Raw genomic sequence first — 60,077 nt, 5'->3', positions numbered from 1 at the left:
TTAGTTATATATTATAGACTTATAGAAAGAGACCTTCTAAAACGTTAAAATGTATTACTGGCACGCAAAACCTTAAATTAGAGTGAATAAATGAAGACTCGGCACACCACTTCTGAAAGGTTGCCGACCCCTGTTCTAGAGTAAAGTGCATCATAGCATCTGATACACAGTGAACCAGCAGTGAGAGAATTAAATCCTTCTGTATTTAAAAAGGAACCCACTCTGAATACGGGTGGCCTTTAGCCTGACCAAAGCAAATGACTTCTGGGGCCCCAGAAGCCCATGAAAGCTCTGCATCTTGTGAGCTGGCTTTATCTCCCTCTTGGGCAGCAGGAATAGACTGGGTAGCAACAACGCTTGGCCAGATTCATTCTAGCAATGGAATCTAAGGCTAGGTCTACACTACCCGCCTGAATCGGCGGGTAGAAATCGATCTCTCGGGGATCGAATTATCACGTCTCGTCGGGACGCGACAATCGATCCCCGAATCGACGCTCTTACTCCACCAGCGGAGGTGGGAGTAAGCGCCGTCGACGGGGAGCCACGGAGATCGATTTTGCCGCCATCGTCACAGCGGGGTAAGTCGGCTCCGATACGTCGAATTCAGCTACGCTATTCGCGTAGCTGAATTTGCGTATCTTAAATCGACCCCCCCCTGTAGTGAAGACCTGCCCTAAGAAAGAGGCAGTTTGTGGCCTACGTTCTCCCCCTTGTGAGAGCTTGTGGTGTTACAAATCATGGAGCCACCTGTGACTCCTAAAAACGACAACACGTACAATCTACCATATCCAAATGTCATGAAAGGTCTGGACAGCTGACGACATTATTAGGTTCCGCCATAAACACGGGGGACGCAGCCCTTTTGGTTAATGGTATTTTGAACAGCTGAGGTCTGGATAACGAAGGCTGAATCGTATTGTACCAAACCCCCATTAGATTGCCATGGGTGTGTACATTTCCACTCTGGCAATGATTACATAGAATTAGGCGGGAGGAGAAGTCATTCCTGCTCACACGCTGCTATTTTGGGAATCTGCAACAGTGGGGAAAGAAACCCAGAAAGTTTGCCGAGTTGTAGCAAGAGCTTTTCAGATGCAGAAACCTTGCCATGTGGCTGGGTGCTAAATTTAAGCCTGTACCTTGCTTCTAGCGATTCTGACCCTGATTCTGCTCTCGCTTACACTGAGATGTAAATCAGGAGTACCTTCCACAGAAGTCAGCATGTAAAAGCAGTGCACGCAAGCGGCAAGTTGGCTCCTTTTCTGGTTTGTGTTCCTCAGAGTTTGCCCTCTTTCCTTATGCTTCGGGAGCAGGGCTCACACCAGAACTGCTGTGAAGCTCACCCAAGCTATGTACGGCGTTGTGGAATGGCTCAGAGGGCTGCAGGATTCCAGAGATGGTTTGATGTGAAGCGATGTGCTTTTGTAAGCATACTCAGCGAACACAGCTGAATGTTTTATTATTTAAACCTCTTCTTTGAAATAGGACAACTTTCATTTAGCACATTTGTGTCCCTTTTGTGAACGTGGGGATACGTTATGGGGAGAAGGGGTTTTGCATATATGCATTTTTTCCAAATAGTTTGGTATTTTTTTATAAAGAGTACCCCAATATGCCTTAAAGAAAAAGTCAGGTCCAAGGTAACTCATTCAGCAGTAATTCTTCTCTGTTGGGGAACCTTGTGAATTTGCTGCATCACATTAGAGAGAAGTGTGGTCTGAGCAGAGGGCTGGAAGCCAGGACCTCCTCGTGTCTCAGCCCAGCTCTGAATTAGATTCCCTTTGTGGCCTCTGGCAAATGACTTCTGCTTTGGGTCCCTCATCTATAACTATATGCTATCTACAGCACACACACAAGTGTTGCCCGGATTGACTCACATTTGCACATTGCTCTGAAGCTGTAGGGCTTGACTGCCTGTTGCCCTGCACCTTGTGCCTTCATTCACGCCAGTGCACAGGGAGTGTAAAACACTATCAAATCACTGAGCTGCTTACTTTGCACTGATGTAAGTGATGACGCCCGGTGCAGGCAATAGAGAAATGAGCCACTTAGGTTCTATGTAAGTGCTTATGTCGTAGTATTCCCACTGCTTCCTTACTATATGATATAGCTGGCAGCTTAGACCCTGATCCTCACCAGCAGCTGAGCTATTTGTTCCTCCAGGTTCGCTCTTACCTCAAAAAACAACTGCTGTCAACCAGCTCACTAAAAGGATGCATCCACACTAGGGAAAAAGGTGTATTCCCGGAGTTTAGGGCCAGAAGGGTCCACATGATCCCCTAAAAAAGCAACAGAGGGTCCTGTGGCACCTTTAAGACTTTTTACAGATTCAGACTAACACGGCTACCCCTCTGATACATGATCCCCTAGTTGGACCCCCTGTATAACACAAGCCGCTTATTGAGCCGAATACCTTGTTTGGCTAAAGCATATCTCCCGGGAAGACATCCAGCTGATTTGAAGACCGCAAGAGATGGAGAATCCACCACTTCCCTTGCTAGTTGGCGCCTGTGGTTAATCACTCTGTTATATGGCCGTCCAGCATCTTGACAGGTGAAAGGAGACGCGACAAAGTCGGTCCGTCAGTGGTGCTTGGCAATGGTGTGGGAAAAGAGCCCGATGCGCGAGCGGCAAACCTTGCCACAGTGGCTACAGGTCCACTCGCCACATGGAGGTTAGAGCACATTCTGCTTCCTGGCTCGCCTGCGGGCCTCAGCCTGGGCTCTCTGCTGGCTCTCACAGTGTTTGCAGCAGTCTTAACCCGGCTTCTCCAGACTGAGGGCTTGTGAGCAGGATTTTCCCAGTTGTCAGTGGGAATGCTGAATTGCCCGAGGCCTTGCTTGACCTTGTCACTGTATGAGAGCTTTGGCCTTCCTCTGCATTGTGGGTGGTTTTTAAATTGGCCAGAGAGCACAGCTTGTTAAGGAGTGTTAAAACTACAACTACTTTGTCTTCACTACGATTTTACCACGTTAGCCAACATGAGCTAAGAACACACTTTTTTTCTACTCTAGACAAGGCCAGAGAATAACTTGACTGAGGCATAGATTGCTCTACTGGGTGCAGGTAGGAATTCTACTGAACCTCAGAAGTTATCCATTGAATGGATACAGTTTTTAACAGTGCAATCAGAACTCTTGGAAATAAAAGTACATAAAGTATTATGAATGGTTTGGGAGTTGCTTTTTATTTGCCTAAAGGCATCTGCCTGCGAACAATATGCATCATGACAGTGGTGTGGCTCATAGGATCGATTAACACCAATGTGAATCGAGTTGCATTATAACTATTAATAAGAGAGCATACAGGGTTATTGCTAGTGTTGGTTCATGAATATGTAAACTTCTTCCATACCCTGAACGCTACTGATCCAAGGGGCAGCCCTGGGATCAAAAATTTCCCACTGTAACCTTGTAAACATCTGTAGAAATTGGCTAAAAGTGCACAGCCCGACCCCCAAGCTTTAATATGTTAAAATTAATGTCCTCTATTTTTACAAGGGACTGGCTAGCTCAGGTAAAGACCTTTTACCTTAGAGTCACTGGTTCAAGCCAAGCCCAACCCAGGTAAACAGTTCCCAAATACAGTTCCCACCTGATGCCTATCTGGCCAATGTGAATTGAGTCTCTGCCTAGGTCTGAGGGGATCACAAATCTAACCCTTGTCTCTCTCAGATGGAACAGGAAGCAGCCATTCCTTCAGCTAAACGTGCTGCTTCTTGCTATTAGGCTCACAGGTATATTTTCCCTCATGTGGGGCTCCTGGAAGAGGTGGGTTATAGGAGGGATTTGAGCAAGGCCTAGGTGTGGGCACAGCAGGAGAAAAGAGATCTTCCATTTGATCAGCAGCGGGCAAGGCACTTCCACTGAAGTTTTGCCTGGATAAGGGCTGCAGGCTTTAGCCCACCTCGTTGGGTAATCTGGGGATGAAAAGTTGGGGCTCTCCATGCATGTGAGTTCATATTGCATTTACAGACCAACCTGTAGCCAACGCAGCAGCTGCTGCCGCTGCACGAACAGGGGGCAGTTGCTATGTTCACAAGAGGAATGAAGCGAGGATGCAAATGGAAAAAGCCTGTCACCGAGCCACCACGCTCTAAATTAAGCTCCGTCCAGGCCAAGAGGAGTATTGGGTTTCTCTTGTCATCCTCACCTCTGCCATGGTAGCCTGTAAAGCTTGCTGCTCCCACAGGACAGGATGGCGTCCTGGTACATAAATCCTGGATAGATCCCCACACTGCGCCTATTTCGAGCCAAAGCCTTGGAACCTGAATGGCAGGCGCCGGCAGAGGGTAAAGTTCTTGTTTAAAAGTTTTCCTGCCCTTTTTTCTTTTCTTTTCTTTTCTTTTCTTTTTTTGTAACAGAGAGAACTGTTATTCCTGAGGAAAACCAGGAAAGCTGGTCCAGTGGTTAGAGCACTAGCCTTGAATTCAGGAGCTCCAGGTTTAATTCCCTGCTCTGCCACAGACTTCCTGTTTGACCTTGGGCAAGTCACTTATAGATCTAAGGCACAGAGACACTATCTGTAATGGGGACAATAGATAGCCCGACTCTCAGGGGAGTTGCAAGGGTAAATACCTTAAAGAGTGTGAGGGGATGTGGGCCAGACAAGTGCCATAAGAACGGCCATACTGGGTCAGACCAATGGTCTATCCAGCTCAGTATCCTGTCTTCTGACAGTGGCCAATGCCAGGTGCCCTAGAAGGAATGAACAGAACAGGCAATCATAGAATATCAGGGTTGGAAGGGACCTCAGGAGGTCATCTAATCCAACCCCCTGCTCAAAGCAGGACCAATCCCCAGACAGATTTTTGCCCCTGATCCCTAAATGGCCCCCTCAAGGACAATCATCAAGTGATCCATTCCAGCTTCTGGCAAACAGAGGCTAGGGACACCATTCCTGCCCATCCTGGCTAATAGTCATTCATTAATGTATCTAGTTCTTTCTTGAACCCTGTTATAGCGTTGGCCTTCACAACATCCTCTGGCAAGGAGTTCCACAGGTTGACTGCAGTTGTGTGAAAAAACACTTCCTTTTGTTTGTTTTAAACCTGCTGCCTAATAATTTCATTTGGTGGCCCCTAGTTCTTGTGTTAGAAGAAGGAATAAATAACACTTCCTTATTTATTTTCTGCACACCAGTCATGATTTTATAGACCTCTATCATATCCCCACTTAGTTGTTTCTTGTCCAAGCTGAAAAGTCCCAGTCTTATTAATCACTCCTCATATGGCAGCTGTACCATACCCCTAATCATTTTTGTTGCCCTTTTCTGAATCTTTTCCAACTCCAATATATCTTTTATGAGATGGGGCGACTACATTTGCACGTAGTATTCAAGCTGTGGGTGTACCATGGATTTATATAGAGGCAATATGATATTTTCTGTCTTATTATCTATCCCTTTCTCAATGAGTCCCAACATTCTTTTAGCTTTTTTGACTACTGCTGCACATTGAGTGGATGTTTTCAGAGAACTACCCACAATGACTCCAAGATCTCTTTCTTGAGTGGTAACAGCTAATTTAGACCCCATCATTTTGTGTGTATAGTTGGGATTATGTTTTCCAATGTGCATTACTTTCCATTTATCAACATTGAATTTCATCTGCCATTTTCTTGCCCAGTCACCCAGTTTTGAGAGATCCTTTTGTAGCTCTTTTCGGTCTGCCTGGGTCTTAACTACCTTGACTAATTTAATATCATCTGCAAATTTTGCCACTTCACTGTTTACCCCTTTTTCCAGATCATTTATGAATATGTTGAATAGGACTGGGCCCAGTACAGACCCTTGGGGGACACCACTATTTACCTTTCTTCATTCTGAAAACTGACCATTCGACAATGCCACTTCAAGCAACACTGCTCTGCCACTTTGAGCAACACTGCTCTGTCTGCTGGATACCTAGGCAGAGTAGGCGTGTTCATGTAAATACAGGCTGCTCCTGAAGTCTTTTCCCCTTCCCAGCTAGCTCGCAGGGGAGAGCTCAGTCAGAGAGACAGATACTGACAGGAGCCATCAAGCCCCCATGCTGCCTGTTCCAACCCCTGCTGCCCAGGCCCCCTGGCCCAGCCACCATTCACCATGGAACTCTAGCTGCCATCTGCTCTATCCCCTCAGTTGTAGCCTGATCATTGCAACTCAGGGCTTTGGGGAAAGGAGGTAACGGCGGGTAGGGCAGGACAGGGCCCATACCCTCTGAATCGGCTTCCCCAATTGATGAAATCCAAGGGCCTGAGCTTGGCCAAACTCCCATTGGCTTCCACAAGAGGAGGTGCTTGCACTAACCGGAATTAAAAAGGGTTGGTAAGCCATCGTCCTGTCCGTCCGAGATCATATAATGCCAGTAGCCCTGCTACAGGGGTCTGGGCGTGATGTATGGGCCAGGTTCTGCCCCTCTGTTCCAGACATACTGCACCACCCGAGTGGGCAAAAGAGCCCGAGGCTGGGCCAGCTGCTCCGGTGAGCTTAATCCCAGCATGGGGAGCTCTCCGCTGACACAATGCTGGTAAAGCCAGATCCCGCCCAACTACAGCGTACCCACCACAGCATAGGTGGTGGAGTGCAGCTCTGCTCCGCACCCATGAGGCTCAGCATATGGTCCCTTAGGGTCTGGCCACACTGCAGTGTCAGCCCAGTTAGTAGAACTCAAGTTAGCAGCCCTTGGCTTTGTCAACCTAGGGCCTGACTGGCTACAACACATCCCAGGTTATGAATTGTTGACCCCTGAATCCCAACCTGGGGTTCCAGCATCCACACTGCATTATGTGGGCCCAAGTCCGGCCACCCATATTGCAGACTTCCCATCGTCCTGCCAAAACGTGGCTGCTCCAGCATGTGGTGCATGTGGGGAACACCTGACCGTCCACCAAATTTGACTGTCCCAAGGACAAAGAAAGTCAGCCTGTGGGATACTTTTGGTGGATTTCCAGCGCACAAAGCCAGTTGGGCTGTGTCTACATGGCAAAGCCATACAGGTTTGAACCCAGCTTGATTCAGGCTCAGCTCCACCACCACTACGGGGTCCTGGGACCCTGGGTCCAAGCCTGGGGTTAGTGCGGGATTTGTGTAGATGGCCGGGGTCACTTAGTTACTACAGCCAGCCTCTTGGGGGCTCTGATTTATGCAGGGGCTGTGGTGGTGACTACAGCTGGGAAATCAGTGAGATGTAAGCCACTCCCTGGGAATCTGGCCCATGCCTCCCCTTAGTTGGAGGTATAGCTCAGTGGTTTTAGCCTTAGCCTGCTAAACCCAGGGTTATGAGTTCAATCCTTGAAGGGGCCATTTAGGGATCTGGGGCAAAAATCTGTCTGGGGATTGGTCCTGCTTTAAGCAGGGGGTTGGACTAGATGACCTCCTGAGGTCCCTTCCAAGCGTGACATTCTATGATTCTATCACTGTGTCCTCTAACCCCCAAGGAGAAACGCTGTACAGTCAAGTAGTGGGCCCCAAGATAGTTTCCTTTCATTGCAGAGCACCATCGCCCCTCCTTTTGCCGCAAAAGCTGCAGTCTTGACGGTAACAGAGTCTTCCCCACAAGGCACGCGTGTGTTTTCCATCCCTCTGAGTCCATTAAAATCCAGGGCTCCCTGCTGCGCCACCCCATCCGGGTCATTTAGCTGTCACTAGGGCCCCACCTCAGTTAACAACTTCACGACTTCCCATAACAGGCTGCCTCCAGGACTCAGCATGCATGTGCAATAAAAAAATAAAACAGCAGGCCAGCCTAAGCCGTAAATCCCCATCCGTCATAAAGCACCAGCCCCGGGGTGATAAAGAAGGAGCCCGCACCGAGGAAGGAGTGTTAGTCACATTACAAACAAATCACGTTCTATTAGAAATAAAGTTGGGTGTGGGGGGGGGGTTAAATGACCTGATCCATAAATTAAAGCGAAATGATTTTTATTGCCGTGGTTCCCGGAGCTTAATGAAAATCTACCAAGCCGTCCTCCGTTTATACGGTGTCATTCATCCAAGAGGCTTGCAAAGGGCCTCACAGATTATCCACTGTAACAAAGCAATAGGGCCACATGGTGCGGCCACTCAGAACAGAGAACGAACGCTCGCCTGCCCCCAAAACTCTGGCCCCTATCACTTAATCTGAGAGGCTATGGCCAGGTCTATACTCCAGAGTCCATACCAGCAGAGCCCTCTAGTGTAGGTGCTGCCTACACCGGTAGGAGATTTTTTTTGCGGGTGTAGGACCACACCGCCCCAGTGACCTCAGCTGTGCCAAAAGAGCCACTCTTCTGCTGGCATAGCTGCGTGACTTCTGCAAGCTTTGTAGGTATAGCTGTGGTTTGGAGGGGGGTTTCACACCCCTGACCAACAGAGTTCAAGTTTTAAGTGTAGCCCAAGCCTCCATTAGCAGTGCAGAACCCAGCATGCCAGGCCACAGCTTCGATTCCATCCAGCAGGGGGCAGTCGCGAGCACACAGACTAGCCTGCTTGGACCGATACGTGTAGCTCGGTTGAAAGTCACCGTCGCCAGTCTAGAGGATGGAAGCCAGCTACCTGTGCAGCCATGTGAGGCGCTTCTAACCCACCAGTAACAAACCTACTAGGAACTTTTCCTTTTTTTTAACTTTGCGGCTTAGTTTAGTCATGAAACAATTAGGGGATGAACAAAGGGGAACTGGCCTTTGAGCCAATCCCAGAACCGCGCCGTGCCTCAGTTTCCCCAGCTATACAATGGGGGATAATGAGCCTTTGGAAAGCGCTTGGAGAGCCTTATGCTGGGGCTGGGGGTGGCTGTATCTTGCAAGGCTGAGTTCAGTATAGGCGAGTATTGTTACTAGAGTTAAAAACGATGCAGCTTCGTAACCGTGGAACCTGTTCCCGCAATTAACCGGGCTGTCCTGTGGGCTCATTGGCACAATGTTTCTGTTATGAAGAGGGTGAAGGGAGGCCCAAGGTGATGGAGCTGGTGCGGCTGATTTGCTGTTTCTGGCTCCAGCTCATTATACTGTCACTGAGAACCTCCCCGCCTGGGATGGGGCTCGGGTGTGATCAGTGGGCCTACCCAGGGACCCTAATGGTGAGCGAAGTGTGAAAAGCGAGTGCACGTTCAGATGCTGGCACAATTACCTAGAATAGCAAATGCTGGCGGGCACGAACAGGAGACAAAGCCTGAATTAGCGCAAACAAAACGGGCTCCTGCAAGAACTCCAGGGCTGTGTTACGCTCATGCCTGGTAAACAAGAAAAGTGGGGGACCAAAATCCAGTGAACCATAATTGGAAACTAGGCCTAATTAGTGGACAAAATAACGCGAGGGGTGAGCTAGTCCACCCAGCACACCGTTGGGGGCCTTAAAGCCAGAGCCTTTGAGAGAAAAGTTGGCTTCTGGAGCAACTTCGCCATCATGGTTGCCATCCCCATCCGGTCGCCCAGGACCCCGCCCGGACCATTTTCAGCCTAATCCCGAGAGATGTCCTGAGTGGGCCAAAGAGAGGGACCCAGGTGGCACCACCTTTACCAGCGCTAGGTGAATCCCAGCCACCACCTGGGATGTGAAACTTTGTCTCTTCCTCCTCCCACATGTCCTTTTCCTTCCCCACCTCATTTCTTCTCTCTCTCTCTCTCCTTTTTCCTTCTGTCTAATACGAGCCTGGCTTAGCCTGCCAAGACCCTATATTCTGCCCCACGCCTATGTGCCTGTGACCACGTAAAAGCCACACCCTAAACAGCTGGTACGAGTTGGTCAGGGCTCAGAATGCCTAAGCAGCCCATGGGCTGAGGTTGTTTTTCCAGCAGCGAGGTTATGCGAGCGAGAGCACCGGAGTCACACGCTGCAGTTTCTCTGTGCTGTTCATTTTCCCTTGTGTGTCTCGGTGTGTTTGAAAGGAAATGGGCTTGGACTGTAACAACAGCCGCAGTGACAGCTCCAACCGCTCTTATTAACCTTCGTCTCGGTTCCTCCTGAAGCCAGCTATTACCATTTTAATACCACGGAAGGGCCTGTTAAACAAGGGGATTTGTCTCTCCAGCTAAAGGGAACAGGAACAAGAGATGCTGTTAAAATAAAAGCCGTCTTTCACATTTCAAACGCTTTAACAGGTTTTCCTTCTTTCCTGTCTCGTCCGGAAAGGGTTAAACGGCTGTTTCACCATGGGTTTGCCGTAGTGCTAAGCAGGCTGGGGGTCTCTGTGTCCCGAACCCCAAACCTTGTTTAACACTGGTTAACGGTGGACAGTGACGGGTTATGTTAGCACCGCTAGCCCAGACAGTCCATCGAAATTAATACAACACACCCCAGCTGCACAACGGAGCGCACTGGATGAGAACTGTGCTGGGCTGTATCTTGGCTCACGGAGCTTTTTGTGCTGTTCCTCTACGAGCTCCCACGCCGGATTTATAGCCACCTGCTGCTCCATTTGCACCGTTAAGTGACACCCCTGTCGTGGCGTTAACCTCAGAGCCCTGGCCGCACCCGGGCCATTAACTCTGTATGCAATACGTGCTGCCCTTCTGACAGTACCGGGAGGGCAAATGCATGGCACCAGCCACGCCCTCCCCCACAAAGCAGCGGTACAGCCACCGGCAGCCGCATCTCCCAGCACTTCCACTGTGGCCAGCTGCTGCTGCTGTCAGGCCCCAGGATCCCGGGGGAGAGGCAGGCCTCGCTCCGCGCAGCAGCTCCCATCTGGAGCGGGAGCCCAGGGCGTCTGCACAGAGGACAGTGGAGAGGGAGGAGGCCGGGGCACGCAGAGTGGGAGAAAGACAAACAGCTGCAGCTGGCGAGAGGCTCTGTCGGGCTGTGAGGTGACTGGGGAGCACAAGACTAGCGGGGATTCAGAGACGCCACCTGCTGCTTTGTCCCGGCAGGGTCAAATAGTCACCGCGCCTCGGTGGAAGGTCAGGGCTGCTCCAGTGAGCGTTGTCGCCCTCTAGTGGCTGCAGCCCTAAGGCACCTGCAATGGTAGCGTCAGGGGAGGGTTAACAGACTAGTGACGGTGTCTGTCCGGCTTCTCTGGCTGCGACCTCAGTGCTGGTGTGCAGCGTCAGTCTGAGTCAGACAAACCTGCTGAAGGGCCCAAATCAGTACACCACCCTCCCGCGCGCACACACACACACACACACACACACACACAAAATGCCATTGCGCACCACATTACACACACACACACACACACGCACAAAATGCCATTGCTCACCCTGTTTTACACACATGCATGCACACACACACAATGCCATTGCTCACCCCGTTTTACACACACACACACACACACATACACCAGTGACATTGTGCGAAGCAAAATGACCTTTGTTCCCCAAGGAAATCAACAGGGGGCAGAAACGGCCCTGCCTGTCTAAGCTCCCCTACCGGCCTAGATCTCAAGAAATGTTGGCTGCATCGTAGTGAGACGCCAGACCTGCCACCCCTTCTGCTGGGGAATCTGCCAGTCCCCTGCCTTCCTTGGCATTCAGCGCCGTGAGCCTCTCCTGGTGTTGGTTTGCCTCTGCCGTTCTTTCCAAGGTTTCTTGACATATTGCCGTTGCTAGACATAACTCGAGGTGCTGTCAATAAAATGAGCTCTCCATAGACACCTACATCATGACAAACTCTATTCCCTAGCTTATCGGTGCAGCTATATTCATTACTTTTCCTCTAAGCACACAGTAAATTATGCCAAGGGCTGATGCTCTGACTTCCTCCAGGCAGGAATTTAATACAGCATCCATTGTACAAGAGGGTGATTTCTTCCTGTGCGGATGGGAACTCTGGCCCAGATCCTCAAAGATATTTAGGCGTCTAACTCCCATTCACTCCCATTCAGCACTTACATTCTCAGCGTTTATTTCCCAGAGTCCCCCACACCCTCTTGTGGGCTCCAGGCTTCAGCCCCGCGGGGCAGGGAGGCCACCAGAACTCAGGGCTTCAGTCCTGCAGAGCACGCCAGGGCTCAGGGCTTCTGTGCCACAGGGTGCGCCAGGGCTCAGGTTTTCAGCCCCACGGGAAGCGCTGGGGCTCTTGCGGGTTTGAAAATATTTCCTGGTGCTTCGCAGCGTGTTTGTTACTTAGGGAAGCATTATTAGCCCTAATATACAAATGGGAAAACTGAGGCAGAAAACGCTCTTAGCCCCGGTTTTCAACAGTGCCGGGCGGTTTTCCCTTTCCTTCTCCTCCCCTCTTAGCTTGAGGCTCCCCAAGTCATAAGCCTAGTGTAGTGCGTGCACAGTGGGTTTGCTACCATTTGTCATACACCCCGGGTGTGTAAGGTGGGAATCCTCAGGCTGAGTTTTCTGGGGAGCTTAGCAACACATCCTTGATTCCAACAATGGTCTCTCCCTCTAATTCCACAGGGCTGGATGTCCTGTACCAGATCCCTTACTCAGCATCCTCCGTGTGGCACATGCCTCTGGCGCGCTCAGCAAAAGAGCAGCCTTTGTGCGGCGTGATCTGGCACACACCGTGTGTGCCAGGTCACGCCAGCAGGGACAGAGTCACACAGACAGGGGCGAGGATCAGGGCCGGCTCCAGCTTTTTTGCCGCCCCAAGCGTTGAAGAAAGGGGAAAAAAACAAAAAAAGATAAAGCCGCAATCGGAAGCACTTCGGTGGCTGCTCTACCGCGCCGCTTCATTCTTCGGCGGCAATTCGGCGACCGGTCCTTCCCTCCGAGAGGGACTGAGGGACCTGCCGCCGAAGACCCGGACGTGCCGCCCCTTTCCATTGGCCGCCCCAAGTACCTGCTTCCTGCGCTGGTGCCTGGAGCCGGCCCTGGCGAGGATGACTGGGGGGACATTGTCCTTCTGGGGCTGCCTCCGTGGCCTCCCTCCTGTGAGTGCTGCGTAGCACGCTGGTCGGAATCATCTCGTGGTTATCTTGGGCTCTCCTGGCTGATTGTTGTATCCACTTGCCATCTTAGACGTAGAGTCTGCACAGCCTGTCAGCTTCCGGGGGCAGGGCCTGTCTCTGTGTTTGTGTAGGACCTAGCGCAACACCGATACCAACAAGGATGAGAAGCTGGGAATGGGCGACAGGGGATGGATCACTTGATGATTCCCTGTTCGGTTCATTCCCTCTGGGGTACCTGGCATTGGCCACTGTCGGGAGACAGGATCCTGGGCTAGATGGACCTTTGGGCTGACCCAGGACGGCCGTTCTTATGCTCTTATGTGACGAGAAAAATCAGCTGTTCCCTTCTGCTGTGGCTGCGAGAGCTGCTGGAGCTCTGTATAAGGGTGTGGCCAGGACCGGCTCCAGGGTTTTTGCCGCCCCAATCGGAGCCCCGCTTCCTTCTTTGGCGGCACTTCCGCGGCAGGTCCTTCCCTCCGAGAGGGACCGAGGGACCCGCCGCTGAATTGCCGCCGAAGACCCGGACGTGCCGCCCCTTCCCCTTGGCCGCCCCAAGCACCTGCTTCCTGTGCTGGTGCCTGGAGCCGGCCCTGGGTGTGGCAGTCTCACTACTTGCTGTCTCCAGTGCTGTGTTACTTGGCGGGGCAGAGGGCTAGCCACATTTCCCTGTCATTTCCTCTTCAGGGACATGTGGGTGTGGGACCCAGGTCCCTGTTACTGTACAGGATGAAAGAGAGAACTGATGTATTCAACAACGCTGGGAGCCTTTCAGGCCGAGCGCCCTGCTGCACTGCGATTGGCACACCGGACGGTCCTGATTAACACCCATGCTTTCCTAAGCCTCAGCCGGACCCCTGTCCTGCATCACTGATGTCAGCAGATGTTTCCCCGTGGACATCAATGGGGACAGGCTCTTAGTATAATTAATGTTGTGCCTCTTATTCCGTACAAACGACTGAGGGCTTAGAGCTGAACCCAGATCACTGCCGTGGTGTCTGGGGATTGACTTTTAAAGCCAGATTTGCCTCTTCGGTTATGTCCTGGGGGCCCAGTACGTGGTCAGTGAGCCGCATTCTCCTCCTGCCTATTCCAGGGGCCCGCAGGGCTCAGTTCCTGGCCCGGTGCTATTTAACCTTATCAACTCCATGTAATCATCATTGATAAAGGCTGCGGATGACACAAAGAGGGGGGAGTGGGAAATAACGGAGAGGAGCCGTCTCTGATACAGAGCGAACGGGCTCGCTCGGTAAGCGGGGCACGTGGTCCCAGTGGGATGTTGTGGCCAAATGGGCTAATGAGATGCTGGGGTACAGACCCAGGGGAATCTCAAGGAGGAGCAGAGAGGTTATTTTAACCTCAGGCTTTGGCCCTGGGGTGACTGCTGCTGGAACCCTGTGTCCAGTTCTGCTGCCCACAATCCAAGTGCTAGGAGGATAAACGGGACAGACTGTGAGGTGCAGAGATACCACAGTGAGGCGGCCCCTGGGAGGAGCTTAGAGAGAGAGCTAAGAACTGGCTTTCTGATGCATTTTGATGGCGGGTGGACGTGTGGGCCCATGAACAGGGGGGCTGGGTTCAGTTACTGACTCGCTGCAGCATCTTGGATGAGTCACTTTGCAGTGTTGTGCCTCAGTTTCCCCATCTGTAGAATGGCAATTATAATATCTACCCACTTTTGATGCCTATAGCTGAAGCACTGTGTAAGCTTTAGCATTACTTCTTGCTTGTCGCTGGCCTGGAAATGTGCTCTGGACAGCAACCTTCCTAGGGAGATTTTGGGCACTTGAAGTGCCAAAGAGAAGCTAGAAGTGCCGGCAACAACGGCCAAAGGACTGGGGAGAGGCTAAGGTGTGGGAAGGGGGAAAGGATCTTATCACCTCCAAACCTGTTTACCCATCCCAATGTCCACCTATTAATCCCTTCCCTGAGCCTCAGGTGAGAAACCACATCCTAGTCTGGTCGCTTTCAATTTATACGGAGCGTGGGAGCATTTCCCGTCTCCTGCCTCCTCCTGGCTTAGCCACTGGGCTGTTCAGTCCCTTCGTGCTCACTTTGCAAAGCTGCTCCCGGGGGGCTCGCGGCTTGCTCAGGTCCTGTCACTTCTAATATCCTGCCTGGCTGCTCCTCAGAAGAGACGGAAGCAGCGGCAGGGGCGATGGCTGGGCTGCGTTGAGGCCTTAGTGCCACCGTCACGGTCAGCTGGCGTTTTCTGGGCCAGGTTCAGCCGCGGGGGAAGTTGACCCAGCGTCCATGCAGTTATTGGTCTGGCTCCCAGGTTGCATTTGGCCCTGGCCATTTCAGTGCCGGAGAGGCCATTCTGGAACGGTTTTCCCCTGCCTGATGCAGTGTCTGAGCCACAGACTCCCAGCGCCTGGGGGTTTCAGGTGCGTGAATCCAGCGCTGGGCTCCTGTGTCAGTGAGCGTCTGGGCCGCGCCACCCCAGGTTTGCAATGGAGGCCGGAACCAGGCTAGATTGACCTGGTTGCATTACGCACACATTGTAGCAAAGTCCAATTTCAAACTGCGGGAAGTCCCAGCAGCTCTGGGTAAGCAGCTAAGGCCCCGACCCTGCACGCTACTCCACGCAGACATTCCCTGCACCCACGCCCGGACCCACTGACGTTAACTGGGCTCCGCCTGGGCGCAGGCGTCTACCCTTACAAAATGCATCACGGGCTGGGGACCTCAATCTGTGGCCCGTGGCACGACGTGAGCTAAAGGCCGTTTGCTGAGTTGCCGGGTGAATGGTTAGCCCGGACATGCGCCCGTCTCGGAAGGTCAGGCTGCGATAACACTCTCTGCCCTAGAAACACCACGCCCGGGGCAGCGATTTGATACCACTGACCCAGAAGCCTGGAGGTAAAACTCTAACCAGCTCCCAGTGCGAGAAGGGACCTGATATCCAGCTGGCACATGCCCAGCCTGTCGCCCTAGGCTGCCAGCCCTGCCTCCACGTCTCCCTCCTCCGTCCCTCCATCCTCCCCCACTTGCCCTGAATTAACTTTTGCTGCTGCTGTTTGACAGGCAGCTTCTGAACCAACCCCCCTCTGTCGTGCTGATCTAAAATAAAACTATCTCCAGCCTGCCGCACTCTGCTCCCAGCTCAACTCACTCCTGAGATCCACCCCAAGGGGGACTGGCAGCCAAGAAACCAAAGAGCCACCGGCCGGACAGACAGATGCCTCAGCGGAAGGACAACTTGCTATTTCTTCCTTCCCACTCAACTTACAGTGCTGGGATCCGGATTTCCAAAGGAATCGTCCGTCCCCCTGCTTTGCCTCACTTCTGAGCTCCGGGCTGGTGCTGCATTGTGCCAACTGCTTGCCAAGGTCAGTTGCAGGGAAATGCATGTTCAAAAAGGAGGCGAGTAAATCAGGTCATTGTTAAACGACTTATCTGCATGGCGCGAGCGCGCCCCTTCTTGCATTGTGTTTGCAACCCGTCCCTGGCACCGCGGCTGAGCTGAATGTCTTGCTGTGTCTGTGGCCGGAGGCTACTGTTAACTGCAGCTGCGGTGGATGGGACGTGAGGACGGGTTGCTTTCACTGGCCAGGGCGCAAGCGCTGTATGTAAGATCGACCGCTTGCAACAAGATTCAGCCACAGTGCAGAAGTGCCGGTAACGCAACCGTAATCTGTGGCCACAGCGTGCAAAGTGCACATCCCCTAGCACGTCCGCGCGCCTCCCAGGTGTGGAGCGGAGCAGGGAGATGGGCACGCTGAGCTACCTGCAAAGAGGGAGCTGAGCCCCACTGCAGCCAGGGACAGGCAGCTGCAGATAGGGCAAGCGCTCAGCTACATTTGGAAAGGGCTCTGTGTTCTGCAGACCGAGGCTTTTTCCCACCTCGGCCTCACACCAGCTTCGGGGGCATTGCATTCCCGTTTACGTAACTTTGCTCCATTAACCTTCTCCCGCCCAGCCCTGCTGGAATGCCCTTGAAAAACACCCTGTAAGTGCCCAGTGGCTGAAGTCGTGCTGAGTGGGGGGCCTGCTTAAAGAGACGTCCACAATGAGGAACAAAACACCAAGCACACCCTCCAAGTGGGTTAAAACTAGACAGTGTAAAGCAAAGGCACTTTGATCATAAGAAGGGCTTGCACTGGAGGCAGGACAACACACACTGGGGCCTAGTGGCTAGTGCGCCAGATTGGGACTCGAGAGATCCAGGTTCTACTCCTGGCTCTGCTGCTGGGTGCTCTTGGGCAAGTCACTTCCCAGTGCCGTGCCTCGGTTTCCCAACCTGCAAAGTGGGATAGTGGTGCTGACCTTGGCGGGGCATGTTGAGCTGTGTGGCTGACAAGTGCAATGTAAGTGCTGACCCGGTCTCAGAAGAGAAAAGGCACAGGCCCCTAGTGTAATGATCCAGGCCACTCAGTGATTGCCGGGGGCCATCCAGCTGCCAATACGCCAGGTCTAGCTAGCAGCGGGCTCTGCATGGTTCACAAGAACCATGCAGCACTAGTCAGTTCATTGTGATCACTGCAGCAGGGGCCAAAGTCCACCCTGGTTTATACCCGTGCAACCTCCCTGCATTCTCCCTGGCAGCACCACTGAAGGCAGCAGGGGACCCCGGGGGACAGAATTGGGCCTGGATACTGTCCTGCTCTTTCATAAGGGACAAAACTGCAAGAGCGTCACGGCAACCAGCGTTGGAAAACAGCTGCCGTGTTAGGGTGCTGAATCCCCCCGACTGTGCCCTCGGCTGTATTCCCCGGGGCTTTTGTCTGGTTGTGAACGTGCCCGTCCCGTGGGAGACTGTTCCACCTCGCTGCCAGGAAGCCCAGCCTGCTATTCCAGCCGAATGCCCCGTTTCCCCAGCCAGACACCTCGTTCCCCCCTGCGGGATGCCCGGCCAGTCTCCTCGGCCTTTCTTCATGGCAATTGTTTGGAGACTGTTAGCCCATGTCACCCCCTGCAGAAACACACTGAGTGCCACGAGTTGCCCCCGAGGCCAATGGCGACTCTCCCAGGAGCACAGCCTGGGAGTGAGTGTAGGCGGTCTCCCATTGCTCTGGGAAGGAGATGCCTGGGACTGAAGCCAGGCTCCCAGCAGCGTCAGCCCAAACTGCACCGACTTTGCATCATCTCCCGTCAGCATCACTTCTCAGCAGGTTCTTTGGCGCCTCTTTCCTGTCTGGCCTAGGCACGGAGATGACCCTCTTCACCCCGCTATCCCTGGTTCGTTGCCCAGGGTTGCCAACTTGGTAATATTTAAAAACCGGACACTCCAGCAGGACACCCTGCCCCGCCTCTTCCCCCTGAGGCCCCGCCCCCTTCCACTCCTCTTCTCCTCCCACCCCCAACCCTCCTGCCCGGGTCAGGAAGGACTTGCCTGTGGAGCTGGGGCTGGGAGCTGCAGCCGCCCAATGAAGGTAGGAGGCGGCCCCGGCTGAGGAGGGGCTGGAGCAGGTGATGACCCGGTGCCTCCCCTGCTCACAGTAACCGGACTTTGGGTGTCCTGTCAGTAAATCTGACTGGACACTGTCAGGTCCCTTTTCGACCGGACTTTCCGGTTGAAAATCGTGCACCCGGCCACCCTATTGTTGCCACTATGCGCCTCTAGCTGCACACACGGAGCATCTCACAGTCTTTCATTCCTCCTCACAGCCCCGCGGGATGGCAGGAAAATGCCATTGGCCCCATTTAACCGGTGGGCAGAGGAGCATGGAGAGAGCAAGGGCTCTCCCCACAAGGGGACTCAGGCGTCCCAGTGCTCACCGGCTAGCTTCCAGGCGCCCCGTGGAATTCACAGCCCTGAGCTGGGCATCCCCAGGCATTGTTGGGGGACGCAGAATGTGCGGCACAGATGCCGGTGAGCTGAGCGGGGTACTGCTGAAGCAAGCCAGCGGGAAATGCCCGGGCAATGGGTGGAGCCTAAGCACTGCTCCTCCAGGGTAGCTAAGGCTTTTAGCTCTGGGTTGGAGGGAGATACCTTCCTCTGCTTGGGCTTCTTAACTGTAAACCCTCCTAAGCCAGATTGGTCCTGTCTCCCGTGGGAGAGAGCCCTGCGCTAGCCCCTAGTCTGGTGGGTAGGCACTCAGTTGGGAAGCGGTGGCCCTGTTTTCCAATCCTGCTCCGCCTGATTTGGAGCCAGAATTTGAACCCAGATCTTCCAGCTGACTGCCCAAACTGCTGGGCCCTCGGGGGGGGGGGGGGCGGGGGAGAAGCCTTTCTCCATCTCTCCTGCTGAAGCTTCTCATTCACTATGCCTGGGGCGAGAGAGCGGGTGAGAAAGAGAAGGCAGTCCTATTGCCTGGGGTCTAGGGCACGCTGCTGGCATGCAGGAGAGTCAGGCTCACGGCTCTGCTCCAGACTGGGGCTTCAAACTTGAGTCACCTAGCTGCGAGGGAGTGCGCGAACCACTGGGTACAATGGGATGTACGCACACAGCCCGCCTGCTCCCGAAATTCCTCATCTGGCTGCCCCCGGCAGCCTTTTTGCATGGCCTGTTCCGTGCTCTGAGCACACCTGCAGGGAAGAGACCCAGGGGAAGGAGTGGTTGGAGAAAGGCCATAGGCATGACCTCGGGTGCTGAGCGATGAGGCAGCGTCAGGCCTGAGGTGGCTTTGTCCAGGCCCATTAGCAGACACTTAGGTTGCCTAGGGGATGTTCCTGGAAGAGATTTAGGATTAGTTTCGTTTGCAGCTGAGCGGGAGTTTTGAGGCGCTCGGGGGCACTGAAATGTTGGACTGAGAGTGGCCATGGATCTAGCCCTGAAAGACTTGCCCAAGGCTACACAGGAAACCTGCAGCAAAGGAGGAACAGGTCTTGCACCTAGGCTAACCACTGGCCCATCCTTCCTTCCTCCGCATTTGGGCTGAATGGGAAGGAGGTTTAGGACCAGGTCCAAAGACTCCCATGGACTTCACTGGGCTTTGGATTGGGCCCCAGGTGAACCCCTTCAGTTGGAAAGCCAAGCCGCAGGTTGACCCGCGCTTTTGGTGCAGTGAGTGATCTGCCTTTATTGGACCAAAGAGAGGCTCCAGTTTTAAAAATTCAGCAAAATTAAAAAAAAAAAATAACCCGTCAAAGGCAAAAGCTTTACAAGTCAGACATTAAATCAGGGGCCGCCAGAGTGGTTTTTTTTATTGCTGCTCACACAGGCAGTCCCCTTCCTGATCCCCTTTAAAGTTCACTCAGCTAGTGTTACTGAGTACACAGGATTAACTGCTCCTCTGCCGAGCTGTATTTTCTGCATCTCCCTGCAAGATAGCCCAGAGTGGCTTCCATCTAAGCACATCTCCCTGCCTGAGCCAGGAGCCTTTCGGCTCACCTGCCTAGGGTTCATCAGGGTCTGGCTGCTGAGTCTGGCCCACATGCTCAGGGTCCAAATGATTGCCATATTTGGGGTCGGGCAGGAATTTTCCCCAGGTCAGACTGACAGAGACCCTGGGGGCACAGGTCACTTGCTGGTTTGAACTAGAGTAAGTGGTGGATTCTCTGTAACTTGAAGTCTCTAGATCATGATTTGAGGATTTCAGTAACTCAGCCAGAGGTTCGGGGTCTGTTACAGGAGCGGGTGGGTGAGGTTCTGTGCCCTGCCATGTGCAGGAGGTCAGACTAGATGATCATGGTGGTCCCTTCTGGCCTTAAAGCCTATGAGCCTATGAGACTCGGCTGCTGTAATGGAGGCGATTGAGTCACTGAATGAGTGACTCTGCTAACTGGGTAAGTCCCCTCCAGGGGAGAAATTCACCAGCTACGACTACTAATGGGCACGTCTACACAGCTCACGGCTCCCAGGCCGGGTTAACAGGCTGGGGCTAGCAGGGCTTGCACTGGCATGCTAAGAGACAGCACTTTGAAGTTGCAACTCGGCCAGAGCCAAGCTCAGCGTCCCATTGTCGTAGGCACCGTGAGGAAGAGACAGTCCCTGCCCCACAGAGCTCACGATAGTGGGAGACCAGCCACACAAAGGGAACGGAAGGACGTACCCGGTGACAGATGGGTAACTGAGGCACAGAGAGAGGAAGTAACCTGCCCAAGCTCACCGAACGCTGTCCTGCCTCTTGGACAGCTTTGACTGAACAAGCAACGCTGCCCTTCGCCATTCCCTCAGCGGCGTCTGGACAAATGATGCCCGGAAGGCGATCATGTTATCAGACAAGCAAATACACTCAGAGCAGTTACAAGCTGGTGACTAAATCTCTCCAAGCCATTGGAAACCACATTGCAATCATACCCGCCCTGCGAGATCCCCCCCTAGTAGGCCTTAAAGCAAGTGCTGGGTAGATCAGCCATGGGGAGGGGGGGTGTTTAGATACAAATGTTCCAGTCTCTGATCCCAGAATAGGGAGTGGGGAATGCAACATACAGGAGTCCCACTTGGTCTTGATGGCTCTGGAAGCTCTAAGTCTAGCCCTGAAAAATGTGACCCTGTTTAACATGACAAGATACACACAAAAACTCTCATCTCCTTCCCTAAATTGCTTAACAATGCAGAGGACACTACCAGGGACCTGCTGCACACAACACATTGTCACTGGTAACCATATGTTGCCTGTATATTGACAATGATACCAAGTACATTACCCACCGTTCATTGCCAGCAATGCAATAGCTTCTTGTCCATGACTATGTACTGCCAGCTACGTCCAGTATCTAGCATCCAACATGCTGTGCGGTTATCAGCTACACACAGGACATAGAGTCATAGAATATCAGGGTTGGAAGGGACCTCAGAAGGTCAGCTAGTCCAACCCCCTGCTCAAAGCAGGACCAATCCCCAGTTCCCTAAATGGCCCCCTCAAGGATTGAACTCACAACCCTGGGTTTAGCAAGCCAATGCTCAAACCATTGAGCTATCCCTCTCTATGTGGGAGCGTCTTGCCATGGGACTTACTAGCACAGAACCAGTCAATGAAGTGGAAAGGAAGTAGCAGAGCATAGTAGCTCTCTGCCAATTTCCCGATACAGCTTAAACTACCCAGACTTTTGTTGTTTATTATTATTTGTATTATGGCATCTTCCAAAGGCCCCTATCAGAAATCAGGGCCCCATCCTTCTAGGTGCTGCACAGACACAGAGAAACACAGGCCCTGGCACAAGAGAACCCACCTGTTCAGAGGGGTTTTACCCACCAGACCCCACCCCGAGTATTCCTGGGGAACCCCAGGCTAAGCGGAATGGCCAGCGTTTCCACATTTGATTGCCAACGTTAGACACCAAAAAACATGCCTTTTTTTAGAATTGCTCAGCTCCCTACAGCTCTCCCTGACTTCAGTGTTTAGCGCAAGAATCCTGCCTAGGTAAGGACTCTCTTGTATGATCCCTCTATCGTGCGCCAGTCACAGTTTCCCATCTGTGCCTGAGTCACAGAGGATGGTGACTGTTACAGCTCTAGCAGAAAGCCCAGCTCTGGAGGTCCCAGGTTAAAATCCCCAGTGCTGGCCAAGATTTCAGCTGTCACCCTTTCACGCTCCGTGCCTGTCTGCCCCTGTGGGGATCGGAGGACTGCAGTCCGCTTCTGGTGCTGTCCCTGTGCCAGCGTGCTGTGGGAGGGGTATCGCCACAGGGCGGGGCCTGGACACACACAGTCCTACGTGCCTTCGAAAACAATGTCTGTGCCTAGACGATTTCCCAGCCGCGGGTTTGTGATCTTTAGCTTCATTGTGGCAACTCCTCTGCAAGGAAAAGCACCAACACAGGTGAGTAGGGGAGAGATGGTTTAAATGAAAGGAAGTGGCCAGAGGCCAAGCAATGTAATCTCCTGAGGCAGGGATTCCCAACCTATGGTTCTTTGAGCTACATGTAATTCAAGGCTACCGCAATAGCCATCCATTAGATAGGTGTTCCATGCCCTCTGCCTGTATCCCAGAAGTACCCAATACTCATGTAAGAAGGCAGCATGGTCCAGAGGATTATCCACTAGGCCGGGAGTCAGGTGAGCTGGGTTCTGTGCCAGGGGAACGATGATACCTGCCCTCTAGTACAAAGAGCCCTGAGATCTAGCGATGAAAAGTACCACCCAGGGGGCAGTAAATGAGGTAGAGGCTGGAGCTAGTCCACAGGAGGGGGGAGACAAAACAGGGGACCTCCTCCCTCTGAGCAGCTAGGAAGGGGTGGCAGAGAGGCTGTTACTTTGCAATGGCATAACGTGGCTGTATGGGGACAGCCCCACACATGCATGGTGGGGTTCTGCTGTGGCTCACTGCCTGGCCGTCCCCAGATGAGGATGCTGGCCTAAGCCGATCAGCCCCGTCTTGGGGAAAAGGGATAACAGCCAAGTGCTCTGCAACACTAAGGCGCTGAATGCAATGTGCCACTGACCGTGCTAGCTCCCAGCAGAAGGCGATGAGGCAGCATTGGCAGTGACTGACTGCAAGGGGATTTTGCAGTGGTGAGACGCATTAAAGTCGTGATATCATATCGGACAATGAGGTGAATCCCATCCCCTGGGGTATTTAAAACCAGACTGGCCCGAGCGCTGTAAGGAGCAACGCTGCTCCATCAGAAAGAGCAAACACATGACCGAATAGCCCCTCTGATTTCTATGGTCACGTGCTCTGCTGGAGACGGAGTGGAATAGATGGACCATTCTTGTGTTGAGTCTAGCAGCTACTGTGTTTGAAAAATAAAGGCAGGCTGGAATCACAGGGCTGAGGAAATTCCCCTTCTTGTTCAGGAAGGGTAGTAGAAGGATATGTCAGCCCAGGGGTGGTAGGTAAAGGAGCCCGTCAGCTGGTAGAACACTGCAGACAAAAGACGACAAAATGGATCCAATCCTCCAAGTTCAAGTCATTCATGTGTAATGAGATCCCACACACAGTGTGGGTGTGAGTAGCTATGGACACAAAACTTTTCCTTTTGTTTTTTTCTCTGCCAGATCTGGAGACCCTTGGCTGTTGGGGTGGTAACCCACCAACATGGGTATTAAAGCAGTGTTACCGAGTTATGAGCTGGGTTTCTACGCTCTGATCTTGACTTGTGCGGTGGTGTACAGTGGAAATGGGATCTTCGACGCATCGAGAGGTAATTTTCCTAATCCAAGCTAGCCAGGTGTGGGTGTGTAAGTGGTAGGTGTATTCCAAACAGGTATTCTTACCATCCAGAATTCAGAAGGAGCCAATTTCCACCCATTTGCAATATCTTTTCCTATGATCATAAGTATAAAGCTCTTGGACTTGATTCTCTGCTGAGAATGACCTTGTGAGTCACTTACACCTGAGCAAAGTAGGTGTGAAATGCTGCCCAATCCGAGTGGAACTGTTCCACGCTCACTGGGCACAGATGTAAACGGCGACATCAGGCGCAACGCAGTGGCGAAGCCCCTATGTCAACATCCTAGACAGGCCGATACATTATCTTCAAGGGCTCTGATCAACAGTAATGCAGCACATCTTTTTATGGGACAACGGCACTGCTGACGGCTGGGTCCCCCTCCCCCTATGAGAGCTCCCAATTCTTCCTATCTACAGCGTATCATCTCATGATGGTTCCTCAAACAGGGCAGGGGCAGGATGTTGGAGAAATCCCTGGTTGGAGGCTCTTTGCTCCTTTCCTCTGGTTTCTTTAGCAGTGCAAACAACCCTCGTGGGGATGATCATTCTGGGTTGAGTCTGAAGCACATTGGTGGGGTGATGCAGGTGACGCTTGGACTGCTGCTGCCTATGATGTATCTGTTTGGAGCATCAACAGGGGGCTTCAGGCTGAGGGTGGTCATGCCAGCCCCCTCCAGCTAACCCCTAAATCCACAGTTAACTGGACGTAGCTATGAGTGAGACGAATACTGCCCCGATGAACCAAGGAGCAATCCAATCAGCTGACTGAGAACCTGCCCCTAAGCCCATTGAAATCAGTGAAGATCTTTCTAATGACTTCAGTGGGCTTTGGATCAGGCCCATAGGTTTCAGAAGAATGGCTCCACTCCCAAATCCCATGGGAGCCGCAGGCGGTCAGCACCTCCCATGATTGGACCCTTATGGGCTGGCTGTAAATCCCATGCCCGGTCACTTTTGAAAACCTCAGCTGCTTTATCTCCCCTCTGTTGCTCTTTCTCCTCCCATCTACCAGAAGGAGGCAACTAAGCCGGGGAAAACCCCTCCCCTGCTTACCCCGATGCTCGTCCCCCGTGCTGACCAATCACAGGGAAGGAGGGCAGCAGCATCACGGCGCAGGCCCTGACTCAGCAACGCCCTGGAGCGCATGCTTCACTGTAAGCAAGTGCAGTGGCTTCAATGGGAGCTGCGCATGTGCTCAAAGTTAAGCACGTGCCTAAGTGCTTGGCGGCCTTGGGCTGTGTACAGAAGACAGTCTCAGCATCAGAGTGGTTTCTCCCCGGGTAACACCTGTTCTTTTGCAGATAATGTGAACAGAAAAGCCTTTCGGCAGGGCATAAAGCCGGGCTGGCATTACTTCGGCAGGAAAATGGTAAGTAACCCAACAGTGGGACACTGGTTGCTTAAAGTACCACCACCGAGGCTGCCAGCTACAAAAAAGAGCCCTGACTTTCCCGCCGCTCGGGTCTCTTTGCACAGTCCACGCTGCATGTCGGAACGACCGTGTCATCAATTAAGAGTTCACTCACTAAGGAATATATTATTTACGCAACACAGCAAGCGTGCCCGGCGTTTACGTGCACCTATAGACACAAGTGATCCCAGCAGAGCCCGTACAGGGTTGATAGAGCTAAGCTAACATGCTTTGAAATCCACAGATGGTAGAAAGGGCATGAAAATAACTTGAACTGTGGGCCTGATCCTGTGAGGTGCCAAGCGCCCTCGACTCCTGTTGAAGTCAATGGAAGTGGAGGGCCTCCAGCACTGAGAAGGAGCAGGCGCTGTATCCGTGCTATCCGTTAGAGAAGGACATTTGGGGGAGCTGAAGGCTGGCGCGGGAGGAGGGTTACTAAGCAGGAAGTCAGCGATTAGGGGGCCTTGGAGCGACTGCAGTAGCCTTTCCGTGGCTTGTCCGTGCTGACGTGGCTCTGTTCTGACAGGACGCAGCTGACTTTGAGTGGGCGATGTGGTTCACCTCGTTCAGGAACATCATCGTCTTTGCCCTTTCGGGGCACATCCTGTTCGCCAAGATCTGCTCCATGGTGGCTCCTCAGGTGAGCAAGGGCCACTGCCCAGACACGGCTTTAAAAGCACCAGGGGCGCGCATGGTATTACAGGGCAAACGCAGATCCCTTTCCTTGCTTAACTGGTGATGGCGTCATTTAAGATTCCAATAAACACTGTTCACAGGGCATATTCCTTGGACAAGGGGACTTTTTTAAAGGGCTGCAAATACCTCATGATCTGACCCGCCCTTGTGGGGCTCAGGGCTTGTTTACCCTCGAAACGCGACAGCGGCACAGCTGCGACGCATTAGCGCTTCAGTGTAGACACTACCTACGCTGATGGGAGGGGTTCTCCTGAGGGGAAGGAGCTAGGGTGACGGAAGAATTCTTCTGTCAACCTAGCACCATCTACACAGGGAATTAGGTCGGCTTAATGACGCCGCTCAGGGGTGTGGATTTTTCACACCCCTCAGTGACGTAGGTACGCTGACCTCATTTTCTAGTTTAGACCAGGCCTAAGACAAAAGAACACAGCTGGGCCACAGAGAATCCACAGTCGCGATGGCATGGTGGGAGCTAAATACTTCGACCTTTGGACAATAGCATAAAAACCATCTGTGTATATTGAGAATTTGACGGGAGAGGGGGCTCCCCCAATGAATGGCCTTCCAAGTGTGTCCCATTAAAAGCCTTTCAGGGCAGGGACTGTCTGTCACTTAGGCACTACCATAAAACTAACTAACAAGTGCTGTGCGTGATCAGGCCAGGAGTGGCTGTGACTGAGAGATGCTGAAGGACTCTTTGGTTCTCGACTTTCCAGACAATGTTGCTTTTTTTCAATCACACTTTTTGGGGATGGTTTTCTACCTTTTTGTCCGTCGTTCATTTAATCAGGGCAGATGCATAAAAGCAGGATCATTGCTCATTATTTATGTAACCCTTCTGCCCCTCTGAGTTGGCAGCAACAAGGGCCGGGTTCAGTATCTAGGGGTTCCGTTTCAATAACGCAATGCAAAACCGGCTCGAGCCCTCACCCAGTGACCTGGGACAATTACATCCCACCCCCCCGGGCGCCTCTAGGAGGCAATACTTCCCCTCTCGCAAGCACAGAGTCTGAGTGTAGCAAAAGCCTTTTAATAAAGGAGGGAAACGATGCGGCATTATGTTGGGGAAACACCACAAACAGGATTCTTAACACAAACCATGAGCAAAAGACCCACCTCCAAGTAAGTTTGGCAGTGTCCTTTTCCCCCCAGGGTCTTAAGTTCAGTCACCCCAAAGTCCAACAACCCAAAAGTCTCTGTCCCTGGTCAGTGCCGCCCCAGATCAAAAGTTTATCTGCAGAGTTTTCCCCCCCCCAGCCTGGGTGGAAATGGGGGGGGGGCACACAGGGTGTTAAGGGATCCTTACATGGTCTGAGGCCGACTGCCCCGCCTTGCCGTGGAGTTCTGCTGCAGCCTTCACCACGAACAGCTTCGCTCTACCAACCGCTCCGCTCCGCTCCTCTCCTCCAGCCATCCCGTGAGCCGCTCCAGCCGTCCCCAGAAACTGCTCCGCTCTGCCAGCCACTCCACCAGCCGTCCCAGGAACCGCTCCAGCTGCCCCCGCAAACTGCTCCGCTCCACTCACTGTTCCATGGGCCGCTCTAACCATCCCGCAAACCGCTCCACTCTGCCAGCTGCTTAGTAATATATCTTCAGCTCATCCTGACTCTGCTTACATTTACTACAGCTGCTTGTGTGTGTGTGTGTGTGGGGGGGGGGAACATTTCATTAAAATTGTTTTCCTTTCCTAAAAAGTGTCATAAAAAATCCACAAATCTGAGACCTCCTGGCTCAGTTATTGCAACTCAAAGAGGAGGGACGGTCCAGTGGTTAGCGTACTAGCCTGCGACTCAGGAGACCTTGGACAAGTCAATTAGGGCCAAATTTTTTAAGGTGTTTTGGTGCCTAACTCCTGTTGATTGCAACACAGGTTAGGTATCTAAATACCTTTACAATCTGGGCTTTCGTCTCGCTGTGGCTCCGTTCCCCACCTGGGAAGTGGGGATAACAGCACTTCCCTACCTCACTGGGGTGCTGTGGGGATAAAGACATTAAAGATTGTGAGGTGCCGGGGTGATGGGAGGCAGATAAGTACCTGAAAGAGAAATTTATTGGTTGAAATCCTGGCCCCACTGAAGTCAGTGTGAGTGTCACTGCTGATGTCAGTGAGGCTAAGATGGCACCCATCTAGGAATGGATGATCAGCTGGATAATCAGCTGAACACGAGCTCCCAGGGTGACGTAGTTCTAAGAGGACTAATGTGAACAAGGAGAGGGGCAGAAAACTCCCCTGTGTTGGCTGAATGTAAAAACAAAAACAAAAAAAGGACGACATACACTGATCTGCTCTAGTGTAAATAAAACTGTTCCTGCTCCCCCTGTATCTGTCTGGCACCCTGTATCTGTTGCCCGTGGGCGCTGGGTGTTAGACTCCCCAAGGGGCAGCCTGAGGCACGTTCTCTTTTCTCACAGCACAGATCTGTGGTTTACATGCTCTACGGGATGTTGGCCGTGCTGGGCACCATGGGACGCGCCTACCTGATGATTGTCCTCTCTCACTGTGTGGTGCTCTACACCGTCGCGCTGGCTAAGCAGAGGTGGTTGTGCTTTGCAGCCGGGCTTTGCAGCCTGGCCTCTTTCAGGCTGGAACCTTTCAGCATGTGGCAGGTACGTGCGTAGCCGGTTTCTTTCCAGCGCACAGCTCTGTTTTGTTCCCAGTGCCGGGGTCGTGCCCTGGCCACGCACCGGTGTATTTGGACCTATGATTTGATAGCTCATGTCAAACTGAAACATTTGAGGAAGAGCCACATGTATGGAGGCACATCCTTAATGGTTAGAGCAGGAACCAGGCCTCTGGGGTTCTATTCCTGGTCCTGCCACTGATGTGCTAGGGGCCTCAGGCCAGGGGCGGCTCAGACTGCCTTCGGCGGCTTGCCTGCGGGAGGTCCCCAGTCCCGCGGCTCCGGCGTACCCGCCGCCGAATTGCCGCCGAACCCAAGGGACCAGCGGACCTCCCGCAGGCAAGCCACCAAAGGCTGCCTGACTGCCGCCCTCGCAGAGACCGGCAGGGCGCCCCAGGCATGCGCTTGGAGCACTGGTGCCTGGAGCCGCCGCTGCCTTAGGCAGGTCACTTAGCCTGTCTGTGCCTCAACATCCCCAGAGATTATAATTGTTTCAATTTAGCAATGCACTTAGGCACTTGAGCAGTCCCATTGAAGTAGTGATAGCCCCAGTGCAGGCTTGGTGCATAGGGTTCTGGACTGGGGGGGGGGGGGTGACTTTGAGTGCATCATTTCCCCTCCCCGTGCCTCAGTTTCTCCATCTTTTAAAACAGCATTGGATGCATTGGTAAAGTGCTTCCGGATCTCTGGCTGAAAAGCTCTAAGGAAGAGCTGGATATTATTATTAAATTACTGGTAGGCATATTCTTTAACTAGCTTGCTGACTCGGGACCAGTAATACTTCTCTGCCTTACAGGGGTATTAGTCCTGCCTACCCACAGTCCATCAGGGCTTGATTTTCAGAGGCGCTGAGCACCCGCAATTCCCGTTAGAGAAAATAGAAGCTCTGGGCTCTCAGCACTTCTGCACATCAAGCCATTTCCCGTAGCCCGTTTTGCAGACGTAAAGGTGATAGTCCGAGTTTCCTTGGCCCAGTCCCACCACTGGTCATTACTTTCTGTCAATCTAAACGCCCCTTTGGAATTTCGCAGCTGCCATTTTCCATTCACGCCATTTGTATAGACCGGCTAGTGGTCCCATTCCACCCCAGAGGTGGCTGCAGCTCAGCGCTGGGTGAAGTCATCCCTGTGTGTGATATTCTAGAAGGGTGACATTCACACCTGTTCCAAAGACCAGCACAAAACCTACACACCACTTCAGTGCTCTAGTGAGCTCTTAGGTGCACCATCGGCCTTGTGCTAAACTCCTGCACGATGGTGAATTTCAGCTTAAAGTTTTGGTGATCCTTCTGGTTGTAAGAGCCAGACCATTCAAGCTAGAAATAAGGGGCAGTTTTTTCAATAGTGAGGGTAATTGACTACTGGAACAACTTACCTAGGGAGGTGATGGGTTCTCCATCCCTTCAAGTCTTTCCATCAAGACTGGGTGTCTCTTCAAAAGATACGCTATAGCTCCAATGGAAATTATAGGCTTGGTGCAGAAATTAGTGTGTGAGGTTCAAGGGCTCATGTTATGCGGGAGGTTAGACTAGATAATCATAATGGTGCTTTTCTGGTCTTAAAACCTATGCAGCTAGGCTCTCAGAAAGTAAGGCGCCATTCATAGAAAAACATATCTGAAGCCAGACTCGGTCGTAGGAGATAACCACTGCAGGCAGTTGCACAGAAGAAGACCTTTTCAGCTATATGACATAGTAACTATTCTTTTTTGTTTAGAATGGATTTGTAACAAGAACTTTTGATCTTCAAGATATTCTGTTTTATGGAGGAAGCGGCTTTACCATCATGCGCTGCATGAGCTTTGCGCTGGAGAACTCCGAGAGGAAGGAAGGGATTTACTCCATCATTGACCTGCTGAAATATAATTTCTACCTCCCGTTTTTTTTCTTCGGACCCATCATGACCTTTGATCAATTCCACTCTCAGGTACTAGCCTTGTGGTTTTCCTCCTTACACCTTACGGGGCAGATTTTAAAAGGGACCCTCAGCCCAGTCTCCCACTTCGAACCTGTAGTTTTACTCCCACAAATAATTGCTGGCACAGTCGGTTTCATTTAGACATACGCTTACCTGATTTGAGGGCACAAGTCAGGTAGCTAGACACAGTGCTTAATTTAGCATAGAAGATCAGGGTTGGAAGAGACCTCAGGAGGTTATCTAGTCCAACCCCCTGCTTAAAGCAAGACAAAAAAGTTGCCGGGGCTCAAGCAATTTTTTGTACATTCTGATGCGGCAAGCTCCAGAGGTGCTGGAGCTATGAACTGCCAAGCCCAGAGGTGCCAGGGCTCAGCCCTGGCAAAAATTAAGCCGGGGCTAAACATCAAGGTGACGACGTCAGTTGCACCTGCAATTAGATGATGGAACAAAATTCTGATGCAAAACAAGAAGCTGTTTCTAAAAATCAGCGCCACTGGGTCAGGTTATCAGCTGAGCTGTTTCTACCGACAGTAGGTGAAGAAGTGTGCTGTGGTGGTGAAGTCATTGGAGTCGGATCTTGGTTCAATTCCTGGGTTTGCCACTAACTCACTGTGCAACTTCGGACTTAATTTCTCTGTGTCTGTTTCCCATCTTCAAAATGGGGATGATAATTCTTCTTTACTTCCTAGGGGTGTTGCAAGAATAAATTCATTGTTTGTGAGGAGTTGAGGTACTATGGGGGCCAGATGACAACCTAGATGACAGACAGAAGTTGCACCTGCAAAGTACTCAGCGGTGTGCAGATAGTTAGCTGCCCCTACAAATTCCCATTTGTACATGCAGTTATCCCCATGTGCACATGCTCACACATTCTGCAGCTGCCACGTGGGCCCCAATGTGGACTAGATACATTATATGTTTGCGTCCCTCTGTGTGCCACATCTTTGTGTCTGTCCGTCCTCCTACAATACTGCCCTCTACTGGATGGAACATCAGACCTGCTTAGGCAGGCTAAGACATGTGATCACGTCGCCCTCTAGGTGCTGTAGCTGACAGACACTACGAGCCTTCATACAAGAGAGAATTTCAGTCTAGAGAGACACGGTGGGGGAGGTAATATCTTTTATTGGACCAACTTTTGTTGGTGAGAGAGACAAGCTTTCGAGCTACACAGAGCTAAATTTTATATAGGCCTGGTTTTCAGAGGTGCTGAGTGCCCGTAGCCTCACTGAAGTCAATGGGAGATGTAGATATTCTAAGGCTCAGAAAAATCAAGCCATTTATCTATATATAAATAAATAAAAAAAGGACAAAAGAATTTTTATACTGGGAAGTGGCTTGGCAACTAAATATACGGGTTCCTCCTGCTCCTTCTATCATACTCCTGTGTCTGTATATACGTACACGTGTGTACCTATATATACACCAACGCACATACATAAGTTACATGTTGGTACAACACAGAACTTATGTTTGCAAGGAGAACTTCCAAATGTATGCAGTCATCCAGTCATTGGCTGATACTCAACTGTCTGTTCAAAAAGGAGAAACAGAACCCACAACTCAGTAGGACACCAAATAAGGTGGAAATGTTAAGCCTTGGAACAAGCGTATGCTGTTTCCTTTTGCCTTTTTTTGGGTCTTGAAACCTGAAAGAGATGATGAACTCCCAGTGCGGGAACCCAGCTGACATCTGTGTAGCGTGTGATATTTAAATACAAAGCAACATAGCAGCACTGTGCTCATTTTCACCCTCCACATCACAATTTTGCTTTTAAAATTATTCAAAATCTAAATATTAGCAAGGCAACAAAATGACACGCCAGGTCTTTTGTCCCCATTTCTCCCCCAAAAAGGTTAGGAAAAAATCCACTCACAAACACAGCCAAGAATGCTAGCAGATCATGTAATATTAATCAGCCCCCTATAATTTTCTTTTAAAGGAACACGGTCAACTGGAGGTCTAAAATTCAGGATCTGAACCCAGAAACACTCTATAAAACCTAACGCAAATAGAAATCTTTTAATTAATTCAAAACAATTTCAGTGAAAACGTGGGGCTGGTAAATGCGTCCCTGCAGGGATGGAAACTCAAAGGTGGCAGCATTGGTACTGAGGCAGAAGAACTAGCAAGTGAAACCGACTAGTGTATCCTCATTGCCCAAGTGAAGTGAAGTGAAGTGAAGTACATACCATAAAACAGAAGAAATGGCTAAACAAACTCTTCCCTTTTATCACCTTGTATTGGTATTAGCAATGCAGGCAAAAATGGCTTTTGCATCTTGACAGTGTCTCTTTAGTTTTGAAGACTAAACCAGAATGCTGATCTTGCAGATTCATCATGGCACTGCATAATGACGACATGGCCACTGGACTTGTGTGTGTAGGCCATGTTGTTTACAGACAGCCTTATGCTTCATCATGTAACTGTGGCCAAATCCCAGCCACCTAGCTGTTTTCTCAGTTTGCACCCCCTCCTATGAAGTGCTGAGTGCCCTGGTAACATAATTAGGTGTTGCAGCTCACTCTAGAGGGCGACCCAACATCGAGGAGAACAGCCTGATGTTGCTGCCAGCTAACGGAGCTATATTTTGTTGCCAATGGTAGAGATCTGTGTTTTGATGCGTAAGGTTCTGGGTTCAAACCCTGCTGATGAGAGGTTTCGTTGCACCCTCATCTGCTAATAAAGTCAATAGGAATTGAGGATTCTCAGCTTGCATCTTAGGGCTGGGCATTATCTGTCTCCAATAAGTGACACACAGTGCAGTAAATAACTTCTCCAAGTTAATTCTAGTGTTCCTCCCAAAGCGTATGCTCCACCCACCTGACCTCTACGGTCCGTTCTTTCTCACCTGCACGCAAAGCAGACATGATACCAACAGGCCAACCTCAGACATCCACTAATTACTGTCCCTGGGGAACTCCCAGTCAAACGCCATTTGCAACCTGCACAGCTGCTGCCACATCAGTTCTCCTGTGCAAGATTGAAAATGTGATATGATGTGACATCAACACAGGGGACCACATCCTGCGCTGGTTTTCACGGGGGTAAATCCAGAATTGGCTGACTGATCCCAGTGGAATTACTCCATCTGTGCAGTGGTGTCACTGAGAAGTTGGCCCGCGATTCCATGTCAGGCTGGAATTAAGCCTTTTAATTATTCAGTGCCACCAAACCGCGTGACCCGTATGTTTTTAGATTCAGCCCACACCCACGCTGGCCTATGTCAATGCCTTTTTGTTTCATCCCCTGCAGACTGGTTCCCAGGCTCAAAACCCCAAAGGAACCATTAAGATCATCTAGTCCGACCTCCTGCGTAGCAAAAGGCATAGAATTTCACCCAGTGCTTCCTGCACTAAGTCCAACAGCTCCCTTTTATTTACAGAGGAAGTGGCCCTTCACCCCGGATCGAGTGTTCAGATCTACCTCTCTCCGGAGCAGCCTCCTCTGAGTTCATGTTGCTTCTCCCCAAGGCCCCTCTCCAGTGGTATTGCCTTTAAAAACAACCAAAAAAGGAGGGATTATTAGAGAAAATAAAGGGAAATTCACAAGCAAGCCAAACATAAAGCAGGAGATAAACACAGCTGCACTAGCACATGACTGCAGAAGACATAGCTAGTTAGATCCTGTGTATTTCTAATAAGCAAGGTCAGCGTATCTTCCACAGACTCTCTAGCTGCACCTGCAAGACCTCGATGCTAAATGGACATGCAACAGATTCTTCTGCCCTTATCCTTAGAAGGCTGCTGAAAATCTGGCCCTGAGGGTCCTTATTACATTTTGAACTTGCTGTGGCAAGTTACACACTTCATTACAGCGTTGATGATCGCAGGTCGTTGAGGGCAATTTTGGGGAGGCAATGTGAGCTCATGGTTGGAGCCGGGAATGGAGACAGGACTCCGGGGCTCACTTCTGGCCAGGAGCAGCCCCAGCTGCTTTGCCGGCCAAGGTGAAAACTTTTTTGGCACCCCTACTCCCCACCCCCTTGCAGCGGCAGAGAAAAACAAAAACAAAACACAGCTGGCCAGTCAGAGGGGAGGGGGGAAAAAGACAAGTGGTATAGCTGTTCGGCACCCGTCCTGCTTGCCCATCCTTAGAACCAGCCCTGCTCCTGACTCTGCCCCTAACTGGCTCTGTGACTTCTGAAGAGTCACTTAGCCTCTCTGGTTCTCAGTTTATCCACCTGTAAATTGGGTGAATTGGTCATACCAATTAACTCAGGCCTGGTCTACACTGGAAAATTAGGTCAGCAGAACTGCGTCGCTCAGGGGTGTGAAAAATACACACCCTGAGGGGTGTAGTTAAGCCAACCTAAGTCCCTGTGTAGACAGAGCTAGGTCAATGGACGAATGCTTCCGTCGACCTAGCTATGGCTCTCAGGGAGGTGGATTACCTACTCCTGTGGGAGAATACCTCCCTTTGGCAAAGTCTGTCCTGTCTACACTGAAGTACTACAGCGGCGCAGCTGTGCTGCTATAGCATTGTAAGTGTAGACAAGCCCTCGGCCTAGATAGTCTAACGGCCCCTTTGAGCCTTTACATCTAGGGACTTTCAGGGATGCTCTGAGGCGGAATTGACTAATGTTTAGAAAGTGCGTTGACTGCAATGGACGTTTCCCTGAACAAAAACTGAGTAAGGGCCTCAGGACCTGACCCGTTAATACATCAGCAACTTGCATCTCTGAAATCCTCCCATCTGCCCACCCCACCTCATTATCCAAACTTGGGCCAGGCTTTGATGTGCATTGTTGCATTGAACGGTCCATTGAGATGCCACACCTCCCCAGCTCCATTCGGATGAATGAGATTGCATTGGGCAATATTCAGGGCCTTGCTTGCCCACAGAAACAAAGCCTGCTTTTCGACAGCCCCGGCAAACTCTGCTATAGGCCCTGATGCTGTAAAAGCTGCCAAGGCCTGACCTCATCGCAACTTGTCAGAGCTGAACTTTCCTCTCCCTTATGACCTACTGCGCAACACTTCCCCTCCAGGCAATACCAAGCCCACCAGAATCTCCCAGACGACACATTTTGATGATGCTTAAAACACAAGACATCTCCTCCCACCTCAGCCGCCATTTCCCCTTTCAGAAATGGTGGACTGCACAATGGCGCCATCTATGGGATGGAGGACCCTGAAATATTGTTGGTACAGTGCCTTCTTAATAACAAATAATAATAATAATAGTAACAGTTGCATAATACCCAAAGATGGGATGGGTGCATCAGAAAAATCAAAGAAAGACTCGGTCCCTTCCCCCAAAGAGCTCACAGGGTAAAGATGTGTGTACAGTAGGGGTTTTTAATTTCCCATGGGTGTTATCACTGGTACACCCGCACCAGTGGTAGGATTGTGCGTTACTATGTGTCTGTACAGCGCCTAGCACAATGGGACTCTGACCCTGTTTGGGGTCTCTAGGTGCTACTGTAGTACACATGAATAATAACATCAATAGCAGTAGCAACTGTGAGAGCTCAGTGTAGACAAGATTTTAGAAGATCTGGTATTTTTACCACCATTTTAACTAAACCTGCTGAATGCCGGCTTAATTAATACAGTGCTGAAAACAAGGTCAGCTGCAGGAAACCTGTCTAAATTAGGGCTGCAACCAGTCCTGATGCTGGCTCAGCTGGACGGTGGAACCAGTGACATTTCCCAATGGAAAACAGGCTTTAGGGCTGACTCAGTGGGACTGTTCATGGGAGTAAATGCTAGTCAGCATAAGAGCATCAGCAGCTAGAGCGTCTCAAATGAAAGATCACCAGAATTTTTTAACCCCGGGCAAAACAATGCATTTCCGATTCCCACCCCCCCACCCCAGCCTCATTTTCAGAAACAGCTGAGCCATTTGAGCTGAAACTTTCCGAAAATCATTCTGCCTGAGGCAGACGCCCAGTGTGGCACATTTCAGCCCAAAGCCAGTGAAAACAGGGTCTTTATCACAGAAAGCACTGGGCAACCTGAATCACAGGCACTGCTACCACCTCCACACCGATCATCTACTTAAAGGGCTTATATGGTCACAATTACCATTACCACTGCTGGCCTCACACTCTTTAATGCACTGCCGCAGCACCCCTGAGAGGCAGGGCAGGGCTACGATCCCCATTGTATAGAGGGGAAACTGAGGCACGGAGCGGCTAAGTGAGTTGTCCAAGGTCAGACTGGAAGTTTGTGGTGGCTCAGGGAATCAACCCCAGTCTGCTACCTCCCACACTCGAGTCCTAACCACTGCACCATCCTTCCTGTCCGCTAGGCTCTGCACTGCCCCTGAGTGCAACTAGAAGGCAGCTGACCTTCAACCCGTGGTGGGATGAATCACCTGGAAGGATGTTGTGTGCGGTATCCATGGGAACACTGAGTCAGGAGTTCCATCCATCCCCACGCCCAGCCCGGGACACTGCGTAGGGATGGCTTTGGAAATAGAGAGCTGAGCGGAGGCCCTTGTGATCCACTGAAGCCCCTTGCACTACGTCACAGATGTTTCCTCTTAGACCTCAATGTTCCAGAACCCGTTGTTAGAGGGGAGAAATGACAGCTGCCTGGGATAACTGGCCAGTAACAGCTGATCCCCACCGGATTAACCTCCGGTGGCTTCTCTGCTCCTATGTTTGGAAGCCTCTTCATTTCCTGACATAAGGGCTGCTTGCAGGCCGATATCAAAGGCTGTGTGAGAGTAACACACACAAGCGATGCTGGCCAATGCTTTAATCCTTGGAAAACATCTGTTTCTGTCGATTGGGCTATTACAGCCGCCGCCAAAGTGCTTTCCGATAACTCCCACCCCGTGGGGAATGAAGAAATCATAGTGAATATAAGCGGATTTCTTATTCAGCAGCAATTTTACGGCGCTGTTGAGAGCCAAGGCTGTCAATCTCCCCAGCATAATCCTAAATGCTTGCTAGGAACATTATTATATTCCGATATTCAAGGGAGGCTGCAGGTACTGGGAGGAACAGCAGTGACTGTTACTGCAAAGCACACCAGTGAGCCCCCGAAATCAGAGAGGGAAAAGAGCAGTCCCAACTGATGCAGGATTCTCCCCTGCTCTGGATTCCTGAGAGCCTTGGCCAGTGTGGTGACGGGGCTTTCAGCCCTTCCCTTCCTTTATTGCAACACTTGCTGTCAGGGAACATGCACACGGTGCAATGGCCATTCTAAAAAGCCCACTGAAGTAGGGATCAGAGTGAAGTCGCTCTGCCCCATCAGGAGGACCAGCTGGGATTGTGTTTGCCAGAGAACTTGATGCACACAAGTATCAGGGGGTAGCCGTGTTAGTCTGTATCCGCAAAAACAACGAGGCGTCCGGTGGCATCTTAAAGACTAACAGATTTATTTGGGCATAAGCTTTCGTGGGTAAAAAACCCCACTTCTTCAGATGCGTGGAGTGAAAATTACAGATACAGGCATAAATATACTGACACGTGAAGAGAAGGGAGTTACCTTACAAGTGGAGAACCAGTGGTGACAAGGCCAGTTCGATCAGGGTGGATGTGGTCCACTCCCAATAATTGATGAGGAGGTGTCAATACCAAGAGAGGGGAAATGGCTTTTGTAGTGAGCCAGCCACTCCCAGGCCCTATTCAAGCCCAAATTAATGGTGTTAAGTTTGCAAATGAATTGTAGCTCTGCAGTTTTATCAACCATTCTTAAAACTACAATACCAACCTGGGGAAGTGGGGAAACAGATTGACAGAGCGAGACAGGTACCCAGAAGTCACCTACTACAGGACAGGCCCAAGAAGGAAAATAACAGAACACCACTGGCCGTCACCTACAGCCCCCAGCTAAAACCTCTCCAGCACATTATCAATGATCCAGGGCCGCCCAGAGGATTCAGGGGGCCTGGGGCAAGGCAATTTTGGGGGCCCCTTCCATAAAAAAAAAGTTGCAATACTATAGAATACTATATTTTCATTGGGGCCCCGGCAGGGCCCAGGGCCTGGGGCAAATTGCCCCACTTGCCCCTCCCTCTGGGCGGCCCTGCAACGATCTACAACCTATCCTGGAAAATGATCCCTCACTCTCATAGATCTTGGGAGACAGGCCAGTCCTCGCTTACAGACAGCCCCCCCAACCTGAAGCAAATACTCACCAGCAACTACACACCACACCACAGAAACACTAACCCAGGAACCAATTCCTGTAACAAACCCCGTTGCCAACTCTGTCCCCATATCTACTCTAGCAACACCATCATAGGACCCAACCACATCAGCCACACCATCAGAGGCTCGTTCACCTGCACATCTACTAATGTTATATATGCCATCATGTGCCAGCATTGCCCCTCTGCCACATACATTGGCCAAACCGGACAGTCCCTACATAAAAGCATAAATGGACACAAATCAGACATCAGGAATGGTAACATACAAAAGCCAGTAGGAGAATACTTCAACCTCCCTGGACATTAGATAACAGATTTAAAAGTAGCCATCCTGCAACAAAAAACTTCAAAAACAGACTTCAAAAAAAAACTGCAGAGCTACAAAACCTCAGTGTAGCCAAGGCTTCAGGCAGGCCAGGGAAATTCTACTAGAGATGACCAAAGGTGGCTGTTTTACTCTCAGTTCATTCTCTGGGTGGCATAGCAAATGCGTCCCTTTCAATTCAGCCCTTCCCATGCTCGTCTTCCCAACAGGTAAGCACCAGTGAGCTGAGACGCAAAGACAATGAGATGTGGAACATTCGCGTCCACGCTTTGCTCCACCTGGGGGCGATCGTCGCGGTGGATGTGTTTTTCCATTTCTTCTACATCTTGACCCTTCCTGCGGACGTGAAGTTCGTGACTCGGCTCTCAGACTGGGCTTTAGGTGAGTGACGCAGAGAACCACCTTTCATTCCTGTCCCTTAGCCGCTTGGGCATTGGCAGTCTCTGATTTTAGCAGGTTTAGGAACTTCTCGAGTCTGAAATGTTAACTAATATTTTTATTCAGGTGCCTGGATAATGTAATGTAATAAGGGAAGATAAATCAAGGCCAAAATGGTTAACCGTGGGTGCTTGAAGTTGGGCAACTAAATCATTATTTAGGCAGCTGAAGTAAAAAGGCCTGGTATGCAGAAGTGTTGAGCACTCAGCAGCTCCCATTGATCTCAGTGGGAATCGTGGGAGCTCAGCACCTCTGAAAATCAGCCTCAAGGTGTCTCAAGTGGGGCACCCGGTAACCCAGAATTAGTGGCTAGAGTTCTAAGACAACAAGAGACACTGTCAAAGTATCTACTTTCATGTTCAACAACAGCTTCCCCACTGTTTATCATGACTCTGTATTCGCGGGACCAGAGTCTGAGATTCTGATCTCAGCCACACCAGCGTGAGCACATGAGGCCACCAGAGGGTAAAACGCAGAGGACTTCAGTGGAATGGCTCCACATCTGCACTGATGTAACCGGGAGCCTACTATGCGTGTGTGTGGACACAGGCAGAGGCGTCACAGGAGACAGAGCCTTGAATCAAGAGCCACGGGCAACAACCAGATCAAGAGAAATCTTGCCGCTGTCTGAGCCTGGTTCATTTCAGGCGGAAGGTATACTTGCCATGGTCCTTTCTGAGACCAGAATGTGCCCATAGCTCAGCCTCTGAACTTATGGGAAGGTTTGAGAATGGAATAAAAACAAACTTTGATTTGTTTTAAAGTGTGACGCCTGAGTTAACCGCGGATACCAGTGCTGAGACGGCTGGCATATGCTACTATAGCCATTCTCCTCGATGGATCACATGCAGGAACTGAATTCAGGAGTTTTAGATCTAAAAGCACAAACCTCTACTGCTTGAGTTAAAAAGACCAGATCTGCTAGCTCAGAGGAAGCAGCAGTCCTAAGCCTATTATTATTATTATTATTTATGTATTATGGCACTGCCTAGGAACCCCAGTCACAGACCAGGACCCCATAGGTGCCATACAGATTCACAACAAAAATACAGTCCCTTCCCAAAAGAGCTCACAATCCAAGTTACTTCTATATGAGGTCCGGACCCCAGAGGAAAACGGAGCCCCCTTGTGTTAACCAGAGCGGGTTAAATGTGTATTTTGTCAGAATATGCAGTTGCATCTAGATGAAAATGCTTTGTGAAATCGGGTCAGTTTCACCGGAATTTTGGTTTGGAAGAAAACCAGAGGGGGAAAAAGTTCTGACACTATGAAAACGTCCCATTTTGACATGTTCCAAATGAAACGTTTCAACTTTTTTGGTTTGAACCCACTTTTCATTTCAATTTTTTTTATTCTGTAGGGTATCATAATAGAAAATAAAAAGGGCAATCTTGAAACACAATGTTTCAAATGACGCAAAACGATTTTTGTTCTGACTTTTCCTTCCCAGAGAATTTCAAAAACTCTGGGGTCTGTTCTTATTAAGAATGAAGCCAGATTTTGAAATCACAAAATCCTTCGCCGAACGGAACTTTTGTCTGCTGCACAGTTAGATCATGCTGCTGTTTGCCTGCCTCTCACTGGGCTGTTCTCTTTATTCCCTTTGTTGATGCGCACCATACAGCCGGCCTGGCCTACTCTAACTTGGTGTATGACTGGGTGAAAGCTGCGGTGATGTTTGGAATTATCAACACCATTGCTAGGTTGGATCACTTGGACCCGCCGCAGCCCCCAAAATGCATCACCATGCTCTACGTCTTTGCAGAAACGTGAGTGCATCTAAAATGTTAATGGACTCAGGCAGCAGGAGACTGATCCAGTCAGTCCAAAGGAAATATACTGAGAAGGAACACAGCTTTGTCATTTCTCTCTCCTTGCAACCAGTTGGTCAAATAGTCCCAAGATCTTATCGGATAAGGTTGCAAAGGAAGGGAGAATGATCATATGCTACATACTAGTTAGATAGATGTGGCCATGGTCCCAGATCCTCAGCTGGTGTCAACAGTCATTACTCTGCTCAAGTCTATGGAGTTAGACTGTTTTACACCAGCTGAGGATCTGGCCCATTATCCCTGCCTACTGGTACCAGAATGGCGTAAGCACATAGGATGGAGAGAAATTTTTTAGCGTGGTCCAGGGGGATGTAAGCAGGAGTAATGGGATGGACGGAAGAGAAGGGACATGTAGGCTGAATATCAGGGAGAACTTCCCGACAAGGAGATGTATTATCGTGTGGAACAGTCTCCAAAGGGAGGAGGTGGAAGTCCCATTACTTATGACATTTTTAAAACTAGACACTAGGCAATGCAGGAAACGGTCCTTCTCCGAGAGGTACATTCAGTCAGTGAACTACAAAATCTTTCCCACCTCCAGCTTCAATGGTGGATCCGTCAGGACTCCGTTGGATTGTTCCCAACTATCCATAGTGTTACAGTGATGTGAGAGGAGAATTACCACCTTTTTCTGGCCCACTTCTGCTAAAAATGTAGCTTACATCACTATTTATATCACTGAAGTCAATGGCCCGGAGACGGCTCTGGAAGAGGCATCTGCTTATGCCCAGGTCCCAGTGTGTCCCATTGACTTCTGTGGCGTTTGCATAGGAATAACTCCAAAATCAGATGCTTTGGTGAAACAGACAGTTAAAGTTAACACTGGTATTCTGCGCCTGGCAGACAAACTGGTTAATCAGGAGTAAGTTCAATGGTGTTACACCAGTGAAAAATAGGTGCAAATGAGAGCAGACGTCTTTGAATGACTATGTAATATAGTGATAGGTTTCAGAGTAGCAGCCGTGTTAGTCTGTATCCGCAAAAAGAACAGGAGTACTTGTGGCACCTTAGAGACTAACAAATTTATTAGAGCATAAGCTTTCGTGGGCTACAACCCACTTCTTCGGATGCATATAGAGTGAAACATTTTCACTCTATATGCATCCGAAGAAGTGGGTTGTAGCCCACGAAAGCTTATGCTCTAATAAATTTGTTAGTCTCTAAGGTGCCTTTCACTCTATATGCATCCGAAGAAGTGGGTTGTAGCCCACGAAAGCTTATGCTCTAATAAATTTGTTAGTCTCTAAGGTGCCACAAGTACTCCTGTTCTTTTTATGTAATATAGTGCAATTGTTACCACTTCCCATTTTAACATTTTTCTCTCGTTTTGCCTGTTTGTATTTTAGGCACTTTGACAGAGGGATTAATGACTGGCTATGCAAGTAAGTCTCCTTAGGAGATCTGTCATCTCCACTGGGGTTTGGGACCTTCTCTTCCATGGTATGACTGACTCCCTGAATGGCAATGTAACAGGAAGGATGTTAAGCATTATTCACTGTGGTCACAGAGAACCCTAAAGCATCTCAGTTCTCATCTCTTTGCTGATCAGCTCCCTAAGCTGTGATCCAGCCAGTCTGTTTTTTAAAAAAGGGCTGGACCAACTGGTTTGGAGACAATAAGAACCAGCCCGAACCACCACCCAGAACTCGACTCAAACCATTTTGCTGAACAATTCTATCCCGGTTCCCCTCCAATCCGATTCTCTCTCGCTCCGCCGAATCCAGCCCCCCAAAATCTTTGGTGACCTCGTTCTGACCATATCCCATGGCTTATGCTGCATCCACATCTTCCTCAGCCTTTCAACTGTTTTCAGTAACAATAACATGCTAGTGACTGTGCGAGGAGAGTGTCAGGTGGTCTGTGATTAAATGTTTGTGCACCATAGAACCTGGTAAATGGTTCATACATGGCAAGGTGGTAGGGTTGCAAACTTTGTAATATTTAAAAACTGGATACTCCAGCAGGAGTGCCGGAACCTTCCCCACCCTGCATCTTCCCCCTGAGGCCCCACTCCAGCCCCGCCTCGTCCCTCTCAAGATCCCGCCAACATTCACTCCTCTTCCTCCCTCCTCCATTGCTTATTGCTATTCCCCTCTCTCCCCTGCCGAGGTTGGGAGGGACTCATCTGTGGAGCTGGGGCTGGGAGCTGCAGCCGCCCAACGCAGATAGGAGGCAGCCCCGGCTGAGTAGGGACTGGCGCGGGTAATGACCCGGCACCTCCCCACCACCCCCGTCCACAGTAACTGGAGTTTGTGTGTCCAGTCAGTAGATCTGACTGGACACTATCAGATCCTCTTTTCAAGCCACCTTTCCGGTAAAAAACTGGGCACGTGGTCCCCCTAGGAAGAGGTGTCACAATAAGTATATATCATAAAACCCATAACCTTGCGGGAGAAGAGCGAGAGGGGCCGTGTAGTGGCTTGTATTATGGTGATACGGTACATGCTCATTGCTGGAGGTTTCCCAGACATCATCCTTCCAGCCCCCCAAGTAACACTGCCCCGGCCCTGCCTGCTGCAGAATCTCATCCCCAGGCCAAACCCCCGTGAAAAGTCTTGGGGTTTCCTACTGGCTCTCCTCCCAGTTGCCCCGCAGTAGGGTGTAACCCTCGCAGTGCCAGACAGCAGCCATCCCCAGCCCCCCGCCATTCACTCCCCAGCAGATGTAACTCTTTCATTGCCAGGGGACCCCTACAAATTCTTCCTCCTCTCGTACAATCGCCAGGAGATAAAACGCCTGCAGAAGACAGTCCTGGAGTAACTTGGTTGGAAGCCAACGCTCTCCATAGGGTAACAAGGGGGGCAATTCTCTGTTTAAGCTGCAGAGCTGCTGCTCTAGCCCAGGGGCTGGAGTAACAACAACAACTAGCTCTTACACAGCACTTTCCATCCATGGCTCCCAAAGAGGGCCAGGATCACCATCCCCATTTTACAGATGGGAAAACTGAGGCAGAGAGGGGTGAAAAGATTTGCCCAAGGCAAAAGCACCAACTTTTAGTTTTTCCCAGCGGTGCTCCACCCCTTGCCCCAAGGCCCCTCTCCCACTCCACCTCCACCCTCATTCCGCCGCTACCTGGTCCCACTCTGCCCCCTCCCCAAGGACCCTGCCCACCTACTGCTTGCTGCTCTCCACCCTTCTCCAAGTCCCTCCCTGGGCCGCCAAACACCTATGGCTATTTTTTTCCCGTGGGTTCTCCGGAGCACCCATGGAGTCGGCACCTGTAGCCCAAGGCCATCCAGCAGACCAGTGGCTGAACCAGGAATACACTAAACAATACCGATCCTATTGACCCCTAGGTACGTGTACGATCACCTCGGGGAGAACCACGACGATGTTGTGAAGGAGCTTCGGGCCACCATCTGCACCTTCGCTGTCACCACCCTGTGGCTGGGCCCCTGCGAGATCGTTTACATCTGGTCTGTCTGCAACTGCTTCGGACTCAACTTCGAGCTCTGGGTGCAGAAGCTTTTCCAGATGGAGCCCTTTGGCAGCATGGAGGTAAGAAACTCAACGGCAACCTGCCGTCAGGTGGGGCGGATCATCTGGTTTGGGGCGACAGATCGATAAGAACATGTGCGACTTCAGTGGAGCTGCACCAGTTTACACCCAGGGGCCCAAAACGCTGGCTTCATACAGCATTTTAGATTTCCGATCAAATGGGGAGCCGTAACTGAGGAACCTCAACACTGTCGCACTCCCTGGCAGTCTGCCACAGAACTGCAGTTGTCCCTGCCTCGGTTTCCCTTAGTTTGTTCAGGGATGGAACCTATATCCATCAGTCTGCGTTTGTAACTCCAGTCCTCTGGCTGGGTTACTTGTGTCTCTCCCCTTTTAGGGCTGAAAGGAGTCTGGCCCCACCCAAAGTCCTTCCCGTCTCTTTAGTGGACCTTCTCTCAGTAGTCCCAGGAGTTTGGGCTTTTGGCCTCTCTTCTTATCCCTTCTTTTGGGGCTGCCCCCTTTACAGGTGTCTTCCCTTCTTTCTTCAACAGGGCAGGAATAAAGTAAGTTAAAGCAGGAACACAGAGGCAAAGTCGTGTATTTCTGTTACTGTTGCCATCCCTGGTCAGGGTTCTCAGCAGTCTCTGCTCCATGCGGGGAGGATCCAGGGCTGCCCTCTCCTCTAGGTCCAGCCCAGGGACCCTGGGTGATGCGGTCGGGGACTTGTTTACATAAATCTTCTACTGCTTCCCTGGGCTGCTTCCTACCTCAGGGCCTTGACGGTTCCTCCTGCCTGATAATCTTTTCAGATCCCTTCTGGCAGAGAACTGGTTTTCCTGGGCAGCTTCCTCCTGTCTGACCCCATGGAACCCCTGCCCTGGGGCTCTCTGGATCTCCAGCCCCCCTGTTCTGGCTGGGCTGCAGCCTTTGATCCCCCCCCGGCCGTAGCTGGCCCATAGGTGCAGCTGGGGAGGTGATCACTCCCTTTTTTAACTCTTTGTGATATGTCTACATGAGTGTCCCATCCTGGGGTCAACAGAGTCAGGCTCGCACTACGGTGCTAAAAACAGCTGTGTAAATGCTGTGTCTCAGGCTAGAGCTCAGAGTCTGACACCCACCCCCTCCGTAGGCTTCAGAGCCCAAGCCACAATGTCTACACAGCTGATTTTAGCACAGTAGTGCCAGCTTGAGGCTGTTGACCCGGGCTAGGCGTCTCGCTGCCATGAGCTGTGTAGACGTAGCCTTAGTGTCCGTTCTGTCTTAGAGACTATACACCGCATCAAAGGAACATTCCCCATCTTTGGTTGGGAAGGGGTGACAGCCCCATCCCTCCCACCTAAAGCCTTTTGGATGCTTCAGATTACCCTCATTTTGGTTTAGGAAGGCTGGTAGATCTGAAGGGATCACCTCTAGGGCAGAGAGGGCAGCTTAGTCTCCATGGCCATAGAATCCATGGCCCTTCTGCTGGGATTACCAACAAGGGCTCTGAATGGCAGCCTTTGTGCTCCAAGTCCTTCACGTTCACGAGCAGCAACATGCACACGCAAAATCCAAATTCCCTCCCCCCAGAGCCTGATCCAAAGCCCACCTGAGCTCCTGGGTGCTTCAGGGGAGATTGATTTCAGCCAGAGAACTGGAGCTTCCCCTAGGGGAAAATGGAGAGGCCATCGAGGGACCCAGAACTACTACCCGTGAAGCACCCACAGCGACTCAGGTGGAAGTAAAGTTAATGCCAACCAGAAACAAAACATTTCATGTGTCCACATGGAATTTTTCCAGAACGTTTTTTCATTCTGCATTTTTTTTTTTTTTTGACATTTCAACTTTTTATCCCGATTTGGGATGAAAACAAACATTGAAATACTGGAATTTCCCACAGGTCTGAAATGCCATTTTTCGATCCGTTCTAAAGACCAGTGACCCCCATCTAAATCTGGGAGCTAGTGGCCGGTAGGAGGATGCTGCCAGGAAAGATGCAAGAAATTACACCAGGGAAACATTTCTGTTGTTTTTTACCAACCCTAAACCATCGGACCTGACAACGACGCCCTTCAAAGAAACACTTCAGAGCTAACCATCCCCTTGCTTCTTCAAATTGAACTTGTAACCAGATTATAGCACACAAAGCCAGAGAAATCTTATTGCCCAAGGCACCACAATTCTCAGCTCCAAGGGTCCTGGGATTTCTAGTTCTCTTTGAAGATTGTTATAAAAACCACTTCCCGTCTCCAGTCAATGCAGCGGCACTGAGGATTATGTGCAAGTGATGATCACATTCTGCCGTTGTCACAGGGCTTTAGATTTTTTTAAATCTTAACGGCCTCCAGCTAGTGCTAATGACAATCATGACAAAGGATCGTGCCCATAGCATTGTGCCTCAAGGCAGCCTGCTATTACTAAGGTGCACAGGAGGGGCAAAAAAAAAAACCTCCCATCATCTAGTATGCACTTCGCAAACGTTGGTCCATTCCCTTGTCTACCTGAGCGGAACTCAGTGCAGGACCAGAGAAGTTTGAACAACCCTTGTGCTCCCCCAGGGCTGGGTTCCCTGGGCGCTACTAGAGCCTAAATGCTGCTGCATTCTACACATGGCTGCCCACGGCCCTCAGGAAACCATTCCAGCAACTGGAGATCAGCCACATGTAGCAACATCCCAGCCATGCCCCCTCCCCCAGGCCAGGCCCCCTCTCTGGAGGCCAGGAGGGGTGGTGGCCTGTCCCACCGAAGGAATCGCAGAACAATGCAGCTATAGTATGGAGTGAACCTGGACTGTCTGCCTGCCTGATGACGGGAGATGCTGAATTCTTCCATTCCCATCAGCCTCCCTGTCCTGATGAGCCTACAGTCTCACTCAGGCAAGACAAATGAACCCAGCACAAGACCCAGGGGTATAATCTGGGCCAGGGCGGGTGTGGGGGGTCACTGAAGTGGGGAGGGTTTGCTTGGCAAGGTGGCTATGAGAGGTAGAGAGAGCACCCAGGCCCAGGCCACCACACGAGAGGAAGGAGAGAGGGGCAAAGGCAGCAGTGAGGCAGGGGGAAGAGCATAGGAAAAATGAGAGTGGCCACGTCAGCCGTGGGCACGAGCCAGCGTGAAGCACAATGACGTTTACTTAGGGTCTCTGCTCTCTAGGCCAGACTCCGCTGCCCCGGCTCTGTTGACTTCCACTCTGAACTGTGCCCTCCAGGGGCGCGCGCCATCCCGTCCGGAGCACCAAACGCCATTGCAGGCTGGTGCTCGCGGAATGGAAGGTGGTGGCCTCGGGCTGGCTCAGCTCACGCGTTAGCCTGATGGCCCCACGCTACCGTCCATTAGCGAGGGGGATCCTCACTCTGCTGTGGGCACCTCACACAGAGCCGATCTTTGTGGGCAGCAGCCCCAGTCCCAGGTAGGGTTGCCAATTTTGGTTGGACGTATTCCTGGAGATTTAATCACATGACATCATCTTTAATCCAAGATTAATAAATTAAATAAATAAATTAATGGAGATATTCTGTCTCCTAGAACTGGAAAGGACCTCAAAAGGTCATCAAGTCCAGCCCCCTGCCTTTACTAGGAGGACCAAGTACTGATTTTGCCCTAGATCCCTAAGTAGCCCCCTCAAGGATTGAACTCATAACCCTGGGTTTAGCAGGCCAATGCTCAAACCACTGAGCCATCCGTTCCCCCCCGGAAGCTTTAATTCCTGGAGACTCCAGGCCAATCCTGGAGGGTTGGCAACCCTAGTCCCAGGAGTGCCTCCCGGAAGGTGCTGTGTTCCCAGCTCCCATAGACTTCACAGCTCAACACTTCACAGGATTGGGAGCGGGAGTGTCAAATGGAGGGAGACAACGAATAGGCCAGAGAGCGGAGCGAACAGACTAGACAGGAAGGATGGTTCAGGTGGTTTGTACCTGGGTTCGATTCCCTGCTCTACCAAAGATTCCCTGTATGATCTTGGGCCCATTGAATTCAGTCAGAGTGAGGCTCTAGTCTCTCCACACCTCAGTTCCCCATCTGTATAATGGGGGTAATAGCACGATTGTACCTCCCAGGGATGCTCTGAGGATAAAGATGGTGTGGTGTTCAGATACCACCGTCGTGGAACCGGAGGTAGAAAGATGGGCTTTTGGAGAACACAGCTAACAAAAATCCCACTCCCCTTAGCAGGCAGCACTGTCCCCTTACGCTCCTGTCCCTTTGTTTCGCTGGGCAGGCCAACATGTCAGAGCCGATGTCTCGGCGGATTAGAGGGATCTTCGGGGCTGCAAACTTCTGGGCCATTGTCCTCTACAACGTCCTTGCCCTCAACAGCCTGGACTTCACGCTGCTGGTTGCCAAGAGAATCCTCCTGACAGGTAAAGGCCTTCTGTTCCCCCAGGGATGGGCAAACCCTTTTTCTTTGCGTACAGGAGTCACTACACCAAACTCAAACCAACGACCCCACCCAGCCTGGCACCCCTGACTTAATGGCAGGAGCGTTTGTGGTTAGCTTATATGCTCCTTGGGACAGGGACCATCATTTTTTTGGCTGTGTTTGTACAGGGCCTAGCACAGTGCGGCCCTGTCCATGGTTTAGACCTGTCGATGCAATTGCAACGGAAATAATAATAACAGATTTATTTCCCCGCTGCTTCCTTCTTCCATTACAGCCGCTATTCCCATGTGGAGCTGAGATTGTCAGACACACGCTCTCCTCACCAGCCTTGTATTTCTAATAGCTTCTTAGGCAGCTGTATTGGATCCCTTCTGTTATTAAATCCCATTTATTCTCCCATCCCCTAATAACTTACCCTGACTGTGTCTTTCTCACCGAGAGGTGGCAGCAGCGTGTTGAAACAGCCTGGGCTATAAGTGGCTGACTGAGTGGTGCCCAGTCCCCTTCCGGGCTCCCCCACGGGACTGACCGGGGCTCAGGAGGGGGATAATGTGTGACCTGGGGGGTTCAGAACGACAGAAGTTCCTGACGGCTGAGTTCATTGTCGGAGCTAGTCATGTTACTCATTCAGAAGTCCTGTTTTAACAGGTACAGAGCCTAGATCTCTCTTTCTCTGCTATGGAAATTGTTGTGGCTTCTAACACTGCCAGACGCCTGCCCAGTGGAATTACGGCCCTGTACTTGAAGCTGCTTATCCTCTCTATTATTGATATTCTAAACGAGGGCCTGTGAATGAACTCTCCTGTTATCTAGGACAGAGAGATGGATAGTTGGGGTGGGATCTCCAGAGAGCAGTTCCAGGCCCCGTGTTTATAGAGGGACCGGATGTGAAGATACATTGCATGGGGCTGGCTAAGAGCGAGTCTACACTACCACACTACATCGGCACAGCTGCACCGCTGTAGCGCGTCTAGTGAAGACACATGTGCCTATGGGAGAGAGCGCTCTCCCATCGGCATAATTACACTCCACCTCAATGAGAGGCGGAAGCTATGTTGGTGGGGAACGTGTCCCACCAATATAGCGCGGTGTGGACAGAGCTTTAAGTTGATGTACCTTACGGCGCTCAGGGAGGGTGGCTTTTTCACACCCCTGAGCGCCCTAACTTACATCAACTTACACGGTTGTGCAGACAAGCCCTAAGTCGGACGAAGGAGTCCATCTGAGCTTGGGGAGCTGAGAAAGTCTTTCCACGGGATTCAAAGCTGGGAGGGCCTCACGGTTTATAGAAGACCCTGCTACTTTGGCAGATCTGGACCTACCCCTGGAGAACTCCACCCCAGTGGATGAGGGCAGATGGGGTCAGATCCAAAGTCAATGGAAAGACTGCCATGGATCGCTGTGGGCTGTGGCTCATGCACAGACACAGTTCCCCGTGTTTATCACCTCTCAGGACCTGCCCCACACCAAGCAAGGATGCTGAGTTGCATTCAGACTCGGTTTGGAGAAGAACCTCACCCTTTTCATTAGCACCCAAGCCAAGCTGACTTCTGTCCCTCTGACTCGCAGGTTTCCCACTGAGCACCTTGTCCATCTGGTTCATCACCTACTGCGGAGTGCAGCTGATCAAGGAGAGGGAGCGCCTCCTGGCAATAGAAGAGGAGAAACGAGACAAAGAAAAGGCAGCGTAGAGATGAGAAGAGGATTGGCCCAGACACCTCAGCAGCAGCATCACTTCCTCCCGGCCTTCCAGGCCAAGACCCCTGCAAATGGGGCTCTCCAGCATTATTTGCAGTCAAGCTACTGTACCTCACCCATGTACAAATCTTCTAGCTTAAATAAAGATTTTCCACAAGACTTTAATAGGCTTTTAATATGCTAAGAACATATGGCAGGCTAAGTTCTGTTAGATCCATTTAATAGATTCTAAGACCTGGTCATCTCGTCTGACCTCCTGCATAACACAGGCAGTAAGTTTTCACCCACTGATCCCAGCATCTCAAGCCCATAACTTCTAGTTGAGCTAAAGCATTCAGTCCTTTTGCAAGACACACTTGGTGTTTCAGAAAAAGGCATTTCTGTAATGCACCGGGCTAATTGTTCTCCCCATAGGAAGGGAAGGATTCCTTCCTGTTCCCAAGAAGAGAGGAACATCTTATACCCTGAAGCATGCAATTTGGCTACTGTTTTATCCTATCTAACTATAGCTTCGTAGTAGGGATCGAAAAATTACCCAGCCCTTCACTAATGCATTCTGGGTGCTATGCATATGTTTCAATCTAATCTCTGTATAACATAGAGTGACCAGATGTCCCGATTTTATAGGGACAGTCCCAATTTGTGGGTCTTTTTCTTATATAGGCTCCTATTACCGCCCACCCCCCACCCCCGCCACCCCCATCCCCTCCTGATTTTTCACATTTGCTGTCTGGTCAACCTAGTATAACAACAGAGGCCAACATTAAAACTATATAAACCCCCCCCACATTTTTAAAGCCCCTCAAATGATTAGGACTGGAGAAAATGCTTGACAGTGACAGAGAGCTCGGCCTTCAGCTTGCAAGAAATAAAACAGAGGTGACTTGATTGCGGTATATAAGTCCCTTCAAGGGAAGAAAATACCAAGTACTTAAGGGCTCTTTAATCTAGCAGAGAAAGGCATAACAAGAACAAATTCAAGTTGGAAATTAGGCACAAATTTTAAACAGTGAAGGTGATTAACCATTAGAACAAATTCCCAAAGGAAATAGAGAGACAGGATGGGAAGAAACATTGCAGGGATTCTCCATCACTTGATGTCTTCGGATCAAGATGCCTGTCTGGAAGGTGTGCATTAGTCAAAATCAAGTTATTGGGCTCAATACAGGGGTAACAAGGTGAAATTGAGGGATTTGTGCTATACAGGAGGTCAGACTAATGGTGCCTTCTGCCCTTAAATTCTATGACTCTACGAATGAATACGGCCAGCAGCAGTGCCGGAAAGAGCAGGGGTTTCCAAACATCTATGCTGAAGATGGATGCAAAGAAGTCAGCATCAGTGAGGGCTCAATTCTTCTGCAGAACAGGCCCTGAGCCTCTCTTTTTGAGTTCCTCTAACATCAATTACATTTTTAAGTCTATTTAGTGCTGGTGAATCATAGAATATCAGGGTTGGAAGGGACCTCAGGAGATCATCTAATCCAAACCCCTGCTCAAAGCAGGACCAATCCCCAGACAGATTTTTACCCCAGTTCCCTAAATGGCCCCCTCAAGGATTGAACTCACAACCCTGGGTTTAGCAGATCAATGCTCAAGCCACTGAGCTATCTCTCCCCCACAAAGGTGCCTGAATGACAGCCTGGGAGAGCGAGGCTTTGTACTGACCTCCCGAATGTTCACTTACAAGCAACCATAGTGCAAACGTCTCACCCAACGTTCCACCAATATGCTTCGAGCCTGACTTGAAGGGCGCCACCTATAGGGCTAGGAGAGTAGTGCGACCTCCATGACATTTCTGGTGTTGGTTTCCGTGACACAGATACCGGTCCCCTAGGAATCAAACAGAGACCCACTTGTTTACTTTGTCTTGCCCACTGAAAAGGCTTAGGATCAAATTCATACAAGTGACTGAGAAGTAAGAAACTCCAACCACTCAGCCATTGAGATCCTCCATATAATGCTTGAGTGATTCTGACAGATTCACAGTCTGAGCCGGTGATGTGAATGGATGAGCAGATGCGCTCACAGAACCAAAGGGCAAATTCTGAGGTTTACTCTGAATGAAGTTGATAGGCAAACACACACGCTGATCCGCTGAAATATGTTGTGTGGCTTTGGGAAACTGCTCCCTTGAAATATACTGGATTAGTGCATGTGGGTGTGTTTTATACATACAGATACGTCAGAGGGGAGGATGATCCTGAAGGAAAACATAAAATCATCACCGATAAAGTTTGCAGATGACACCGAGCTTGGGGGAGTGGCAAACAACGAAGAGGCCAGGTCACTGATGCAGAGTAATCTGGATCGCTTGGTAAATTGGACACAGGGAAACAATAGACTTTTGTAATATGGCCAACTGTAAATATATTCAACCAGGAACAAAGGATGTTGGCCTTGCTTACAGGATGAGGGACACTATCCTGGGAAGCAGTGACACTGAAAAAGATCTGGGGAGTTATGGTGCACATGATCTCCGAGTGCAGTGCTACAGCCAAAAGGGGTAATGCAACAGTTCCCAAACTATGGGTCGTGACGGGGGTCACTCCGTCAGCGGATGGGGGTGCAGCAATTCTGAGTGTGCGGGATTGTAAAATAGCATCCTTTGCACAGCATGACCTTGCACGTATGGCATACGCAAGGTCACGCCGCATGGAGGACGCCATTTTGCTCTACAAAATGGCATCCTCCGTGGAGCATGACCTCATATACATGATGTGTGTGAGCTCATGCTGTGTGGAGAACGCCATTTTAAAAATGAGTCCTCCAGGCGGTCTGGGGTCACAGGAAGCAATACGTCTGAAAATGGGGTCATGAAGGGAAAAAGTTTGGGAATCACTCGGTTAATGCATAAACAGGGGAATCTTGAGTAGGAGTAGAGAGGTTATTTTACCTCTGTATCTGGCACTGGTGTGACCACTGTGGAATACTGTGTCCAGTTCTGGGGTCCACAATTCAAGAAGGATGTTAATAAATTGGAGGGGGTTCAGAGATTATTGTATAATCTCATAAAACCCACTCAGATGCCAGCCCCTACCCGAACATAGGTTCTGCTGCTGGGCATCCTTGGTACATGTTTCTTGGTACAGCCAGCAGCCCCCGAGATGCCAAATTTACCCATCAGTAACAGCAACATAGTCAGAAGAGTCACGTCTCCTCTTTGTGAAATGCAGGTCTCCTCCAGATGGAGGCTGAAGATGTATCGAGTTGCTTCGTGCTGATCCCTTGGACTGGCCCCAGGAGGTTCGAGCCAGGGCGCAGACTATTCAGAGCAGTCAGAACTCATCCAGCCACGGGTGTCAGAATGAATGACTCAAGTGGCAACGCTTTGTGTGACAGTGCAGGGCAGTACTGCCTTCGGTGCACTTGGAGAAAAAATAATCCATTCCCTAAGAGTCTAAATTTATCCCGCAGCTGCACCTGCTGGAACGTTCAGCCGGAGCTAATCTTAGAAACTGGCTGAGGGAGCAATCTGCTGGAGAGACACTTAATGAAAGATCTGGTACTTTCCCCCCCACACACATGAGGTTAACCCCACTCCTGTCTTGCTAAGCTACTGCTGATGTTAGACGCTAGCCTGGTGTAGGGGAAAGCGTGAGGAAGGCCTGAGTTCTAATCCCGGCTCAGTGCACGGCTTGGGGCTGAACAATCTTTCATTCACTGGCCATTTTAAAATCAAGATTGGATGCTTTGCTAAAGGATCTGCTCTAGTTCAAACAGGAATCATTTCGGGACAATTCCCTGGCCTGTGTTACACAGGGGGTCAGACTAGATGATCACAATGGTCCCTTCTGGCCTTAGAGTCTATGAATCAAAGTCACATTTGGTCCCAGTTTCCTCACCTACGCAATTCTGTGGGGATGGGGAATTCTGGCACTTGCCCATCTCCCTCACAGAGGTGTTGTGAGGCTCGCTTACAGGTGTCAATGCTAAGCATTATCGTGTTTCACTCCTCCCGTGATCAGGTTCTCTGGAAGGACCAAGAATGGCAGTCTCCACCAGGAGATGCCGTTACAAACAATCGTTGCTTTAATTACATGTGGCCAAAATCCAAAATGATCCCAACAAATTCCACCATTGCACAATCATCAGAGGACAAAAACTTTTCACAGCAGCCAGATTATACCATTAACACCACTATTCTGCACTGATGTAGGGACCGATCCAAAACCCACGGAAGTCAATGGAAAGACGCCCGTTGACTTCAATGGGTTTTGGATTAGGTTCTTACACCCTACGCAAATCCACTGAAATCAATGGAGAATTCAATTCGGCTTTTGGTCCGGTGTGTCGCTGTGACCCCATGTGGGACTCCAGAGTGAAAGAAACCATGACCTATGTATATTTCAGGATCATTTTACTCCATATTTACTCATTTACTCCTTCTCATAACACAAGAACTAGGGGTTACCAAATGAAATTAATAAGCAGCAGGTTTAAAACAAACAAAAGGAAGCATTTCTTCACATAATGCACAGTTAACCAGTGGAACTCCTTGCCAGAGGATGCTGTGAAGGCCAAGACTATAACAGGGTTCAAAAAAGAACTAGATATATTCATGGAGGATAGGTCCATCAATGGCTATTAGCCAGGATGGGCAGGGATAGTGTCCCTAGCCTCTGTTTGCCAGAAGCTGGGAATGGGCGACAGGGGCTGGATCACTTGATGATTACCTGTTCTGTTCATTCCCTTTAGAACCTGGCATTGGCCATTGTCAGGAGACAGGATACTGGGCTAGATGGACCTTTGGTCTGACCCAGTATGGTCATTCTTATGTCCTGCTCTCTGGAACTGGGTTAGGTCCAGTCTCAATGAATTGCTTCACCTTATGACCCGGAAGCATAAATAAATAACACACTAATAAAACTGAGATGATACCATTCAAGAGGGACAAAGAAAAGAACAGGATCTAGAGAGATTAAGGACATGAGTAAAACATGAGATTCAGCTTGGCAAAGTGCAAACTAATGCATCACGGGGAAAATAATCCAAAACCCAGATATTCAGTGGCAGGGAGAATTTGGATCCCGGCTTTGAGCAGCCCCAGTCCCCAGCCACAAAAAGCAACACTACAGCCGACACGCAGCTTACAAAATCAGCTCCTAAAACGTTGCCGTTTAAAAGCCACAGAAGAAGCTGCCTGAAAACGACAATCACAGTAGCTGAGCAGAGACAGCAGGGTAAGAGCATTCTAAGGGCCATGTTCCAATCTGTCACTCACCCACTGCTGGGCATGCGGGAGTCAGCAAGGCATCAGATATGTTGTGTGTATAATGGCCATGCAGCCCACTCCCAGCCGGCTAAAAAGCAAGCCCTGCATTGCAATGGGTTGTGTCTTTCTTGAACTCCAAGATGCAAAAATATCCAATAGAACCAAAGAAGATGAAAAGCTCTAGCAATGATGCCCTCTTTCCCACCGTACAGTTGTAGGAACTTGCTTGCATAGCTTAAACCCATCTGAGCCAAATGGATCCAGTGCTCCAGCAGCAGATGAGAAACATCCAGGTCCCTGGCTTACAGACTCCTTGAGCTTCTGCCAGTTCAGTGACGGCCCTTAGGACAATGTGCTGTTTCCATCAGCTTTGGTGCATGAGCAGAATGGGATGCAGCTGTATTTGGGCTGTAATAAAAACTGGTTATCAGTCAACTAGACTGATAGGGTAATATCTGAGACTGTTGTTATCACAAGCTCGCTGACACTTTGCAAGGTTCTAGTATCTTGTAGCGTCTCTGTTGTCTTCCATTCATTTCAGATCATTAAACAATTGGATGTTTCCCCCCATCTTCTAGATGGACAAATTGTTCCACATATAACAAGATGGAGATCTGGGCTTAATTCCTGGCTCTTCCTCAGACTTCCTGTGTAACCTTGGGTGGGTCACCTAGTCCCAGATTTTCACACTCACTCAACCACCCAGCTGCTCCCTTTCTGAATAATGGGTCTGGTGTTTGGATTCCAGGCCAAACCAGGACTTGGTTTGATGGTACCGAAGTCTCAAGAGCTGTTCTCACAGGCCTCCATCCCCAAATTACAACACTTTGGTGAGATCAGTTGCTCTTAGGTGGCTTCCACCACCAATGATGGAAAACTCAGGAGAGCTCTGCCACCTCTAACTGCACCCAGATTAAATCTAGAAGAAGAGGCCCTTTTAGGTCTGGAGCCATCCAGAGCCCAAAAACAACAGTGGTAAATTCAAATCTAAAGCCCAGTCTATGCAGAAATGGCACCGAGTTACGAAAACCTGTCTCTACGTAAAATTAGTTAAATCGGGAGGGGGAGGGGAAAGAGGTGCAGGTTAGGGGGAAGGGATTGACCTGTGTAACGGAAACGTTGCTATGCAACTCGATGTCTAAGTCTAAACTATAACTATAGAGTGATAACATCATGGTGATTCTAATGGTTTGTCCATTGTAAAATGCTCCCGTGAGCTTTTTGAGCCGTCACAATTTTGCTCTATTACGGTAACAATATCTTGGCAGCCATCTCAGAGCACCGCGGGTGTCGTGATGCTACATACCCTGGCCACTGGAAATGCCACAGAGACAGCAGCAGAGCTGGCCCCCAAACAGGATCATCTTTCTTAGAAGTTATTATGAAACATGCGTCCCTTTTTCACCATTGAAAATGTGTGAATTTTTTTCAGCTGGCTGTAGATAGCAGGGAATAGTGGGCAACAGAGAGGGAGGACGGCCCAGTGAGCAGGGTGCCAGTCTTGCGTCCCGGCTCCATCAGATGCTGTGTGACCTTGGACAAGTCACTTAATCTTTCTGGGCCTCAGTTCTCCATCCGTACAATGGGGATAGTAGCACTGCCCTGCCTCCCAGAGGGGGTGGGAGGATAAATACCTTAAAACTGTGAGGCCTGTTCAGACACGACAGTGATGGGGTTCCATAAAAATACAACAGACGGAACAGACCCCAGAGCCTCATCCTCCAAAATCACAGGCCCCTACCACATGTAGGTGCTGTAGGAGAACCTCCTTTAGCTGCTTCCAGTAGAGGGCTATGACACACAGCTGAGCATGTCAAACACTTCTCCCCCCAACAGTTACCCTGGAGCAGGTCACGGGAATGTCTCCCTTCCCTTCCCCTCTGCCTCCAAGAAAATCAACCGTCCAAATGACCTAGACAGCCTTAGCTGTTTCACAATGACAGTACGATACGATACCTCATTGCATATCTACAGATTTAGCATCATAGTGTATTTTTAGCCAGGTGAGTCCTGCACTCAATGTTGAAGAGGGGCAGGTGGCGGGGGAGCGGGGAAGAGGGATAACAAATCCTACAGTTCACCAGCTAGGTGGCCGTTTTTTTCCCTTTCTGATTCATCTGAAGGAAAAGTTGTTTCACCTGCACTATTATGGACGCAGCCAGTCACACGCTGGCCTTCCGGAAAAGCCCAGACCCTTGCAGCACTGATTCATGAGCTGACAGAGCATTCCTGATGGGTCCAGGCTGCACATACAGCTGTTCCCCCAGCCCCCTCCCTTCCCGGTTGTCCAATGTGTCATATTAGAGGGTGATCGGCTTACACATGCTCCAATATGGGTTCCTTAAGCTTTGTGAGGCTGTGGTTATATATAAAGCCCCTCACTGAGGCTGAAGCACACAGCCAGTTGTATTAGCCGCAAGTGCTTCACATTCTTAAGGTTCCAGCTGTCGGGAACCAAGGGAGAGCTGCACAGAGCCGGGTAAGTCTCTTTGCTGGGGGATAGGGGGGAAAAAGGAGACGAGCAAACAAGCCATTACTCCCAAGCATGACGCTGCCAATAGACCAAGCAGAAGAGCTGCGTCTCTACCAGCAGACGCTCCTCCAGGACGGGCTCAAAGACATGCTGGACCACAACAAGTTCCTGGATTGTGTCTTGAAAGTCAAGGGGAAGGAATTCCCCTGCCACCGGCTGGTGCTGGCAGCCTGCAGCCCCTATTTCCGGGCGATGTTCCTTTCAGACATGGAGGAGAGTAAGAAGAGGGAGATCGACCTGGAGGACGTGGACCCCGAAGTCATGCGCAAGATCCTCCATTACATCTACACCTCCGAGCTGGAGCTCACCGAGCAGAACGTGCAGGACATTTTCTCTGTGGCCAACATGTTCCAGATCCCCTCCATCTTCACCGTCTGTGTCTCCTTCCTGCAGAAGCGTCTCTGCCTCAGCAACTGCTTGGCTATCTTCAGGCTGGGCTTGATGCTGGACTGCGCCCGCCTGGCAGTGGCCGCCCGGGATTTCATCTGCGACCGCTTTGCCCTGGTCTCCCGGGATGAGGAGTTCTACCAGCTCTCCCCTGATGAGCTCATAGCTGTCATATCTACCGACTCCCTCAACATTGAGAAGGAGGAGACGGTCTTCGAGGTGGTGATGAAGTGGGCAGAAGCCAAGGACCGCGAGAGCCGGATCCAGGCCTTGCCGGTCGTCTTCGAGAGCATCCGTTTCCGCCTCATGCCCAAGGATTACATCAGGGACCATGTGGAGAAGCACCCCATTGTGAAGTCCAGCCCGGAGCTGCTCAAGAAACTCCAGGTGGTGAAGGACGCCAGCGAAGGCAAATTCATGGTGGTGAAAAAGAAGAAGGTGAAGAAAAGCAGTGAGACGACAGCTGGGGACAACGCCGTCAATGGAGAAGTGGCCGAGGGGGATGATAACGAGGAGGACATCCTCCCGGGGATCTTAAATGACACAATGCGCTTTGGGATGTTCCTCCAGGACCTAATTTTCATGGTGAGCAGTGCCGGGGCGGTGGCCTATGACCCCAGCGCTAACGAGTGCTATTTTGCCTCCATCTCGGCTCAGATCCCAAAGAATCATGTCAGTCTGGTAACCAAAGAGAACCAGATCTTCATAGCAGGTGGACTGTACTACAACGAGGACAACAAAGAGGACCCCATGAGCTCCTACTTCTTACAGGTACCGGCTTCGTTACTCTTTTGCTTCTATGGTCCACTAGAAGGATCGTTGATTTTTAGGTTCTGTATAGCACAAAGCCAATGAAACTCACCGTCATGTGTGTTAGTTGTATTTGGCTTGTGTGTCCCTTATAAAAATGCATGCCACAAGCCTTTATTTGCTCTGTCAGACGTAGAGACTGATTGAATACTGCTCGCTGTTCCGCATTAAGTCAATGGCTTGTTACATAGTGATCTGTAGGCCGTGAAAATATTTAGATACTAGCGTGATGGTACTATAGAAAACTCTGAGACAGACAGATTAGAGAGCGAGAGTGAGCGAGAGCGAGTACTGGGATAGATAGATAGATAGATAGATAGATAGATAGATAGATAGATAGATAGATAGATAGATAGATAGATAGATAGATAGATGTATTGCAAAAAAGTTTGGAATTTCCAAATAGGGCTAATGCAGTGATGACTGGGTGAGGATCCTTGGTCTATGTTACGAGGAGGTTGGACTAGATGATCATAATGGTCTCTTCTGGCCTT

The 60,077-nt window shown here is 50.5% G+C and overlaps 2 protein-coding genes across 2 annotated transcripts in view; both read left to right on the top strand.

The window, feature by feature from the left end:
- The first annotated feature begins 23,664 nt into the window (after window positions 1-23,664).
- Window positions 23,665-50,634, top strand: HHATL (hedgehog acyltransferase like). The gene is made up of 11 exons (XM_065399920.1): window positions 23,665-23,770; window positions 25,101-25,168; window positions 25,737-25,850; window positions 28,319-28,513; window positions 30,243-30,452; window positions 39,088-39,259; window positions 40,941-41,085; window positions 42,495-42,530; window positions 44,445-44,646; window positions 48,782-48,923; window positions 50,513-50,634. Exons 1-11 carry the CDS (start codon window positions 23,665-23,667, stop codon window positions 50,632-50,634), a joined length of 1,512 nt encoding a protein of 503 aa, XP_065255992.1.
- Window positions 50,635-58,398: 7,764 nt separating this feature from the next.
- KLHL40 (kelch like family member 40) overlaps window positions 58,399-60,077 on the top strand; it is a 17,221-nt gene continuing 15,542 nt past the window's right edge. The window contains exon 1 of the mRNA XM_065399739.1: window positions 58,399-59,544. Coding sequence (XP_065255811.1) covers window positions 58,399-59,544 — 1,146 coding nt within the window. The remainder of the gene's footprint in view (window positions 59,545-60,077) is intronic.

This window comes from Emys orbicularis, chromosome 2 (assembly GCF_028017835.1).
Source record: "Emys orbicularis isolate rEmyOrb1 chromosome 2, rEmyOrb1.hap1, whole genome shotgun sequence".
Taxonomy (NCBI): Eukaryota; Metazoa; Chordata; order Testudines; family Emydidae; genus Emys; species Emys orbicularis.
The sequence above is the reverse complement of the archived record's forward strand: the minus strand, read 5'-3'. Positions and strand labels throughout refer to the sequence as shown.

Excerpts from the sequence above, each read along its gene's own strand:
- HHATL (XM_065399920.1), top strand. The coding sequence starts at position 23,665 with ATGGGTATTAAAGCAGTGTTACCGAGTTATGAGCTGGGTTTCTACGCT. Across the intron at positions 23,771-25,100 it reads GATCTTCGACGCATCGAGAG|ATAATGTGAACAGAAAAGCC; the intron begins GTAATTTTCCTA and ends GTTCTTTTGCAG. Across the intron at positions 30,453-39,087 it reads TTGATCAATTCCACTCTCAG|GTAAGCACCAGTGAGCTGAG; the intron begins GTACTAGCCTTG and ends TCTTCCCAACAG.